At 36.8% G+C, this 62,773-nt stretch overlaps 1 protein-coding gene across 1 annotated transcript; it reads left to right on the top strand.

The window, feature by feature from the left end:
- Positions 1-31,799: 31,799 nt before the first annotated feature.
- Positions 31,800-50,608, top strand: LOC110775013 (hydroxyproline O-galactosyltransferase GALT2). Its single transcript, XM_021979618.2, has 7 exons — positions 31,800-33,509; positions 35,072-35,304; positions 43,432-43,722; positions 45,791-45,919; positions 46,055-46,228; positions 49,348-49,455; positions 49,549-50,608. Exons 1-7 carry the CDS (start codon positions 32,606-32,608, stop codon positions 49,753-49,755), a joined length of 2,046 nt encoding a protein of 681 aa, XP_021835310.1. The 5' UTR covers positions 31,800-32,605; the 3' UTR covers positions 49,756-50,608.
- The last annotated feature ends 12,165 nt before the right edge of the window (positions 50,609-62,773 follow it).

A 62,773-nucleotide genomic window follows, 5' to 3' on the forward strand; every position in this document is an offset into this window, starting at 1 on the left:
GAATCCTAAAGCAATCGGGATTCGAAATATGATTAAATCCTAAAACTATTAGATAATGATTATTTAATAGAGTCCTAGCAGGATTCTAATTAAACTAATTAATATCCTAATAGGATTATAATTCCTTTTCCATACCTCTATAAATAAGTTCCTAGGGTCATAATTTATAGACACAATTGAAGTATTCAAAGGGTAAGTTTTTGAAAGAAAAATCAGCCATACACTTGCAAACATAATAGCCGAAATTCCTAGTAACCTTAAGGGCGATTCTAGTTGGTCTAACTTGAGGCGGATCCGGACGTACTGTGGACTATCTACGGAGGGACGACATTTGGAGTCCTAAAGACTTGTTCTTGTTCGGTTCGGGCGCAGCTAGGGAGGGCACGCTACAAAGTGTATGCTCCTAAATTATGCTAAATGATTATGTGTAAATAATATGTTTCCTGGCATTAAGGTTTTTCGCATGATTTATGTTTTTGTCATATGTATCATAACCTAACACTTTGACCATAGCCAAGACCGTGTTCTTATCTAACCTAATCGAGTTTGAGTTAGGAGAGCTAGATGTAATTCTAGGAATGGATTGGTTGGCCATGTTCAAGGCCAAAATAGATTGTGAGAAGCAGAAGGTTCACTTGAGGTCTAGCCTAGGCAAAGTAGTGTCATATCGTCGTTTTGGTAAGCCTAAGAACATAGGAATCATCACGGCAATGGAACTCGTGAAACTAGTCGGTAAAGGGAACCCAGCCTTCTTATGTAATGTGAGGAACCTAGAGCATGTGATCAAGGATCAGCCTGAAGATGTTGCAGTAGTTAATGAATTCCTTGATGTATTTCCAGAAGAGATCCCGGGGATGCCTCCCAATCGACCTATTGACTTTACCATAGATTTAGTGCCTTGGAACCGCCCCTATTTCAAAAGCACCTTATCGAATGTTTCCAGCAGAAATGAATGAGTTAAAAGGCCAACTAGAGGATCTATTGGAGAAAGGTTACATTAGGCCAAGTGCATCGCCTTGGGGAGCACCAGTATTGTTTGTGAAGAAAAAGGATGGAAGTATGAGGCTCTGTATAGACTATAGGGAGCTCAATAAGGTCACGATCAAGAACAAGTATCCATTACCTAGGATAGAAGACCTATTTGACCAACTGAAAGGAGCTGGAATCTTTTCAAAGATCGATTTGCGTTCGGGTTATCATCAATTGAGAATCGCTGATCACGACATACCAAAGACCGCATTCAGGACTAGATACGAACATTAGGAGTTCACTGTTATGCCTTTTGGTTTAACCAATGCCCTTGCAATATTTATGGACTTAATGAACCGTGTATTCCATGCCTATTTGGACAAGTTTGTAGTGGTTTTCATAGATGACATCCTAGTGTATTCAAAGAGTGAAGAGGATCACGCGGAACACTTGAGATCTGTGTTGAGTACCTTGAGAGATAACCAGTTGTATGCCAAGTTCTCAAAGTGTGAGTTTTGGTTGGAAAGAGTTGCACTTTTGGGACATTTTGTATCTTAAGAAGGAGTGGCAGTTGACCCTGCTAAGATCAAAGTTGTTAGTGAATGGCCTACACCCAAGAGTGTGACTGACATTCGTAGTTTTCTGGGATTAGCTGGCAACTATAGACGCTTTGTGCAAGACTTTTCTAGGATAGCCAAGCCCATGACTACCTTGATAAAGAAGGAAGAAAAGTTTGAATGGAGTGACCAGTGTGAGGAAGCATTCCAAGCCTTAAAGACGCGATTGACAACCGCGCCAGTGTTAACCTTACCAGATGAGAGTGGTGCATATGATGTGTATAGTGATTCCTCTAAGAATGGTTTAGGGTGTGTATTGATGCAGAACGGGAAGGTTATTGCGTATGCGTCAAGGCAGTTGAAGCCATATGAATCCAATTACCCTACCCATGATTTAGAGCTAGCTGCTATAGTGTTTGCATTGAAGATATGGAGACACTACCTGTATGGCGTGAAGTGTAGGATATTTACGGATCACAAAAGTTTAAAGTACATCTTCACACAAAAGGATCTGAATATGCGCCAACGAAGGTGGTTGGAGTTGTTTAAGGACTATGATTTGGACATCCAGTACCATGAGGGAAAAGCCAATGTAGTTGCGGATGCCTTGAGTAGGAAATCAAGTCATAGTGCTAATGCGTTAGTGGTTGCTAACGAGCTGTGTAAGGACATGCAGCGTTTGAACCTTGAAATAGTGAGTGGTGAAAGCCTTGAGGGAATGATGAATGCCTTAACCATCCAGCCGTCAATATTTGATGAGATTAGGGAGATTCAAGCTGGTGATGTGAAGTTGGAGCGAATCAAGGAAAAGATTCCGCAAGGTAAAGAGTTAGAATTCCGAATCCATGATGATGGAAGTTTGAGGTACAAAGGCAGGTGGTGCGTGCCTCAAAAGTGTGGGGAATTGAAAGAGAGATTGATGAAAGAAAGGCATAATACGCCATATTCTGTGCACCCAGGTGGTGACAAGTTGTATAAGGACTTGAAAAAGATCTATTGGTGGCCAAGGATGAAGAACGAAGTGGCTGAATTTGTGGCTAGATGTCTGACTTGTCAGAAGGTTAAAATAGAGCACAGGAGACCTCAAGGAAAGGTCCAACCTTTAGAGATTCCAAGCTGGAAATGGGACTGTATTTCTATGGACTTCGTCACTTGTTTACCTAAGTCAAAGACTGGGAATGATACAATTTGGGTTGTGGTAGATAGGTTGACTAAGTAAGCAGTGTTTATACCAATGAAGGAAACCTAGAAAATGGAACAACTTGCTAAAGCTTACATTAAGAATGTTGTGAGGTTACATGGAGTTCCTAAGGATATCCTGTCGGATAGGGATTCAAGGTTTCTTTCAAATTTCTGGAAAAGTGTGCAGAAGAGCTTTGGTACGACATTGAAAATGAGTACAGCCTTCCACCCAGCCACGGATGGACAAACTGAAAGGACTATCCAAACCCTGGAGGACATGCTTCGGGCATGCGTTATTGATTTCCAAGGAAGTTGGGAAGATAGCCTAGATTTGATTGAGTTTTCCTACAACAATAGCTATCATGCTAGCATTGAAATGGCACCATTTGAGGCTTTGTATGGACGAAAGTGTAGAAGTCCACTTTGCTGGAACGATATTAGTGAAACCGTAGTGTTGGGACCTCAAATGATAGAGGACACCATGAACCAAATCCGAACCATCCAATCGAAGATTCAAGCGGCGCAAGATCGCCAAAAGAGTTATGAAGACTTGAAACGTAGGGATGAAGAGTTCAATATAGGTGATAAAGTGTTACTCAAAGTGTCACCAATGAAAGGTGTCATGAGATTTGGAAAGAAAGGGAAGTTAAGCCCTAAGTACATAGGCCCATATGAAATCTTAGAAAGAATCGGAAAGGTATCTTATAGACTAGCCTTGCCTATGGACTTGCATAGAGTGCATAATGTGTTCCACGTATCTCAATTAAGGAAATATATCCCGGACAAATCGCATGTGTTGCAACCGCAGACCATAGAATTAGACCAAAGTCTAACCTTTGAGGAAAGACCTGTCAAAATCCTTGATAGTAAAGTGCGTAGTACGCGTACTAAAGATGTAAAAATTGTCAAAGTGTTGTGGTCTAATCAAGAATCTGAGGAAGCTACTTGGGAAGCGGAGGACGAAATGAGAAAGAAATATCCCGAGCTTTTTCCCGAGGTTAGTTGAGTTACGGGGTCGTAACTCGTGTCTTTTAAGGGGGGTAGAGTGCGGTAGAATTTCGCACTTTTTACCTTGTTTTCCCCTATTTTATGCTCAATTTAGTGCTTTCTATTGAATTTGCACTTATTATTGTCCTCTTTAATCATGTAAAGAGTACAGCAACTTAAATTTTTTGCAAATGAACGCATTTAAAGTCTCATAAAGTCTCAAGTTTTGAGTTGAATTTTGATTTCCGAACATAAGTTTCGGGACGAAACTTCTTTTAAGGAGGGTAGACTATAATACCTCGTATTTTTATAATATTTATAAGTATATTTTATTATATTTATAAAGCATTTTACGATTAATTAGCATTTAAATAATATTTAAATGTATTTTATTTAAATGTATTTTAATTAATTAGAATATTTATTATTTTAATTAATTACGAAACGAATTTTCTTGAGTCGGGAAATTAAATGGGTTGCAAATGATTTTTAAAGGCTTCGGGTTTTAAATAAAAAGTCCAATTCGTTTTATTAAACGATCCCAATCAAAAGAGTTTAATTCAAGTCCTAAGCTAGCCCAATCATTTAATTCCCTAACCCAATTCTAATTTCCTAAGCCTAGCCCATTGAAAATACGGAGCCTATAAATAGGACTCCCCATCATTAATTGAGCCCCTAAAATCTCATAAACCCTCTCTTTTGCTTTGCTTGCCCATCACTCTTCCTCTCTCCTCTTTTTCTCAGCTCGTCCGCATGCCCGCACAGCCCCGTGCTCGTGCCTTCGTGCTGCTGTTGCGTCGTGCTTCTCGGCCTCACGCCCCAGCGCGCGCTGCACTCCCTCCCTCGCTCTCTCTCGTGCGCCAGCTCCCAGCACCCCCTCTCGCTCTCACGTCTCTCTCTCGCGCACAGCGCCCAGCACCTCGCACCCTCGCCCACCTGTCCCGCGCGCCCAGCGCGCTGCTGCTGCTGCCTCGCCCCTTCGTCGCTGCGCGCACCCGCACACAAGTTGTGCGTGTGTGTGCGTGTGTGGTGTTGTTCGTGTTTTGTTCGTTCTTGTTCACTCTTTTCGCCCAATCACATTAATTCGTGGTTGTTCCGTGGTATAGGCCGGATTGGTATAATTCTCTTCTTCCTTGCCTATTCTATTTCAATTCCGTATTTTAAATTATAATATTAGTATTGTTTTGAGTAATTAAAATGCTGGGAACCGGTTATGAATACCATGGTTTGAGGATTTGCGTGTTGTGATTCATTAGGCTTGTTTTACTTATCAAAGGACGAATTTTCAGATTTGTTTATTGAATAAAGAATTGACTTTTATGATAATAAATTAGTTTTATTGGGATTTTCAAGTTAGGGTTTTAACCTAGACCTAATGAGTCAATTGATTAGCATAATTAGGTGATGATTTTAATTATGATAATTAATTATATTTTCAGATTTGAATCAAGGCTTAAAGTGTTGATTTTTATTGGTTTTAAAGGCGGAAAAAGTATGTTTTCGTACAAGGGATTGATTTTGCAAATTGAGACGATTATATTATTGAAAAACGATTGAATTCTAAAGTTTAAATGAGGTTTTAGATTTTATAAAGTTGCTGGAAATTTAATGAACATGGAAATAATTTAAGTTTCATTATTTTGATGATAGGAGGTGATTTCTAGTTGAGTGCTCGTTATTGCAAAGTGGCCCCTACGCTTAGGTATTCAAGGTACGTACAAGTCTAGGGCGACCATACCTCTTGTCAATGACATTACATGATTGTTGATGATGTGAATTATATTGTGTGGATTCATATATGCTTTGGTGAACGATCATGTGGATTAATATTATTGGAATTATTGAATTGTTGGTTGAACAAGCATGTTGAGTTTATTGAGAGTATGGATTTCCTTGTCAATCATGTTGTTCAACATTTATGCATGTATGGTTTGTTTCACTTGCAAGGGATGGATTATGTATTTGTATGCTATTGTACGGGATGTCTAGCATACTAATTACTCGTACCTCGTTGTACTATTTATGTTACCACATGTGAAGGGTTAGCTCGTGTAAGCCACCGCACATGTAGGGTTCAGTTGGGAATATTATGTATGAAATGAATTAGGATTTGTCGTGCAAGGGCACAACCCTCATGTTAATGTGCATGATTTGGAGTCTCACTTTGGTGAGGAGGAACATGGTAGTAATTTCACAAGAGTCTTGCTTGGTTGATCACAAGTCTTAACGCATTTAAAATAAAATTGTTTTGGTTGTTGTTTTATTAATTGTATGAATGTACATTGTTGAGTCTTGAGTTCACCTTTAATAAAATATAAATAAACGTAAAGTGCAACCAGAACAAGCTTCAAAACTCTTGGAACGTATATACCTTGAGTATGAACAATGGGGGGGGTCTTGCCGGAAAGCTCGTACTCCTACTAATGATACAAGACGTTGTTTCATTTATAATATGCGCAGGAATTCCGTCGGTATGGCCCGACACTCGGTATGGCCCGAAATCATTATTTATTATTTGGTGTATGGTTGGCTCCCATCACCTTATTCCTTTATGGAACTTTCTTTTGGCTCGTTCGAAGCTTATTCTAATTGAATTGTGAGTCAAGAGTCGAGTCTTGTGTTCATGATTGATTGTTTATTATTGTATGGCTTTTGCATGTTGATTAGTACTTAGTGAGTGATGCATGTTTTAGTTTCTTTCACTCTATTCTTGTAAGTACTCAGCTTTTGCTGACTACGTGCTTTGTGTGTTTTGGTCATGGCCTTTGCTTTAATGACCCTATGATGATCTATCATTTGCACTTGCATTGATGGGGAGTAGAATAAAATAGCAGGTTGGTAGATCGGAATCATGTGGCTTGGGTTGATCGAGAGAGTTGCATGTTTTCGTATTTTGAACTATTTAATTATACTTTAATTATGTTTTCGTATTTAAACTATTTATACTTTGGTTTTTGGGCCATTATGGTTCCAAATTGTAGGAGGCCTCAATATTACATTAATTATGTTTTTTAAAAGTTAGTTGACATTAATTTCCGCTGCGTAATTCTGGTAATAGCCTTAACCGTTATCACGGTGGCGGTAATGCTTTAGTAATTCCTTTATTTTAAGTTGGAAAATGATTTTATAAAAGCAAGGAATTATTAGAGTGTTACAGTTGGTGGGTTGTGCACTATTGTCAACCCTAAAAGCTGCTCTTAGTAACCCATTCATATCATCTCGACCTACTACCTTTTCTTGGTCACTAGGGATCTCTACGGTATTACTCTCTTCACCTTTACAATGGAAAATCCATTGTCTATAGTTCTTATAAAAACCGTTAAATAAATTGTGTCCTCCTACCTCTTCTAAGGGATACGATTTATTCAACTTGCATTTATTACATGGGCATCGAATCTTTCCCTCTAAAAGAGTCTCTTTAGCCACCTCTAAAAATTCCATGCAACCATTATAGTAACCGGCTTCCCCTTTTCGTAAGTTAATCCAACTAGTATCCATGTCTACAAAAAAAACAAAAAAAAAATGACCCTTATCGAATACAAATAACCTTTCAACTGCCCGGATTATATTGTTGGAAGTTAGTAAGCTCGCAATAAAAGGAAAGAATTCACAGGTTTTTTAATTTTGAAACGACACAATAAACCAGGGAAACATTTTTGAACTTTGGGTTTGATTGATAACCATAAAACTCAATAGCTTAGTCAAATTTACAAAATAACATGTCCATAATTTATTTTCAATAAGGGAAAAAAACTACGCTTAGTAGCAGAGAAATCATTGTAATGCATATTGAACTATCCTTGTGTTATTACAGAGTAACAGTTAATCTCACAAACAGGTATCGACTACAATTTACAGTTTTAAGTAAAGAACATAAATTAACTGCCATTGAAAATCTTCCCAACTGAGTGCAATACATAATGTTCATGCAGTGTTACTAATTTCTTCTTCTGCAACAACTGAAAAATAAAAGAAACTGCTCTGAACCTAGAAACGACACTGCAGTACAAGAAATTGGCTAGAATTGTGGGGTGAATGCTGATTTATTCAGGAAGTTGCATGCTAAAATACTCTTACATGAATATTTAGTTAAAAATCATACTTCGTATATTGGTAAGGGAAATCATCAACATAGATAATTGAATCAGCTAATATTGTCTTGAAATCAAAAACAAAAATTTGAAGCAGATGCAACTGTTTCACTACCAAACTCGTAAACTATCTCAACTTAAAATTTTATTTACACAGTACTTTAGTAGAGCTCTATAGAGAGTTTATCCCCAAGAACACGGGTTAACATAAGATAAACAGAAGCAGCTATTATCTCAAGAGTTCCTTTTGTTTTTTTCTTACAGTTCCCCACGAGTTGCCACTTGTTTTCACTAATACTGAACTGGGATCTGTACAGTGTATACTCAGTCCCAGTTGAGGCAGTTTCACTCTAATCATAGCTAATGGAAACTGGGTACTGCATATCAACCAATGAAATAATGAATGATGCAAAATTTGGCTATACAAGCTATTAAGATTTGAACTCAGCTTCTCCCACGTGAACATCAGAAATTAGAGCCCGAACTGCAGTTACATTATGTTCTTATAAGTGTGAGTTAATTACATATAATTTAATTTTTTAACCATAATTAGTTTCTTAAATATCATTTTATCAATTTTGATCCGCCCCTGCTCCCCCACTATTATGGTCTGATCAATCTCTCCTTTTTCCATCTATTACAATTACATAACTGATGTTTGCAATTCAGAATGAAAACCCAAATTGCCAAAAAAAAATCCATAAAAGAGCAACAATTAATAATGTTTGCAATATAATTCTCACGTTTTACATAATTTACATGATTCTACATGATTTCACATAACATCAAACTGAAAATATCAAACTGAGAATTGCAAGGATTGGATTCGATGGAGAAAAGAGAACATGTGCAATGAATACCTCGGAAATTTAGAACCAAATTGAGCCGTATACCCTTCGAAGTTTCAGCACAAGAAGCAAAATTCAGTCGGCTTTTTCCCACTGTGACTCGTTAGGATGATGAAAGGAAGAAGAAGAAACGAAATTCAGATAAATAAATAAAAGAATAAGAAGAAAATAATTAATTTGCAGAGAAATAGAAAAACGTAGACAAACCTGCAGATCGAATATCAATGGCGAAGACGTACAGAGTGAGAGATTCGGATTTGCGCGCTGGCCTGGAGAAGTTCTTGGGAGTTTTAGATAATTAATTAGGGTTTTTGGAGATAATGGAATAACAGGCGGTTAGTGGTTTTGGGCTTTTAGCGCTCATAATTATTGTTTTTTAATGGGCGCTTAATTTTAATTTTCACAAAATTTTAATTTTCACAAAATATGAAGCGCGCAAATCTGTCATTAAACTTAGAGTACCATGTGCAAGGCACATGTATTGGCGACGCCAAAAGGTGTCTTCAGAAGCTTAGACATCATAAAACGTCCAAAAAACGGCGTCGTGGAGATCTTCGACGCGTTTTGGCGTCGACAAAATGGTGTCGTCAGCTTCTTCGACGTGTTTTGGCGTCGACAAAACACGAAAAAAAAATTCCCGGCCCAACGCACCCCTCTCAGCGTCGAAGCCATGGCGTCTACAAAGACTTACGTTTGTAGCGTGTTTTCCCTAGATTCAACGTACCACAAACACGAACAAGATCTCCAAATGTCGTTCCTCTACTTGGTTCACCGACACGTTAAGATCCGTCTTGAGATCGATGGCTTAGAAGTCACTCAAGATATTTTGCTTTTAGGGAAGAACAGTTTGAACGGAGGCTCAAAAGAGATTAGGGTTTTCTCTTTTGATTTAGGTTAAACTGAATACGTAATTAGAATAATGATGGAAAAACATAATGGGATGGGTGGTGTTATAACGGTTATAACACCAACCGGCCAAAGCACAAAGGCCAAGGCCGGCCACCATGCACGCATAAGCCCACGAGCAGCGCGCAGCAACACAACCGTGGGCCTTGGGCCTCGCTGTTGTTCCCTGTTGTGTTGTTGTCCCGCGCGCGCCCAGCCGCAGGCCATGAGCCTTGCTCCGCGCTGGCGAGCTGCTGCGCTCGATGGGCCTTGCGCGCTTGGCTCGTCGGGCCGACAACTTTGCCTTGCTCGTGAAGGAAATAATGCCCTTGGTCCAAGTATGCATTCAATGTTAAGTCTAATAAATGCGGTTCAGTATTAATTAACAAGTTAATAATTCAGTGAGATCAAGTGAGCTGAATGCCTAGCTAGAGGCCGCTTCAGTTCAAGTGGAATTAATGATATTAATCCACAGCTTACTCTTGACTGAACCCGTAGGGTCACACAAATAGTACGTAAACGGATCAAGTATTTAATGGCATTAAATACTCCATCTATGGATATTCGGAATCGACGGATCTTGGTTTCAGTGGGAGCTGAGATCGTCACAGGCAAGAAATGAATACTCCAGAAACGATGATATTGCCGGAAACGGAAATATGGATCGTATCGGAAATATAAATATTATCCAAGTCGTAGATGTTGCCGGAAACGGAAACATGGTACGTATCGGAATATATTATCGGAAATGGAAATATTGCCGGAATCGGAAATATTGCAGGAAACGGAAATATTGTCAGAATCGGAAATATTATCGGAATCGGAAAATAATTCCGGAAACGGAAATATTAAATATTTGTTCGAAATGGAAATTAACTCCGGAATCGGAAATATTAAATGTTGTTCGTATCGGAAATGAATTCCGGAATCGGGAATTTAATCGGAAGCGTATCGTACGAATTAGCATCGGACGAGGCCCGCTAGACGAAGGCCCAGCACGAAGCCAGGCCATCGCCCAGCGAGCCGCACGCAGCAACGCACGCCTCGACCAGGCCCAGCCAAGGGCGCGCGCGCGCACGCAGCACTGCACATGGGCTGTGCGCTTGTCGTGGGCCGCAAGGCCTGCGCAGGTGCACGGCTTGTACGATGCGTGTGCGGGAAATCCTAATTCTACTAGGATTCATGCGAAGATTAAAATCCTAATCTTATTAGATTTGCTTTGTTATTTAGAGTCCTAATAAAATTCTAATTAACAAATCCACATCCTAGTAGGATTACAATTCCTTTTCCATACCTCTATAAATAAGGGCCTAGGGTCATTATTTATACACAAGTTTTCAAGTATTCAAAGCTAGGATTTTTAAGCAGAAAAATCAGCCATAACTCTTGCCCATTTAGCCGAAAATAAGTAGTACCTTAAGGGCGATTCTAGTTGGTCAATCTTAAGGCGGATCCGGACGTGCTGTGGACTATCTACGGAGGGACGACACTTGGAGTCCTAAAGACTTGTTCTTGTTCGGTTCGGGCGCAGCTAGGGAGGGCACGCAACAAAGTGTATGCATCTAAACTATGCTAAATGATTATGTGTAAATAATATGTTTTCCTGGCTTTATGGTTTTTCCGTATGATTTATGAATTGTCATATGTATCATAACCTAACAGTGGTATCACGAGACTCTTATTATTTTCATAATCTAAATTGCATGAACATGGTTAAATATTACAAATTTGCAAGAATTAAAAGGGGTGATTAATTTTCGTAATTGTTAATTAATTGCGAATTGCGTTTATTTAATTATACGTACGCAGTTTTTCGGCAGTTTCTTCGTTACTCATCCAAATCGAGTGATTTTTGTGTCAATTCCGCATGTAAAAGGCATTCTAAAATTTTGACAAAAAGAATATTTTTCGGCCGAACCCAGAATTCTTAAATTCGAAGCCTAACTATGACTTTTCGGAGGTTTTAGTTTTTCGAATGCAAAATTTCGTAAATTTAAGATGTTAAATTAAATATTTGCGATTCTTGTTGATAAATCTTGAATTTTTGATTGACCTACTGTATATGTTTAACAAGTTTGAATGCCTAGCCTTGTTAATTATGCAATCTAATTTGTAATTATGATTAATTTGTTGAAAATTGGAATAATTTAGAATTAATTTGATTTTCATAATTAGTTATAATTTAATTAGATACCTATGATTATAAACCACCATAAAAATTGTAAATTTATGTTAAATTTTAAATTTTTATGACCTAGACTTGAATCCATGTTAATCGGAAATCAATTGAATAATAAATTTTTGATTTTTCGCCCTAAAATTATGAAATTAATATTATTTATTAATTTGTCATTAATTTTGAATATAAAATTTAAATTTTATGCGATTCGCTCATATAACTTGCACGCACAAAGCAATGGACGCTACGTGTTACCCTTAAGGGGTGTTGTATAGTGCGGGCATGTGACGACGAGCAAGGGAGCTCGTCGCCCATGCGGTACGAAAGCAATGAGCAAGGCCATGGTGCACGAGCACAAGGCAGCAGCCCTGCCTTGTGTCGTGGGCTGTGTGCAATGGGTGAATGGGCGAGGGCGAGAGCAAGGCACGAGCAGTCGCGTTTGGGCAGCAAGCGAGCTGCGCCACAGCGTGCGGAGCCTCGCGCAAGCGTGCGGAGCCTCGCGCGCAGCGAGCGTAAGCTCACGTGCCACGAGTGCTGCGCCAAGCATCGATCGCTCGCACGCAGCGAGCGCTGTTGTGCGTGCGACGAGCGTTGCGCCCAGCGATGGCGTGCGAGTGCTTGTTGTGCGTTCGACGAGCGCTGCGCCCAGCGATGGCGTGCGAGTGCTTGTTATGCGTGCGACGAGCGCTGCGCCCAGCGATGGCATGCGAGTGCGTGTTGCGACGTGCGACGAATGCTGCGCCCAGCGATGGGCTGCGGCAGCATGCTCGTGCGTCGAGCGCTGGCGCGCGCAGCGAGCACCACCTCGCGTGATGCCTTGCGATGTTGAGCAGCAGCAATGCGACACAGCGCATGGGCTGCGCGCACATGGCCAGCGATGGGTGTGTGCGTATGGCCCATGGGCGTGCGATGCGTGAGGTTGTTGCGTTGCGATTAGATCGTTTTGAAATTTTAATTTGAAATTTTCAGTTTACGTAATTTTAATTAATTTTAAAATTGATAATTTAAATTATTTTCTTGGATTTAAATTTTGAATATTGTAATTATAATAAATTTTATTTATTCTAATTATTTTACTAAAATTAAAATCATGAATTAATTTAAATACGACTGAAATTAAATTAAACTTTTGGATTCAATTATAAATTTATATGAGCTTTAAATTTTAATTAAATTTGTATGTTTCCGGTTAGACTAGAAATACATTTTTATGTTTAAAATTAGTAAAGCATATGAATTTATTGGTTTAAGTGGGAGCCCCTTTTAGTCATAAACTCTTGATTAGGTCTACAAATCCTTAAGGTTAAAGCAACTTGATTAGAATTAATAAGGACTGAATAATTTGTAGATTATTGGTGCCCTTGATTAATTGTTGCAAATGTTTATGTGATGCATAATGTGTTTTACTAACCAGCTATGTGGACCATTCATGATAATGAATGGGTGAATGGTATATATTGTATATGTACTGTTTTGTAGGTTATGAAGTGACTAGTATGGCCCAAATAGGATAGAAAATATGGTCTGCGTACCATTAATTTGAATGTAATTGGTCTAAAGTACCAAAGTTGTTTTTCAATTCAAATATGGTCTGCGTACCATCAAATAGTTGTAATTAGTTTTAATTATAGCTTATTCTATTTGAAGAAAATGGTGCCTCCCACGGAGATTTTCAAGACGGACTTTGAAGTTAAAGCTTCAAGATGAAGTCGGGCCATACTAGATCACATTTATCTTATGCATGTTTTAAGTTATTTATTGCTTTTAAATATGTCTTAAAATGCATGAGATGAAAAGCTTGATTATGTTGCATGATTAAGGATTTTAGTTCACTTAAAATCTAACCAACATAGTAAGAGCCTTAAGTTCCAAACTTAAAAATTGAGTTAAAAGGTGCCATGCCAAAATATACACTTGCTTGGATATCCTTTACATCAATCTAGTAATAGTTTTCGCTCAGCGAGGTGTTACTTATTGGTCCTAAAGGGGCAAGGTACACAAATAATTGTGAGTACATGTTAGTTTTGGTGAAACTCAACGATATAAGTAAGGAGTCCTTTTATGTCGTGGCAAAATCGATAGGTTTACCTAATAAGTTCTTAGACGTACCTATCAACCAAGAATAGTTTCTAGACTATTAGCAAAAGGCTTTTGCTTACCTAAGATGTTTTAGGATTAAGTCGACAAACTGTGCTTAGTTCTTCAATGATTTTAGGATCTTGGAATCATTTTATTCACACCTGCCGGAACACATAACTTGAATAAAATGCTTAATGAACATTGAATTATGAATGTATGCTAGAATTTAAGTTTATTAAGAGAAACTGTGAATGGTTATTTATTTGTTTATTCTTTTCAATTGTAGTTTTAAATATGGCAAGCAACAATCAAAACATCATCATGGGTTCTGAGCTTATGGTCAAGCTGAACCTGGCAAATTTTCTTGAATGGGAAGCTAAGCTAGTTGAAATAGTCAAACTCAATGGACTTGAGTATGTACTATCACATCCCATGCCAAGCTACTATGCCAGAGACATTACCCCTGAGAGATTTTACGCCTGGGATGCGGATCTCAAAAAGGTTATGAGTCTCATGCTGAACAATATCCCTGATGATTGGGCTAGAAGGTTTGTAGCCTATGAACCTTTTACGCTCATCAAGAATCTGAGGGATATCTGTCGTGGAAGCACGGAGGACAGGGACCTGAACGTCCATGAGTTGATTGAATCAATGTCTGGTCTAAAGGTTAGTTCTGTTAGGTTATGATACATATGATATTACATAAATCATGCGGAAACAACCATTAACCCAGGAATACATATTATTTACACATAATCATATAGCATAATTTAGATGCATACTCTTTGTTGCGTGCCTTCCCTAGCTGCGCCCGAACCGAACAAGAACAAGTCTTTAGGACTCCAAGTGTCGTCCCTCCGTAGATAGTCCACAGCACGTCCGGATCCGCCTTAAGATTGACCAACTAGAATCGCCCTTAAGGTACTAGAATTTTCGGCACTTTTGAGCAAGATGTGTGACTGAATTTTTCTCTCAAAAACTCACTTTGAATACTTGAAAACTCGTTATAAATTGTGAACCCAGGCCACATATTTATAGGGGTATGGAAAGAGAATTGGAATCCTATTAGGATACGAATTAATTAAATTAGAATTATAATAAAACTCTTATTTAATTAATTTATCAAATAGAATTAGGAATTTAATCATTAACCGAACTCTGCACGTTTTAGGTTTCGTATGCGAACACAAACACTTACGCGAGCATGACCCGCAAGCGTGCAGGCCATGCCCGCGCACAGCCCACACGGCCGCACGGCCCACGCGAGCTACAAGCCCACGCGAGCTGCAGCAATGCTCGCAGCCCACTGCTCGTAGCTGCGCGCGCTGTGCGCGCTGCCACGGCCTGCTGGGCCTGGCCTTGCGCTGGGCCTGGCGTGGCCTTGGCTGTTCGTGTGGCGCGCTTGGCTTGCTGGGTGATGGCCTGGCTTCGTGCTGGGCCTTCGTTCGGCAGGCCTCGTCCGATGCTAATTCGTACGATACGCTTCCGATTAAATTCCCGGTTCCGGAATTCATTTCCGATACGAACAATATTTAATATTTCCGATTCCGGAATCTATTTCCGTTTTGAACAAATATTTAATATTTCCGTTTCCGGAATTATTTTCCGATTCCGATAATATTTCCGATTCTGACAATATTTCCGTTTCCGGCAATATTTCCGATTCTGGCAATATTTCCATTTCCGATAATATTTTCCGATACGTACCATGTTTCCGTTTCCGGCAACATCTACGACTTGGATAATATTTATATTTCCGATACGATCCATATTTCCGTTTCCGGCAATATCATCGTTTCCGGAGTATTCATTTCTTGCCTGTGACGATCTCAGCTCCCACTGAAACCAAGATCCGTCGATTCCGAATATCCATAGATGGAGTATCTAATGCCATTAAATACTTGATCCGTTTACGTACTATTTGTGTGACCCTACGGGTTCAATCAAGAGTAAGCTGTGGATTAATATCATTAATTCCACTTGAACTGAAGCGGCCTCTAGCTAGGCATTCAGCTCACTTGATCTCACTGAATTATTAACTTGTTAATTAATACTGAACCGCATTTATTAGACTTAACATAGAATGCATACTTGGACCAAGGGCATTATTTCCTTCAAGTTCTCCCAACAGGTGTTATAGGATGGAAGTCCAAGAGAATGTCCAAAGAGAATGTCCAAAGCTAAAGGAAGATCAGAAGAACGGAACAGTCGTTCCATCTTCAGGTATTTTCGTTATAGACTGTATACTTGCTAATTCAACTTCTTGGGTATTAGATACAGGTTGTGGCTCACACTTATGTTCCAATCCACAGGGACTAAGAAGAAGTAGAAAGTTAAGCAAGGGAGAAGTCGACCTACGAGTGGGAAATGGAGCACGGATTGCTGCATTAGCTGTAGGAACTTATTATTTGTCGTTGCCCTCCGGGCTAGTTTTGGAACTGGACGAGTGTTTCCATGTTCCAAGTCTTACTAAAAACATCATTTCAGTTTCTTGCTTAGATGCTAAGGGATTTTCCTTTTTAATAAAAGACAATAGTTGTTCGTTTTATTTTAAAGAGATGTTTTATGGATCTGCTAGATTAGTCAATAGACTTTATTTATTAGATCACGACAAACAAGTATATAACATAAATACCAAAAAGGCCAAAAAGGATGATTCAGATCTCACCTATCTGTGGCATTATCGATTAGGCCATATAAACTTGAAACGCTTAGAAAGACTTCAAAAGGAAGGAATTCTAGAACCATTTGACTTAGAGGATTATGGTAAATGCGAATCATGTTTACTTGGCAAAATGACAAAGCAGCCTTTCTCTAAAGTTGGAGAAAGAGCAAATGAACTATTGGGTTTAATCCATACAGATGTATGTGGAACAATGAGTACAAATGCTAGAGGTGGTTTCAGCTACTTTATCACTTTCACTGATGACTTCAGTAGATATGGTTATGTCTACCTAATGAAGCATAAGTCTGAATCCTTTGACAAATTCAAGGAATTTCAGAGTGAAGTAGAGAATCAATTAGGCAAGAAGATTAAGGCACTGCGGTCTGATAGAGGCGGTGAATATCTGAGCTATGAATTTGATGACCATCTGAAAGAATGTGGAATTCTATCAGAATTGACTCCTCCTGGAACACCACAATGGAACGGTGTGTCGGAACGGAGGAACAGAACCTTGCTAGACATGGTCAGGTCAATGATGGGTCAGGCCGAACTTCCATTAGAATTTTGGGGACATGCACTAAATACAGCTGCACTCACTATAAATAGAGCTCCGTCTAAAGCTGTCGAAAAGACTCCATATGAATTATGGTTTGGAAAGCCTCCAAATGTGTCTTTTCTGAAGATTTGGGGATGTGAAGTATACGTCAAACGATTAATTTCAGACAAACTTCATCCAAAATCTGACAAATGTATCTTTGTGGGCTATCCAAAGGAAACAAAGGGGTATTACTTCTACAATACATCTGAGAACAAGGTGTTTGTTGCTCGAGATGGTGTCTTTTTGGAGAAAGATCACATTTCCAAAATGACAAGTGGGAGGAAAGTAGACCTCGAAGAAATTCGAGTCGAACAACAAACTCTAGAGAATGCTCAAGATGACATTCAAGATGAAACTCAGAGATCTTTAGAAGAATCTGGTGAGAATCATGGTCAATCTAGAAATGTTACCCCGCGTAGATCGCAAAGATATAGATCTCAACCGGAAAGGTACTTAGGTATTTTGACGAACGAGAGCTATGACGTTCTATTACTTGAAAGTGATGAACCTGCGACTTACAAACAAGCTATGACGAGCCCTAGCTCCAAGCAATGGCAAGAAGCCATGCAATCTGAATTAGACTCCATGTCTGAAAACCAAGTATGGGATTTGGTCGATTTGCCAGATGGCTACCAAGCCATTGGAAGCAAATGGGTTTTCAAACTGAAAAAGGACAAGGATGGGAAACTTGAAGTTTTCAAAGCTAGATTGGTTGCAAAAGGTTACAGGCAAGTCCACGGTGTGGATTACGATGAAACCTTTTCACCAGTTGCAATGCTAAAGTCTATTCGGATAATGTTAGCAATCGCTGCATATTACGATTACGAAATATGGCAGATGGATGTCAAAACTGCTTTCTTAAACGGCGTTTTAACAGAAACTGTGTTTATGACACAGCCTGAAGGTTTTGAGGATCCAAAGAATGCTAAAAAGGTATGCAAGCTAAAGAAGTCAATCTACGGATTGAAGCAGGCATCCAGGAGCTGGAATATACGTTTTGATGAAGCAGTAAGTGACTTTGGTTTCATCAAGGACGCAGACGAATCTTGTGTATACAAGAAGGTCAGTGGGAGCAAAATTGCTTTCCTAGTATTATATGTCGACGACATATTACTTATCGAAAATGACATTTCTATGTTGAACTCTGTCAAGATTTGGCTTGGGAAATGTTTTTCGATGAAAGATCTAGGAGAAGCACAGTACATATTGGGCATCAAGATTTACAGAGATAGATCTAAAAGGATGATCGGACTTAGTCAAAGCACTTATATCAATAAGGTGCTTGATAGGTTCAAGATGGCGGACTCCAAGCGAGGCTACCTACCCATGTCTCATGGAATGACTCTAAGCAAGACTCAGTGCCCAAAAACACTTGATGAGCGTAGACGAATGAATGGGATTCCATATGCATCATTGATTGGTTCAATAATGTATGCTATGATATGTACACGCCCGGATGTTGCGTTCGCACTCAGTGCTACGAGCAGATACCAGTCAGACCCAGGAGAGGCGCATTGGACTGCTGCCAAGAATATTCTGAAGTACCTGAAAAGGCACAAAGATGACTTCCTGGTCTATGGTGGAGATGATGAATTAATTGTTAAAGGCTATACGGACGCAAGTTTCCAAACCGACAAAGATGATTTCAGATCACAATCTGGGTTTGTCTTCTGCCTCAACGGAGGTGCAGTAAGCTGGAAAAGTGCTAAGCAAAGCACCATTGCGGATTCTACAACTGAAGCGGAGTACATTGTTGCACATGAAGCATCAAAGGAAGCTATATGGCTAAGGAAGTTCATAGGTGAACTTGGTGTAGTCCCCTCCATTAAAGGACCAATAGCCCTGTATTGTGATAATAACGGAGCTATTGCACAGGCAAAGGAGCCTAGACACCACCAGAGAGTCAAGCATGTACTTCGTAGATTTCACCTTCTACGAGAGTTCGTTGAAAGAAAAGAAGTCGAGATAAACAAGATTGGAACTGATGACAACATATCAGATCCATTAACTAAACCTCTGCCGCAGGCGAAGCATAACTCGCACACTGCAGCTATGGGAATCAAGCATATTGGAGAATGGATTTGATGTCCCTGTTTAATGTTTTAAAGTTTTAGAGTTTAAATCTTTGTAAAACATTATTGGTTAATCATTCACAACAAATGAAAAGAATTCATTTTTCCATTTAATTTGTGGTTTATTAAATGATGAGTCCCTTCAATTTGACGATATATTCAAGATAGACTGTCAGGACCAGTCCTGTGACTAAGAAATGTCTATCAAGTGAACTTGAATGTCAAAGGTTGAAAATGGTCCCTAGTCGGAGTTTTCTATAAAATTGGACGCATAGAAAACGTTAGACGACTAGAATGCAAGATGACTAGTAGTTCTGTTTCTTGAACTATGTGGACATGGCAATGTCATAATCATTTGCATAGATAGTTACTTTGGCAAGACTAGTATCGGACAAGACCTATGAAACTTTACTGTAAGAGATGAAAATCTGTCATAAGTAAATTTCATTAAAATTATTAGACACTAAATCCTCAATACCTGAGTGATTTGAGATTACTTGTTTGAGAACTGGTTACTTTGACGTTGACCAACCGTCGCACCGTAAAAGGAGGCTATAAAGGCAATGCTCAGGTAATCACCTATCAAACGAAGTCTAATCTCAAGATCGCAAGATTGGGATTGTCCTCCCATAAATCGGGATGAGATGCTTAAAAGTTGTACAAGGCCACTCGGAGAGCTAGAAACTCTAAAATGCATGGCCGTGCTCGGATGAATCATAGGCTATGATTATCTGTTTATTTGATCAGTTGAACTCTGAAACCGAGGAACACCTCTGGACATAATAAGGATGACAACTCTTACCTTATGTTCAAGAGCAAGCATCGAGCGACATAGGAATTAGGAAATGCACACTTGTCCCTAAGGACAAGTGGGAGACTGAAGGAAATAATGCCCTTGGTCCAAGTATGCATTCAATGTTAAGTCTAATAAATGCGGTTCAGTATTAATTAACAAGTTAATAATTCAGTGAGATCAAGTGAGCTGAATGCCTAGCTAGAGGCCGCTTCAGTTCAAGTGGAATTAATGATATTAATCAACAGCTTACTCTTGACTGAACCCGTAGGGTCACACAAATAGTACGTAAACGGATCAAGTATTTAATGGCATTAAATACTCCATCAATGGATATTCGGAATCGACGGATCTTGGTTTCATTGGGAGCTGAGATCGTCACAGGCAAGAAATGAATACTCCGGAAACGATGATATTGCCGGAAACGGAAATATGGATCGTATCGAAAATATAAATATTATCCAAGTCGTAGATGTTGCCGGAAACGGAAACATGGTACGTATCGGAAAATATTATCGGAAATGGAAATATTGTCGGAATCGGAAATATTGCCGGAAACGGAAATATTGTCAGAATCGGAAATATTATCGGAATCGGAAAATAATTCCGGAAACGGAAATATTAAATATTTGTTCGAAACGGAAATTAACTCCGGAATCGGAAATATTAAATGTTGTTCGTATCGGAAATGAATTCCGGAATCGGGAATTTAATCGGAAGCGTATCGTACGAATTAGCATCGGACGAGGCCCGCTAGACGAAGGCCCAGCACGAAGCCAGGCCATCGCCCAGCGAGCCGCACGCAGCAACGCATGCCTCGACCAGGCCCAGCGCAAGGCCAGGCCCAGCCAAGGGCGCGCGCGCGCACGCAGCACCGCACATGGGTTGTGCGCTTGTCGTGGGCCGCAAGGCCTGCGCAGGTGCACGGCTTGTACGATGCGTGTGCGGGAAATCCTAATTCTACTAGGATTCATGCGAAGATTAAAATCCTAATCTTATTAGATTTGCTTTGTTATTTAGAGTCCTAATAAAATTCTAATTAACAAATCCACATCCTAGTAGGATTACAATTCCTTTTCCATACCTCTATAAATAAGGGCCTAGGGTCATTATTTATACACAAGTTTTCAAGTATTCAAAGCTAGGATTTTTAAGCAGAAAAATCAGCCATAACTCTTGCCCATTTAGCCGAAAATAAGTAGTACCTTAAGGGCGATTCTAGTTGGTCAATCTTAAGGCGGATCCGGACGTGCTGTGGACTATCTACGGAGGGACGACACTTGGAGTCCTAAAGACTTGTTCTTGTTCGGTTCGGGCGCAGCTAGGGAGGGCACGCAACAAAGTGTATGCATCTAAACTATGCTAAATGATTATGTGTAAATAATATGTTTTCCTGGCTTTATGGTTTTTCCACATGATTTATGAATTGTCATATGTATCATAACCTAACAGCTCGTATCCGCGACCAAAGCCTTACGGCCATTGTTTATCGTATAGTACTTGACGAATCACCGTCGTACGATACGATTATTCGTTTCGCCTAGCTTACAAATATACGCGATACGATATACGATTCCGATCCAACGTCATATCGTATATTTATGTTTTTCCGAACTAATTCCCGAAAAGCTATTAAATGAATTTCTGATTCATTTAGTCCGATGATTTGTTACTTGCCAATGGCGTGACCTTGTAGGTTCAGTCAAGAGTAAGCTGTAAGCCTAATATAGATTAGAACTCACTGATCGGAAGCATTGCTCCAGCCAGCTGTTCCGATCACTTGATCTCACTAAATTAATTGTTTGTAATTAATCTGAACCTTGGTATTAGACTAATGCACCTTGGGTGAAGGACATATTTCCTTCACGATTTTCTCTACATAACATAATTTTGATTTATTATATATATTCACACTTACAACAACAACAACTTGAACTGAATAGAATGAAGTAAATTGAACTGAGATGACCTGAACTAAACTAAACTAAACTAAAATAAGGCATGAAACTAAAAATAAACCAAAAACCATACTCAAAGTTTTTTTTTCTTCAAGGATTCTACTACAAGGAGTTCCCATCGCCTTCGACGAGTGGACTAATCTACCGCGGGAGTTTGCATGGGTACCTCGGTGGGCAGCTTCCCTCCCAGTTGAGATTTTTTCCATACCCAAGGCTCGAACCCGAGACCTTGGTTAAGGAGCAATAAACCCTTAACCACTCATGCCAGCCTCAATTGGTAACCAAAAAGAACAGGGCTTTAGAAAAACGCAAAATTTAACCCTTTTTACTTATCGGACTATACAAGTACGATATTGTAATACACCGTATTTTTAAACCTCATTTATTATTCTGTAATTATGATTATTATCGTAATTACGTCCTTAATTTTTTTTTCGATATTATTTTATTTATCGTATTATGTCTACCCTTTTATTGTGACATAATACCAATTAATTGAGCCCAATTTGTTTCTGTACAAGCCCATTTTATTACTCCAAAATCTGATTTTCACCCAAATGTTTGAATTTACAGTTTTGTCCTTATTCTACCAAACTAAAGAAAGCCAATTTCTTCTTCTCCTGTCTTCCTTGCGTGTGACTTCAAGGCCATGGAAGCCATGATTTTTGCCAAATGTCCAAATATTGATTCATTTTAATGACTCACAAACATATACTTCTGATATTTTGCCACGATTTTCTTTGCCTCCTTTTACTTTTGACTTGAATCCCTTCTTCAATTAGCTGTAAAAAAATGAGCTCATTCATGACGGTTTATCCCTCCATCAAGATCTATAAATAGCCTTTTAATGTTCAGTAATTTGCAAGTCCAAAACCCCGTCTTAAATAATTAGTTATTGTTAATTCAAATTGGATATTTTACCATTGATTTCTTCCTCATTTTCGTGAGCTTTGGACCTCCATATCCATATAATTCGAGCTCTATGCTTCACCAAAATACCCACAAAGAACATCAATTTAACCCAGAAAGTTATATACCCAAAAACCCAAATCATCTTACCATTTACAACCCATTTTCTCTCTCCTCTATTTCACCACCGCGGGACCGCCAGCGCTGCCACCACCTGATGCCGGAAAGCCTTTTTCCTCCGCCACCCAGCCACCTCCCTTGTTGCACCGTCCGCTGCCGGTGACGGAGCTCCGTTTCCTCTGTTTTATTGTTGAGTGCTACTGCTTCTGCGTGATGCTTCTTATAAATCTTCTGATTGTTTCTCAAATTGTCAGTTAAAGCTAAGGCTTGGTGGAAATTAAGATTATGAAGGATACATTTTGGAGTATAAGATGTACGATACTCTAAGGTTATGGTTATGGATTATCGAACGAGGTAATTATTATGTCTAGCATTTTATTCTACATGCCCGTATACGTTATATAATGTTTATGTCCAGGATTTAAGTTTATATGCCCGTATATGAAATGTGTGACTATTATGTGATTATATGTTTATTATGTGTTTTATGTGATAATGATGATATATGTTTATGATCATGATGTTAAAGACGTTGTTCGGAAATAATGATGATATTTATAAAGTTATTTTAAAGAAAGACGATGTTGCTTTTGTCGGCGTGGAAAAGTGAACTGAACTAGTAAATGGGCGAGTTACAGGTGGAGGCAAGTTAAAGTTAAAGTTTGGGAAACAGTTCCTTCCTAAAAAGATGTAAGAAAAGTCCTGCCAAAGCTTGTACTTGCCAATGAGCTGTAAAGGAAATGATTCCTTGCCGACACAGTTTTCAAGATAACGAGATTAAATTAGTTATTTCCGAACAATAAATGCTAATGATTGATATGTGCCAAATTATTTTCAAAATAAAACCGTTTTAACGGGCTGGAGTAATATTACTGAGTTTTCCACTCATTTTTTGGAATTTTTTGTGTTTTTCCTGTTTTCTATTTTTATCATGATGTACAGGTTCGATTAAGGAGCTAGAGTTGCTCAAGTCAAATTTATTACTGGAGTCAGTAATTCATTATGGAGATATCGAGATAAGAAATATTTATTATGGAAATCCTGTTATTGAGTTTTTTATTATGAGAATATTGAATTATATTTATTTTGGGAATATTGTATTATTTAAAGGAATGTTTTATTTGAGGATTATTTTATTTGTGGGCCCATAACCCACAGGTCCCAGAAATAATATGTTTAATTCCGCTGTTAATGATCATTTAAGTGCGGTTTATTACCAATAATTAAGGAGCTGAAAATTATGGTATCAGAGCGGAGCCCAGCCGGAAGTGCGCTGCACTGCCTGGGTGTGATCTTTGGGATATGAGAAAGTTTTGAGGTTTTAACCGCTATTTGAGTTGATAGATGTTAAGTTATGAGAATAAGAATTTTAAGAGAAGTGAATTACCTTTTGGGGTTGTTAAATTAATATGTCATATTATGAATATCTGAGTTTAGACTGACCTTAAGTTTTGAGTTATCCAGTTTCGGGACGAAACTTTTTCTAAGAGGGTAAGGATGTAATACCCCGTATTTTTAAACATCATTTATTATTCTGTAATTATGATTATTATCGTAATTACGTCCTTAATTTTTTTTTCGATATTATTTTATTTATCGTATTATGTCTACCTTTTTATTGTGACATAATTCCAATTAATTGAGCCCAATTTGTTTCTGTACAAGCCTATTTTATTACTCCAAAATCTGATTTTCACCCAAATATTTGAATTTACAGTTTTGTCCTTATTCTACCAAACTAAAGAAAGCCAATTTCTTCTTCTCCTGTCTTCCTTGCGTGTGACTTCAAGGCCATGGAAGCCATGATTTTTGCCAAATGTCCAAAGATTGATTCATTTTGATGACTCACAAACATATAATTCTGATATTTTGCCACGATTTTCTTTGCCTCCTTTTACTTTTGACTTGAATCCCTTCTTCAATTAGCTGTAAAAAATGAGCTCATTCATGACGGTTTATCCCTCCATCAAGATCTATAAATAGCCTTTTAATGTTCAGTAATTTGCAAGTCCAAAACCCCATCTTCAATAATTAGTTATTGTTAATTCAAACTGGATATTTTACCATTGATTTCTTCCTCATTTTCGTGAGCTTTGGACCTCCATAGCCATATAATTCGAGCTCTATGCTTCACCAAAATACCCACAAAGAACATCAATTTAACCCAGAAAGTTATAAACCCAAAATCCCAAATCATCTTACGGTTTACAACCCATTTTCTCTCTCCTCTATTTCACCACCGCGGGACCGCCAGCGCTGCCACCACTTGATGCCGGCGAGCCTTTTTCCTCCGTCACCCTGCTACCTCCCTTGCTGCAGTGTCCGCTGCCGGTGACGGAGCTCCGTTTCCTCTGTTTTATTGTTGAGTGCTACTTCTTCTGCGTGATGCTTCTTATAAATCTTCTGATTGTTTCTCAAATTGTCAGTTAAAGCTAAGGCTTGGTGGAAATTAAGATTATGAAGGATACATTTTGGAGTATAAGATGTACGACACTCTAAGGTTATGGTTATGGATTATCGAACGAGGTAATTATTATGTCTAGCATTTTATTCTACATGCCCGTATACGTTATGTAATGTTTATGTCCAGCATTTAAGTTTATATGCCCGTATATGAAATATGTGACTATTATGTGATTATATGTTTATTATGTGTTTTATGTCATAAATGATGATATATGTTTATGATCATGATGTAAAAGACGTTGTTCGGAAATAATGATGATATTTATAAAGTTATTTTAAAGAAAGACGATTTTGCTTTTGTCGGCATGGAAAAGTGAACTGAACTAGTAAATGGGCGAGTTACAGGTGGAGGCAAGTTAAAGTTAAAGTTTGGGAAACAGTTCCCCCCTGAAAAGATGTAAGAAAAGTCCCGCCAAATCCTGTACTTGCCAATGAGCTGTAAAGGAAATGATTCCTTGCCGACACAGTTTTCAAGATAACGAGATTAAGTTAGTTATTTCCGAACAATAAATGCTAATGATTGATATGTGCCAAATGATTTTCAAAATAAAACCGTTTTGACGGGCTGGAGTAATATTACTGAGTTTTCCACTCATTTTTTGGAATTTTCTGTGTTTTTCCTGTTTTCTATTTTTATCATGATGTACAGGTTCGATTAAGGAGCTAGAGTTGTTCAAGTCAAATTTATTACTGGAGTCAGTAATTCATTATGGAGATATCGAGATGAGAAATATTTATTATTGAAATCCTGTTATTGAGTTTTTGATTATGAGAATATTGAATTATATTTATTTTGGGAATATTGTATTATTTAAAGGAATGTTTTATTTGACGATTATTTTATTTGTGGGCCCATAACCCACAGGTCCCAGAATTATTATGTTTAATTCCGCTGCTAATGATCATTTAAGTGCGGTTTATTACCAATAATTAAGGAGCCGAAAAGTCGGGGCGTTACAGTATGGTATCAGAGCGGAGCCTAGCCGGAAGTGCGCTGCACTGCCTGGGTGTGATCTTTGGGATAATGAGAAAGTTTTGAGGTTTTAACCGCTATTTGGGTTGATAGATGTTAAGTTATGAGAATAAGAATTTTAAGAGAAGTGAATTACCTTTTGGGGTTGTTAAATTAATATGTCATATTATGAATATCTGAGTTTAGACTGACCTTAAGTTTTGAGTTATCCAGTTTCGAGGACGAAACTTTTTCTAAGAGGGTAAGGATGTAATACCCCGTATTTTTAAACCTCATTTATTATTCTGTAATTATGATTATTATCGTAATTACGTCCTTAATTTTTTTTCGATATTATTTTATTTATCGTATTATGTCTACCTTTTTATTGTGACATAATACCAATTAATTGAGCCCAATTTGTTTCTGTACAAGCCCATTTTATTACTCCAAAATCTGATTTTCACCCAAATGTTTGAATTTACAGTTTTGTCCTTATTCTACCAAACTAAAGAAAGCCAATTTCTTCTTCTCCTGTCTTCCTTGCGTGTGACTTCAAGGCCATGGAAGCCATGATTTTTGCCAAATGTCCAAATATTGATTCATTTTGATGACTCACAAACATATAATTCTGATATTTTGCCACGATTTTCTTTGCCTCCTTTTACTTTTGACTTGAATCCCTTCTTCAATTAGCTGTAAAAAATGAGCTCATTCATGACGGTTTATCCCTCCATCAAGATCTATAAATAGCCTTTTAATGTTCAGTAATTTGCAAGTCCGAAACCCTACCTTCAATAATTAGTTATTGTTAATTCAAATTGGATATTTTACCATTGATTTCTTCCTCATTTTCGTGAGCTTTGGACCTCCATAGCCATATAATTCGAGCTCTATGCTTAACCAAAATACCCACAAAGAACATCAATTTAACCCAGAAAGTTATAAACCCAAAATCCCAAATCATCTTACGGTTTACAACCCATTTTCTCTCTCCTCTATTTCACCACCGCGGGACCGCCAGCGCTGCCACCACTTGATGCCGGCGAGCCTTTTTCCTCCGCCACCCTGCTACCTCCCTTGCTGCAGTGTCCGCTGCTGGTGACGGAGCTCCGTTTCCTCTGTTTTATTGTTGAGTGCTACTTCTTCTGCGTGATGCTTCTTATAAATTTTCTGATTGTTTCTCAAATTGTCAGTTAAAGCTAAGGCTTGGTGGAAATTAAGATTATGAAGGATACATTTTGGAGTATAAGATGTACGACACTCTAAGGTTATGGTTATGGATTATCGAACGAGGTAATTATTATGTCTAGCATTTTATTCTACATGCCCGTATACGTTATGTAATGTTTATGTCCAACATTTAAGTTTATATGCCCGTATATGAAATGTGTGACTATTATGTGATTATATGTTTATTATGTGTTTTATGTCATAAATGATGATATATGTTTATGATCATGATGTAAAAGACGTTGTTCGGAAATAATGATGATATTTATAAAGTTATTTTAAAGAAAGACGATGTTGCTTTTGTCGGCATGGAAAAGTGAACTGAACTAGTAAATGGGCGAGTTACAGGTGGAGGCAAGTTAAAGTTAAAGTTTGGGAAACAGTTCCCCCCTGAAAAGATGTAAGAAAAGTCCCGCCAAAGCCTGTACTTGCCAATGAGCTGTAAAGGAAATGATTCCTTGCCGACACAGTTTTCAAGATAACGAGATTAAGTTAGTTATTTCTGAATAATAAATGCTAATGATTGATATGTGCCAAATGATTTTCAAAATAAAACCGTTTTAACGGGCTGGAGTAATATTACTGAGTTTTCCACTCATTTTTTGGAATTTTCTGTGTTTTTCCTGTTTTCTATTTTTATCATGATGTACAGGTTCGATTAAGGAGCTAGAGTTGCTCAAGTCAAATTTATTACTGGAGTCAGTAATTCATTATGGAGATATCGAGATGAGAAATATTTATTATGGAAATCCTGCTATTGAGTTTTTGATTATGAGAATATTGAATTATATTTATTTTGGGAATATTGTATTATTTAAAGGAATGTTTTATTTGAGGATTATTTTATTTGTGGGCCCATAACCCACAGGTCCCAGAAATAATATGTTTAATTCCGCTGCTAATGATCATTTAAGTGCGGTTTATTACCAATAATTAAGGAGCAGAAAAGTCGGGGCGTTACAGTATGGTATCAGAGCGGGGCCCAGCCGGAAGTGCGCTGCACTGCCTGGGTGTGATCTTTGGGATATGAGAAAGTTTTGAGGTTTTAACCGCTTATTTGGGTTGATAGATGTTAAGTTATGAGAATAAGAATTTTAAAAGTAGTGAATTACCTTTTGGGGTTGTTAAACTAATATGTCATATTATGAATATCTGAGTTTAGACTGACCTTAAGTTTTGAGTTATCCAGTTTCGAGGACGAAACTTTTTCTAAGAGGGTAAGGATGTAATACCCCGTATTTTTAAACATCATTTATTATTCTGTAATTATGATTATTATCGTAATTACGTCCTTAATTTTTTTTTCGATATTATTTTATTTATCGTATTATGTCTACCTTTTTATTGTGACATAATTCCAATTAATTGAGCCCAATTTGTTTCTGTACAAGCCTATTTTATTACTCCAAAATCTGATTTTCACCCAAATGTTTGAATTTACAGTTTTGTCCTTATTCTACCAAACTAAAGAAAGCCAATTTCTTCTTCTCATGTCTTCCTTGCGTGTGACTTCAAGGCCATGGAAGCCATGATTTTTGCCAAATGTCCAAAGATTGATTCATTTTGATGACTCACAAACATATACTTCTGATATTTTGCCACGATTTTCTTTGCCTCCTTTTACTTTTGACTTGAATCCCTTCTTCAATTAGCTGTAAAAAAATGTGCTCATTCATGACGGTTTATCGCTCCATCAAGATCTATAAATAGCCTTTCAATGTTCAGTAATTTGCAAGACCAAAACCCCATCTTCAATAATTAGTTATTGTTAATTCAAATTGGATATTTTACCATTGATTTCTTCCTCATTTTCGTGAGCTTTGGACCTCCATATCCATATAATTCGAGCTCTATGCTTCACCAAAATACCCACAAAGAACATCAATTTAACCCAGAAAGTTATATACCCAAAAACCCAAATCATCTTACCATTTACAACCCATTTTCTCTCTCCTCTATTTCACCACCGCGGGACCGCCAGCGCTGCCACCACCTGATGCCGGCGAGCCTTTTTCCTCCGCCACCCAGCCACCTCCCTTGCTGCACCGTCCACTGCCAGTGACGGAGCTCAGTTTCCTATGTTTTATTGTTGAGTGCTACTTCTTCTGCGTGATGCTTCTTATAAATCTTCTGATTGTTTCTCAAATTGTCAGTTAAAGGTAAGGCTTGGTGGAAATTAAGATTATGAAGGATACATTTTGGAGTATAAGACGTACGACACTCTAAGGTTATGGTTATGGATTATCGAACGAAGTAATTATTATGTCTAGCATTTTATTCTACATGCCCGTATACGTTATGTAATGTTTATGTCCAGCATTTAAGTTTATATGCCCGTATATGAAATGTGTGACTATTATGTGATTATGTGATTATATGTTTATTATGTGTTTTATGTGATAAATGATGATGTATGTTTATGATCATGATGTTAAAGACGTTGTTCGGAAATAATGATGATATTTATAAAGTTATTTTAAAGAAAGACGATGTTGCTTTTGTCGGCATGGAAAAGTGAACTGAACTAGTAAATGGGCGAGTTACAGGTGGAGGCAAGTTAAAGTTAAAGTTTGGGAAACAGTTCCCCCCTGAAAAGATGTAAGAAAAGTCCCGCCAAAGCCTGTACTTGCCAATGAGCTGTAAAGGAAATGATTCCTTGCCGACACAGTTTTCAAGATAACGAGATTAAGTTAGTTATTTCCGAACAATAAATGCTAATGATTGATATGTGCCAAATGATTTTCAAAATAAAACCGTTTTGACGGGTTGGAGTAATATTACTGAGTTTTCCACTCATTTTTTTGGAATTTTCTGTGTTTTTCCTGTTTTCTATTTTTATCATGATGTACAGGTTCGATTAAGGAGCTAGAGTTGCTCAAGTCAAATATATTACTGGAGTCAGTAATTCATTATGGAGATATCGAGATGAGAAATATTTATTATGGAAATCCTGTTATTGAGTTTTTTATTATGAGAATATATATTGAATTATATTTATTTTGGGAATATTGTATTATTTAAAGGAATGTTTTATTTGAGGTTTGTTTTATTTGTGGGCCCATAACCCACAGGTCCCATAATTAATATGTTTAATTCCGCTGGTAATGATCATTTAAGTGCGGTTTATTACCAATAATTAAGGAGCCAAAAAGTCGGGGCGTTACAGATATACTTGCCTATTTTAATTATTTCGACTCTTTATATCATTTTCCTTTTCCCCCACCGCCTTGAATATCATTGATGGTTTTTTTTCTACTATGAGGAGTTTCCACCGCATTCGACAAGTGGACTAATCTCCCGCGGGAGTTTGCATGGGTACCTCGATTTCCCTTCCATTTGAGATTTTTTCCATACCGAAGGATCGAACGCGAAATCTTGTTTAAGGAGCAAGAACCCTTAACCACTCATGCCAATCTCAATTGGTCTTAATATAATTGATTGTAATATATACTTCTCTCAATTTCCCACCAAACATAGTATCGGCAAATAAAACAACTAAACACTTGTTATTCGCCCTTGTTTAGTTGTTTTATTTACTGAAAGTACACCTCCACTAAGGAAGAGATATTGAAAGATGTTATCTTCAAGTTGCTCCCATTTCAATGACTTCAAATTTACTTCTGCTACTCTTCTTCTCTTTTAGCGTTGATAGGAAAGTGAAAGGTTTTGAAATTAATCTTCATATTGATAAAAGAAACGAAAAAGGAGAAAATAAGAAATATTATAACAAAAATAGCTCAATAAGGAGATTGCATTGTACATGCAAAGACCTATGATAAAAAGGCTATATGTGGTCGTCAATTAATTTTATACAAATTTGTCTCCCTCACTAAGTTTTATACGAATTTGTCACAAAGGTGCTAGGTTTTACACCAACTTAGTTACACACAAAGATCGATGATAAAAATAAATCTATATGTCACACTTTTTAAGTTTTATATTGTCGTCGCTAATTGTGTACCAAATTATCACAAAGGCTCATTCGGTATTACAACCAGTTTTTATTTTTTGTTTCATTTGGTTTTTAAAGTCATATAGTTTAATACTCATGTTGATCATGAACTGCTACACGTATAATAATCATGTTGATTTACATAACTCACCAAAAAGAAAAAAAAGATAACTGACCCAAAACTTAAAATTACTTTTGCGATTTTCACATTTTGATTTTATAATTTATACCAAATGACAGTCCTAAGAAATTTTTTTAATAAAATTGGAAAATGGAATTTCCTCCTAACACAAAAGTTGATGAAAATTGATGGAACATCAGGACCGTAATTATAGGCCACGAGCAACCCAAATTACACATAACAAAAGGCAAATTTCTCCTTGTTTTTCCAATTCTTCCCAGATCACTCCCATATTTTCCTTTTCTAATTTCCTACAGCGCCAATTCGAAAAATTTCCTAAGTCCCAAAAATCATTTTATTCACCATCTATAAAGGGGGTTGTTTTCTGTACCTTATTCTGGTAGCTTTCTCCCCAGTTCCCAGGTGACGGATTAACTAATCACTTTTGATATAATGCATTGTTTGATTGCAATTTAAGCATTGTTTAACCCGTCATTATTTGTTCATAGTATGGTCTGCCCGTTCGTTGATTCACACGGGTTTCTTTTGATAGCAACCAATTTTGATAGTTTTGGTTGATTAATTGATTGTTGCTCACATGTCACATATTTCGTTTTTCACATTCTTCTAACTGCTGGGTTATTAATGCAATTGAAAATTTTGTTACGGTTCACGGTGTTTCGCGTTTCTAGCTTTGTTGTATGCAAGGATTATTGGGGTTTTCCCCTTTAAAATGGACAGCATTTGCTTCAGTTAGAAATGGGTATGTTTGATTTTAGGTGTAAATGAAAGTTGCTGGTGGGTTGTTTATACTACTGGTGATTTGTTTCCATTTGCGATCATTTTGGGTTCGAGCTTTGTTTATGCAAGAATTGCTGGTTTATTTGCACAAATTGGGCAGCATTTGGTTCATTGAGAAATGGGTATATCTGATTTTTAACTGTAAATGAAGAATTGCTGTATTCTGCTTGTTTGTGTGTGAAAGAAGCATGAAGAGGCAGAAAGTGGACCCTTCTGGTCCTAGGAGATTTAGGTTGTCATACTTTCTGTTGGTTTTAGCTATACTATACTTGGGTTTTATTGCATTCAAATTCCCTCAACTTTTAGAGATTGCTTCTGGGTTGAATGGAGATGATAGCTATGTTGTTGGTAAAGTAGGTTTAGACAATCAAGACGTGATAAAAGGGTCAGTTATTTCGATTCATAAAGATACTTTCCATAGGAAATTGGAAAATAATCATAATCAAGATGCACAGTTAATGTTTGATGGGAAACTATTGGAAGGTGATAAGCTTGGGTCTCAAGACTCTCAACCAATTAGGCCTCTTATACATCAGTATGGCCGAATCATGAATGATTCTATGTGGGAGCGGAATAGGACCAGTGAGTTGTCAGAATTGGAGAAAATGGCAGATGAAGCTTGGACTTTGGGCTTGAAGGCATGGGAAGAATTGGAAAATTATGACATTGCTGATATTAGTGAGAAATCTGCTCTTGAAGGAAAGCCGGAATCATGTCCTTCATGGATAGCTCTAAGTTGGGAGGATTTGGTGAGTCGAGACAATATTACATTTCTTCCTTGCGGGCTTGCTGCAGGCTCTTCAATTACAGTAGTTGGCACACCGCATTCTGCTCATCGAGAGTTTGTACCTCAGCTGGCAAGATTCAGGAACGGTAATCCCCTTGTCATGGTTTCACAGTTCAGTGTAGAATTGCAGGGGTTGAAATCGGTGGAAGGGGAAGCTCCACCAAAAATTTTGCATCTTAATCCTAGAGTGCGAGGGGATTGGAGTCGCCGGGCAGTCATTGAGCATAACACCTGCTACAGGATGCAATGGGGGAAATCTCACAGATGTGATGGTTCACCATCAGCAAAGGATGAGAATTTGCTACGTAAGGCAGCTACTGTTTGTCTTTTCTCTTCAAATTTAGTTACTTGTTTGTATATACCTGTAAAAATTCAATTTCTTTTGACCCAACACAAACTTTATTATTTTATATGTTAAGATTACACACTAATTAAGGAGTTGTTAGGGTAACGCCTATAAAATGGATTTAAAAAACAGTTTGTTAAGTGGATTGATAATGCTAAATGGAGAGTATTAACTATGCCATATCTTACCGCAGTGTGTTAGTTAAAGAGGAAGGTGTACATTGTTGTTAAAGGCCTTGCTTTTTTTACCTTTACAAATTGCAGGGAGTAAATTTTAGAATAAATAATTTCAACAAGTTTAATAAGTTGAGATAAGGTCTAGTTAGTTCATTTCAGTTCCCAACTTAAAGTAACTTTAGATAAGCTCTGAAGCTCTCAAATAAGGGGTGCTCTGGTGAAAAGAATAAAGCCTTAGCACTTTATAAATATTTTCTGCTGTTTAAGTGACTACTTATCTCAGATAAGGTGTCAAAATTTATGCAGAACAAAGTTAATCCAATATAGTCTAATAACAAGACTCTTCATCAGAATTGTTGGGTAAGGGTGTTTGGAACTAAATCACCAGGTTATTGATAGAACAATGAGTTAAAATAGTGGTGGAGTAGACTAGATAGAGCTATCACGGTGATTCATTGGGTTCCGCAGATCGTGGGTTTGATCCTCTGATTGCAGGCCCAAGTAGGGATTGCAATGTATACTTTGGGTTTGATTGATAATTGAGGATTTAGTTTATCTTGAATTTGGAAGCTGCAATTGTTGGAATACGTCAATACGATAAATGTCGAAGTGGAGCTAACTGTTGATGCAGTAGTCTGTATGGCTTAAATTTTATCTACTTCGACAATTATCTACTTCTTTTGTTGTCTATATTGAACGTTTGATATGAGTCATATGACAGTTGAAAAGTAGTATGCATAAGCATGCACATAATTTAGCCAGATGAAATTTAGTCAGTAATTATGACATCGGGACCTAAAGTTGTTAGAGGATTGTCCAGCAGAATGCATTATCGACTAAAGTCTTTACTTCTTTAGTAACCGAAGCCTGTTTGAGATTATCCCTCTTCCCCAACACCTACTCTTCTTTACCTTCTTGCTTGATTTTTAATCTGCTGAGTACTCATCCTTCCACCCACAAACGATAATTAGATGAGAATTACTTCATTACAATTTTGAAGCAATCATTCATCCTCAATGGACAGATACGTACTCCTTTCTCACTTTCATTCTTCCACCTTGACTAGTTAGTGACTAAACCAAATAGTCAATCCATGAAGGCATCAGCTATTCACAATTTTTTTTATAGTGTTCGAGTTGGCCACCCTCGTCGTCTTAGAAACTGATATTTCTTATTCTAAATATCAATCCCTTTTATTTTTTCATCAGCTGAACAATCTGAAGGTGTAATTTCAATGTAAAGCGAAAGGATAATTGTTATGCAGCAACCGATGTTGTGTCATCTATCTTGCTTGCTCTAATCTTACGAGTTCGGGATTATTAACGTTCTATTGTGTTTTCCGCAGTTGATGGATACAAGAGATGTGAAAAGTGGATGTCGAGTGATGTTGTTGACCCCAAGGAGTCCAAAACGACCTCATGGTTCAAACGATTTATAGGTCGCAAGCATAAACCAGAACTGCTTTGGCCATTTCCGTTTGCCGAGGGTAAAATGTTTATCCTCACTATCCGTGCTGGCATTGAAGGATATCATATCAATGTCGGGGGTCGACATATTTCTTCATTTCCATATCGAACGGTATGTCATTTGCAATGAGTTTTTTTTTTTTTTTTTGTAATTTCCTTTTGTAGTTAAAAGTTATATCTACGAAGATATTCTTGGCTTCTGTCATTTCCTACGGTCCTACCTTATAGGTCAGTTGTTAGTTTGTGAATATATTTAAATGGTTTCCTTAAAATGTTGGCTATGGAACGAGGCGAAATGTTTAGGATCCTCAAATGATCCTAGCTATACTCAAATGGTGGCAACTACATCAAATTCATGAGCCTCAGTTATGGTTTCGTATTACCATATCTACTTTATCAAGTTGATTCTGGATTGTGGATATTGGAGTTTTCTTGAAAAATGTACACATAGGTTTAAGTTACTCCCTCTGTTTTTTTATGTATCCAATTACTGTAGAGGTGGATGGGTGTAAGAAAAAGGTGAAAAAAGTTAGAAAGAGATACTAAAATAATGGGTAATAAAAGGAGAGATGATGGAGAAGTGTAATTATTGTGGGGAAAGGGGTAAGATGGTAAAATATGTATACTAAAGTACAATAAAGTAGAAGTGGGTAGAAAAAAAACACCCCTTCATGGAAAGTGGGTACAAAAAAAAAGAAGTATAAGGCCCTCTACCACAAAGTTCTTTCTCCCTATAGGCCTACATGCTCCTCCCCTTTTGCTCGCAGAATTCAGTTCTTGGGTTATCCTTTCTCTTTTTTTTTAATCTCCATCTGGAAAATTTTCTCGACATTTAAGACATATTTCATTAATTGGATAATTAACTATCACTTTGTAATTACCTTTCAATGGGTTTGCCGTTTTTGGGTTTGTGTTCCACAATTATGTATTGCCAACAATAAAGTCTTAGACAAACACATACTAAGGCTTTGTCGAAAAATCCTGTAGTTTCCAATTAAAACAAATTCCACTGTTACACGGACTCGGATACCCGTATCAGACACGGGTATGTGTCCAAGTGTCCGACACGGCTATTTGGTGAAAAAGTTGCATGTTCGTCCAAAATGAAGTGTCGAAAGTGTCCATACTCATGTCCGAGTGTCAAGTATTTGAGGTAAAATGAAAAGTCATGTTAGAGCTCTATGTTTTTTTTCATAAAGTGTACTTCATGCTATGGCTTTTATCTTTACACCTATTCTCGCAGTGTTCTCCCCTCTTAAGTAATTATGAATGGTATCTGGCTATGAAGTTGACTATGAAGTTGACTTGGGAAGTTAGTAATGTGTGAATTTAAGAGAGTGGTTGGTTTGGTGTGAGATGTTTTCATGGAAAATGATACTCTTTCCAATCATTTTCCGTTGTTTGTTTTAAACAGGGTTGGAAAACAGTTTTCAATGATAGAAAATAACTCTCAGTGGCGGAAAACAATTTACACTTGAAAGGAAGGGAAACCACTGTTCCTCTCCTTCTTCTTACTTTCATCAATCCTCATCTATGTACTCCCATTTTCCTTTTCTCCATTACTTTTCGTATAAGGAACCAAACAAAGGAAAGTTAGTTTGGAATTGGGTTTTCCTTGGAAAATGTTTTGCATGGAAAATCATTTTTCACTGAAAATGTTTATCCGACATACCAAACAGAGTATTAGTAATTAAATGCAACTTAATTAAATCGAAGAAGATGGAGTTAGAATTTTGGGTTGATAATGTAAAGTCGTATCACCTAATCAAAGATAAACCTAAGCTCCACTAATTAAGTAGTCGGGGAAGTCAGAATCGAATCCAAAGAGAAACAACTTTCTTATCACTGACAATTGATAAAGCTAGACTAAGTAACCAATTAAATTTGGGTATTTGCGATTAAACTAAGGCAAGAAATAAACAAGAGATAGTCAATGGTAAAAAGCCTAGGGCAACGGTTCACCACAAATGCAGATTGGACAACGGACAATAACAATAAATCAATAACGATAACGAAAAACATGGTCTCTCGAGTCTAATTATTCCCTTAGGGCACAAAACTAGCAGGATTTCACAATTTACTAGAGAATAATCCTATCTAATAGTCTTAGGTCTAAAACATCAAATTTATATCTCTCGGCACATAATTCAATATTAACAACTTAATCAATAAAGTCTGGCTAAACGAAATCGACAAGCAAATAAAGCAGACCATACAAATATAATTAACGACTAACAAATTAAACCAATCCAATTCCAATCAAACATTTATGGATCCCCTAAGCCCTATTAATAAACTATTCACGCATAATTTCCATAAAAGCAATAATCATAACAATTGAAACCATGATAAATTAAATAGAGGAAGTTGAAGGAATAAAATTATACCGAAAAGATGAACAAAATGAACTTGAAAGATTAAGGCTTGAATTGAATTAACGTTAAACAAATAACAAGTGTTAAACAAACTAAAAGAGTGCTGAAAAATACTAAGTAAAATAAAATATTGGAAAAAATATAGTTTTAAACCTAATTACATCGATTATTTATAGGCCTCCCATAAAAGAAATAAAAAATAAAGCTAAACTAAAATTCCGGAATAAAAATCGTCGGGCCCGATGGGGCTGGGCGATATCCACCCGGTCGGGCGGGTTACAACAATTCAAAAACCAGGAAAACACCCTCACCCGACGAGACCAAGCGAGGTCGGCCGATCGGGCCCGAACGAAGCACAAGATCAACAACAATAAATCACCCGATCGGGCGATGTTGTCTGATTCCATCGAGCGCGAGCTCCATCTAGTAGGATTCTTTGGCTTCTATCCTCTGAGGCCTGAATCTAACTTTTTTGGGCCTAATCTAGCATTTGTGTCTATTTGGCGTCGATTGAAGTCTCTCGAACATGATCGGGATCCGTGCAGTAATCCAGGAAGGTAGGAAACGGGTCTGAAAAGACCGATTTCCATAAAAAAGTGTTCTGCAACTAAAATACACTACACAACACGTATTAGTAATAAAATTACTCCAAAGAGTTCTTATAAGACCAATAGGGACATGGGACGGGAGTAAAACTCTAAATAAAACGGACATATCATGGGTTATTGTCAGCTCGTATACGTACAAAAGCAAACAATCAAATAAATATCCTATGAGTAATTGTCGCAAAAAACACTTTCCATCCATGTAAAGTGTTGACATAACTTTTGTACAGAGTAGTAGCAAACTAGCAACTATAGTTTGCACGTATTTGTAACACCATCTATTATATTATACATATTATACTAAAAAAACACCAAGAGTGACACGTGTCACTTTCTAGTGCAAAACTTTCCTGCCAAAAATATTTTTCCTAAAAATCTCTATTTTTGTGTTCTACTAAAACAGACATCGGGAGTGATACATGTCACTTCCTAGTGCAAAATTTTCCCGCCAAAAACATTTTTCCTAATTTTTTTTATTCACTGTTTATGTATGGAAAAAATATCAGATTTTTCATGAAATGCCCCTGAGGTTGACTTTATTCACCAAATACCCTCATAGTTTCAGGTATTCACCATATACCCATGAAGTTTATAAACGTGCACAATGTACCCTTAATGACCATTTTCCGTCAACTCAGTTAACTTTTCCGTTATGGATTTTTCATGAAATGTCCCCGAGATTAACTTTATTCACCAAATACCCTCGTAATTTCAGGTATTCACTTTATACCCCTGAGGTTTCATTTTCTTGCATGAAATACCCTTATGACCCTTAATGGCTTACGGCGTTAAATCGACGTTAGTGCGCTATTAACCCCCAAAAGTTGAACAGCAGAACCTTTCGGATTTCTTCCATTTTCTCTATTTCTGAAGAATCGCCATTAATGTAAAGCTCGAGCTCCAACGACCAAGCAAACATGTCGAAGATGAAGCATCTTTTACGGAAGCTCCACATCGGTAACAACCGTCACAATCGCCATCACGCGGCGGCTCGCCGGATACCTAACAATCGAACGCAGGAGACAGAAACTTCGACTACGCCGCCTTCTTCTTCGTCAACATCATCTTCGTCGCCTTCAGTTTCGTCGTCTATTGATCAGACTTTGAGAGAATCGACGGCGACGGAAAATGTCAGCGGAAATGGATTGAAAAGTTTGCTTTGCTTCATTCCAACTACGAATAGCACCTGATTATCGAAGAAGCTGCTATTTATGAAATTTAGTCAAACCTCAGGGCCATATGTTGAAAGCGTCAGAAGCCAGAGAGGTTTATGGTGAAATAAATTTTGTGAAATACAGGGGTATATGGTGAAATAAAGTTTCTAATGGTCACTTAACGCTAGGAGTAAGTTATGCAAGAAAATGAAACCTCAAGGGTATATGGTGAATATCTGACACTACGAGGGTATTTGGTGAATAAAGTCAAACCTCGGGCCCTCGGGAGCATTTCATGAAAAGTTCGAAAAAATATTTGTTCATAGATTATGGAAATAATATATGCCACATAATAATAATTTTCTATAAATCATTTTTGGTAATATTTTAGTCAAATCGTTATATTAATAATGGAATATATTTACTCAATAGCAATATATCATATAAGTATGTCGAATAGTTTGGTTAAATTAGCGTATCAAGCATATAAACTATGTAATACGTAGTAGGACGAAAATCACGTACTATGCATGATGATTAAACGATTATGTTTAAGATTTATTAGTTATGCTATAACTTTAGGGAGAGAAATATTTCAGTCAAATATATTACATAGTATTAAAAAAACTGGTCAAATACTTTTAGAATATCCGTTCATGCATGGTACCTAATCTAGTTACTCAATTAACATAACTTGTTTGCTTTTTTTGGTATGTAAACGAACCAACATTGACCCAAAACTCCATATCACTCTTTCATCGGTTTAATTAAGTTGCGTTTAATTCCTTACAAACTTTCCTTTCAAGTCAATTTAATCTCTTCACAAACAAACGAACAACTTTCGGAGCCTGTCTTCCCTATAGCCAAAATACGCCCCTCGTTACCTCCTTAACCTTTGTGACCTCCAAGCGACCTCCCTCTACCCAGCCATCCAAACGACCCTGATTACGATCAAGTTTCGAAATATACCTTATCTAAAATAGACACCAAGAAGTGACACACCTCAAAATTTTCCCGCCAAAAACTTTTTTCCTAAAAAATCTCTATTTTATATATTTCCTATCCTTTTTTATTTATTGTTCATGTATGGAAAACAAAATTTGTTTATAGATTGTGGAAATAATATATGCCACATAAAATAATTTGCTAAAAATGATTTTTGGTACTCCGCAATATTTTAATTAAATCGATATATTAATACAGGAAACATATTCACTCAATATTTTGGACAAATCAGCGTAGAAATATATCGAATATTTTGGTCAAATTAGTGTATCAAGCATATAAAATATGTCATACGTAGTAAGACGGAAATTGCATACTCCGTAAGATGATTAAATGAGCATGGTCAAGATTACTCCATCCGCCCCAAATTAGTTTTGACACTCACATAGTTTTAAGAGATAAGTTGTTTGGTTATCAAATATTATTTTACTAGAAAAGTAGATGTGAAAGAAGATAGAAGGGTGTTATTTTATTGAAAAATAGATGCGATAGAAGATAGTGGAGTATTTTTTTTAATTGAGTGTGAGAGAGTGTGGAACCCTAACTTTTTGGTAGTAGAAAGAGATATTAAAATAATTGTGGGGTCTTTCCCAACAAGAAGTCTAAAAACTAATCTAGGACGGATGAAACTGAAAAGTGTAAAAACTAATCTGGACCGAGTGAATATTAGTTTTGCAGTAACTTTAGGGAGAGAAATATTTCAATCAAATAATTTATAAAAAAATTAGTCAAATAATTCTGAAATGTTCGTTCATGTACAGGACTTAATCTAGTCTCTCACTCTCTCGTAATTTTCGAGTATTCCCATCACTTGTCTTGATCTCAACATCATCTACACCCTCCATCTTTGTCACCTCTCAATTAAGTAAGGTTACACCAAACTATCACTTTGTTTATAAAAAGTAAACCACTCCTTCCTACAACAAATATGTATTTGTAAGCATTCCCAATCTAAAATCCAACCTCATTTGGATCTTTATTCTCCTCCACCATGAAAGCAATATCCTCATCAAAATTAATAGCAGCATCACCTCTAGCCCTGTTATTCCTCAACACCATCAAGTCTTCCTGGTACTTAGGACATTTTGATTAGATATATCTTACCTAGTCACAGTACCAACACTTGATATTTGGTTTTCTATTGCTCGTCTTCTTCTTGACTTTCCAAATTTATTGCCACTATTCTCTGCTACCAAACCTTCTCCATGGATTGATGTTGACCCCCTTCCTTCATTAACCTCTCAGCCTTAATTAACACCACCACAGTATCGTCATAAACTCCACCACAGTATCGTCATAACTGTTGTTGTCTTCCCAGCAAGTAAACTAGTTATCACAAAGTTTTACTTTTTAGGGAGAGAATGAGAGATGTCAACAACAAAATTTATTTGTCATCCTCATCGATCTTCACATCTAAATTCACCAATTAGGTGGTAGTGCGCGTCTTTCCTTCATTTCGAGTGAATAAAAATCATTCGTCAGGAACAACTGGTTAGCCAATGACTTAGATGCGTACATCTTAATCAATTTGTTCCATAACTCTTTTGGATTATCATCCGATAAGATATTGTACTTGATCTTCTGTATAAGAGTTGCATGTCCTCCCACTTGTTCTTGTCCACCGAATCAGGTTAATGATCTTCCAAAGTCTTGTGCAGACCTTGATGCATAAGAATATCATTCATTGTACTTTGCCACAACTAGAATTTCGTCTTCTCATTAAAAACTCCCACCTTTTATTTGTTCCAGAAATCCTCCATAGCTAAACCCAACTCCGATTTTTTTATAACAGATGGGGGAATCAAGGAGGAAACAAAAGGAAACAAAAGCCCACGAACAGGGCCAAGTGAGGAGTACGAGAGTAGCCCACTTGGTTATAATTTGGAAGTTTTTTGCTTCATCTTTCAAAAAGTTGTTCGTTGGTTCATGAAGAGATCAAGTTGATTTTAAGGGACGATTTTTTAGGAATTAACCGCAACTTAATTAAACGGAAAAGAGATCGAGTTGGATTTTTGGGTCAATGTCAGTTCTTATACGTACCAAAACAAGCAAACAAGTTATCTTGACGTTGGGAGTACGTAGAAAGAAGTTGCTACTACCAAACTTGGGTCAACACTTTACATGGATGGAAAATATTTTTTGCGGCAATTACTCAAAGGATATTTACTTGTTTGTTATTATTCTTGTTTCCTAGTTTAATGAGAATTGTAATTAGGAAACTACATAGTTTTTGGTATGTAAGAATCTCTAGAATTATATTCTTTGGGAGCAATCGAGCAAGTAATGTAATCTAGTAGACGAGAGTTTCTAGTTTAGAACTTTAGCATATAAAAAGGCATTTAGGCTTAGGTAGAAAATAAGAGGGAAAATACAGTTGGTGGAAGGAATCACCAAAGAGAATATTATTGAAGAAAGGAAATATAAATTTCCTCACAAACACTTGTGTCCTCTTATTGTTGTTATTGTGCTATTTGTTCTACATTGTATTTGCAGAGTGTGTTCCCGATTCTTCGTTGCACACGTGTTTGGTTATAACAAACTGGTATCCGAGCTAGGTTCAGTTGGGTTGGTTGATGTGATAGACGTCGTCTGTACTTGCGCTTGTATGGTTGACAAGGCCCATCGGTTGGTGTTTCCTTAGAGCTTTTGAGTGCATTGGTTAATCAATTAATGTAAGGGGGAGTGTATGGACTCACAATTGAGGGGGGAGATTGTTAGGTGCAAGTGTGAGTATTGTCTATCCCACATCGAAAGATAAACAAAGAGCTTCCAGATTATAACCCAAGTGGGCTATTCTTGCTATTGCCAATTGGTTTTAGGATGAAACTTCACTTGGATCTCTGTTTGTGGCCTTTTGTTTCCTCCTTGATTCCCCCATCTATTATAACATGGAGCCTAAGGGTTGCTTGACTTGCTTCATAGGATTAACAAGCTCCCCTATTATGTGGAGCCTCGAGGTTGTTCAGTTTCTTAGAGTTTGTTTTCACGTCAGTATTTGTAAATCATAGATCTTGGATTGGCTTTGATTTTAATGTGTTTTTTTAATCTTGGTGGCATTTCTGTTTGTGACTATGATTGTGGACTTCCGTCATTAATCCAGGGGTTTACTCTTGAAGATGCGACTGGGTTAGCAGTGCAAGGTGATGTAGATGTTCATTCCATTTATGTGACATCACTACCTTCTACCCATCCCAGTTTCGCTCCCCAACGAGTATTGGAGATGTCAGCAAAATGGAAAGCTTCCTCGTTGCCGACGAAACCTATTCGACTTTTCATTGGTGTACTCTCAGCAACCAATCATTTTGCGGAACGCATGGCAGTGAGAAAAACGTGGATGCAATCTCCAGAGATCAAGTCTTCAAATGTAGCTGTCCGCTTCTTTGTTGCACTGGTAACTATGTTTACCTGCTTTAGTTGATTGGTGTTCGTTCTTCCCTGCTGCTTACATCTTCCCCATTTTTTAAGTTCATCTGATTGGTGTTCATCTTTCTTCTCTGCTGCTTAGACTTTCCTTTTTAAAATAATAAATTAATCTTGTTTATATTTGGTTTAAAGTATGGCTTGTCTTCTTTCCAAGTATTGATCGTAAACAAAATCTGCATCTTGTTTCACATGAACGCCCTGCAAGTTAAATAAAGTTTATTGCATTAGTTGTACTGAGCTATTACTTCTTGGCAAGCTCATCCGATTTCTGGTTTTCTTTCATGCTGCAAGTGGCCTGTCAAGAATTAACCCGACCAGAGACCTGTCCTGGACCCAACCCGAGCTAAACGATTAAACCTGAATACAGATCAGAAGTCAATAAAGGCACATCAAAACCATAAAATTAGTTTGAAGACTGTTAATAAGCTTGAAAATCCAAAATCCGTTACAGAACGGCCGTTACGTAACGCAACGGCCGAGTTTTAATTCCATGGGTAGAATGTCATTGTCACATTTTGCGGGTGCTTATTCTTGCATGGCATTACCCTTGCTAAGAATTTGTGACCATTCTTTAGTCTGCTTCTTTGAATTTGTATTAGATTTCCCCAATTGTGGAAAATTTCCATACAATACCCTCTTTCCGGAATGTGATTTGTTCCATATTCTTCTTCCTTCCCCTGAGGCACTTTTTTCTCTTGCGTTTGACCTATGTAATCTCCTTTAAGATGAGAAGACAATCTTACTTTTTTTTATCACATCACAAACGATCTTCATGTACAGACATTTCAACTGGCTGCTATCCTATCAGTATCAAATGTTGCTGATCACAAGTTACCAACTTTGTAATCACTAGGTTTCCAAAGAAAGGACGAATAATCTTTTTCCTGTTTTTTATATTCCGTTTGATCCCCTAAACTAATGATGAGGCTATTAAGGAAAATTCGTCAATTACTACCTCCGTTTGATCCCCTAAACTAATGATGAAGATATTAAGGAAAAATTGTCAATTACTACCTAGGTTGTTAGAGATTTTGTCAATTAATACCTAGGTTGTTAAAAGTTGTCAATTACTACCTACCTTTCTAACAATTGATGTTATCTTAGTCCATATTTTGACCAATTAGTCATTTAGTCCCTAATGACATCGTAATTAACCATTAATTATAATTTAGTCATTTTAATTAATTAATAAAAATTAAAATCCCAAAAAAAAATCCCAAAATTACTCGAAATCGCCCATAAATTTTTTAAAAATTCCGAAATTAGCAAAACAGGTATTTAATTTTGGGATTTTTTTTCTGAATTTTTTTTTCGGGATTGATCATTTTGGATTTCTTATTACCCAAAATCTTAAATGAAAAATTAAAAAATCCAAATTAACAAATCCCGAACTTATTTTTGATTTTTTGAATTTTAAAAAATTTTGGGTAATTTCAGGTAATTTTTGGGATTTAACTTTGAGAATTTATTTTTTTGGATATTAATTTTTGTTAATTAATTAAAATGATTAAATTAAAGATTTATTATGATGTCATTAGTAGACTAATTGGCCTATGGACTAAGGTAGCAATTGAAATCAATTGTTATAAATGTAGATATTAATTAACAACTTTTAAAACTCCCTAACAACCTAGGTAGTAATTGACAAATTCTCCGAATATTAATGGGCTTGAAAAATTTTCTTGATAAAATGCTTAGTGAGTAACAGTGACTTAGCTTTTTTTTTTATATGTATTCCAAAGTGCTTGTACACAGTTGAAGGCTTTGGATTTCCTCTAGAAATTCTGTTCTATTGCTAGATTGTCAATTTGGTCCCAGATTGTTTTTTGTTTTTTTGCCAGATACTTGGTCCCAGATTAATGTTTCCGTTTCCTGTTTTATCCTTCCCCTGGTTTCCAGTTTTGTCTTTTATTTCTCCTGATTTAGTGTAATTTCAATGCTTTTCTCATTCAATTCACTGGATATCTTTATTGTTTATCTATGTATCGCCCCCCTTACTAGCTTGTTTTTTTTTTTTTATTATAATTCCTTTGCAGAATCAACGAAAGAAAGTCAATGCAGTTTTGAAGAAAGAAGCTGCTTACTTTGGTGATATTGTGATTTTGCCTTTCCTTGATCGTTATGAACTTGTGGTTCTCAAAACAATTGCTATATGTGAGTATGGGGTGAGTTGTCATTCTTTTGGAGTTCCTTTATGGTTCTATATATTGAAGGAGTTTTGATATCGCAATTGCTTGTCGACCCTTAATTGTATTTTGCATTTGCTTCAGTCTTACTAAGGCTATCTAACCTTACTGCAGGTTCAGAATGTTACCGCCGCATACATAATGAAGTGTGATGATGACACATTTGTGAGATTAGATGTTGTACTAAAACAAATTGAGGCAATTTTGCCTGAGAAGTCTCTTTACATGGGGAATTTAAATCTCTTACACCGGCCTCTTAGACATGGCAAGTGGGCAGTCTCCTTTGAGGTACAAATATTTGGTTACAATAACTTTGATCTTGCAGTATTAAATGTCAAGATAGTACCTCTGCAATGCCTTTTATCATTCTCTTGTGAGAAATATGATGCAATTTTTAGTGTAAGCAAATTCTCCTCTGGATTATATAAACTTTAGAATCCAACTTCTTTTGCATTGACCCCTCAGATCAATGACACTGGTTGGGAAAGTTATTAAGAACGGATCAGTTCTTCTTCTTATCGTACAAACCTTATTACTTACTTATTGAAATAAGACCATACCAGATTAGATCTCCTTATGTCCGCTTGCTTAACCCCATGTATTATTACTCCTTCCCAATATTATTGCACCATGTATGTTTTGCACATGAATTTAGGTAAAGAGAGATAAAGGCAAAATTACAAACTTGCCCATGTGATTGCAAGCTTAAAATAAATAAACAAGTGTTAAGATGTCAGGATGTATTGGGTATTTGTTGTGTGAAAACAATTATTTTATTCCTAAAATGGAAATGGTGCAATATTTGTGAAACTTCCTTAAAAGGTAAATGGTGCAATAATATTGGAACAAAGGAAATATTAAATTTTGGAAGTTAGAATTATTGTACATATACGGTTAAAGTTCAATAAAAAAGATCAGTAAATCAGAAACTTGAACCTTGTATGTAGGTTTCATTATTGGCTAAGGGGACTACTATGCAGGAAAACTTTAAATGTGTAGAAAGCTTATATAACAAGTGATTTGTGATTGGCACATTGGGGTGGGTGGGGGGGGGGGGGGGGGGGGGGGGGAATGAGTTTTGTAAGGTCAAACAGACTTCACTAAAACATGAATGTTTTACAGTCAATTGATCTAAAGTAAACAATTTGATCAAACAATAAACTAAACTAGAAATGTTAGTTAAGGTAATAAGCATCTCACTTACTCTTTCTTGTTTTATCGCAAAACTTCAAAGTTTAAGCTCTATAAATCGCAATCACACGATTCACACGTCACACGTGCAAAAAATAAAATCCTGAAGCACTTTGTATATGAAATTTTTGTTATGTTCTTGGGTGTACGGTGCACCCGGGGACTGTTGAGTAAATTAACAAAAGTCACCTGCGCTTCTCCTCTACATGCGCATTTGAAAAAATTTCCCATTTGTCAAATGAGCATTATTGCTCGTATATTTAGAAATATTTATTTGTTTTTCATATAATATATCTATGGATTAGCATTGGTTTTACTCAAGTGAAATAAGCCAAGTGATAGATGTTAAAAAGTTGATACCAAATCAAGAGGGTACTGCCGACACTTCACTGTTCTTCTTAATCAATTAAAACCATCTCTTGGTTTAGCTTTAATTATATTTAGGCACTTGGCTGTGGATCAGTAGGTATTCTGGTTTCAATAGTTGTGGGACTTGGTTAGATCCCTCTATTTGGAGCATGGGGATAATTTAGGTTGTCCTCGAACAATGGTCCTTCAACAAACCGAAAGGGAGGGGGAGGGGGCTCTAAATGAATGTAACCTTTTGAGGACTTAGTCATAGCATTGTTCTGTTCTTGGTTGTTAATCATCAGCCCCCATCATGGACCTATGCTCTCAAAGTGTTATGATCCTGAACATCTCATGACCTGACACAATATAATGGCTCCATTGCATAGGCAATTGCGTATATTGAAAACTTGACCACTGGTAGAAACCGTAGAATGGAGCATTTCCAATTCTCTTTCCCCTACTATGATTTAATTTTGGTTTATTATTGGCATAGTGGATTTAACCAAACTAACTGAGAAATTAATTACTTGCTTGAATTCATCACGTTCTCAAATGGATCAGAAACAGTACCTTCTGATTTTTTTGCATTATTTTCTTTGTCTTGGTTCTCTTAAGTATTCAAAAGAGAGGAGATGATTCTTAATAAAGAGCCCAATACAGAAAAGGCTCAAGGAGCAGGCAGTAGGGGACTAGGGGGTCCTATAGGGTATAGCCTAGGTGCAAAGAGCGGGCTTCAGGGGCTTGCTTCCTCAATTTATTGTTGGAAGTTGGAACCAAAAAGTATTAGGACTCAGGTCAAACTATTGCAGCCACTATTCTTGTCACGTTTTCTAAGCGCCTGCTTGGATTTCAGTGCCTAGGTGTGCACGTGTTTCAAAAACCGGTCCAATCAAACTGCTTCACATGATTCACAGCAAGATGAGCTTCACGTTGCTTGCAATCCGACCTCCCCTCGGTATCTTGTTAAATTGTTGGACTTAGAGAAGTGTAAGATCAAGTTATTGTGCTTGTGCATGTTAGATAATATCATCGATTCCCAATTCTGCTTCTACAACTTGCCATGCAAGGAGGTGCATAATGCTAGAAAGAATTACATAAATGTACACATTTTGATGAATGGGGGTCCTGAAAGCTCCTAAAAGCCTAATTTCTGTTGATCTATATCCAGCTAGAGTTGGTCCCTTAATGACAACAAGGTGCTACTTGGCCCACTTTAGTTAGTGCCACATTGGCTATTGGGTAATAATATAAGATTTTTGTCCATTGCGTTTTTAAGTTCCTAATTTTCTTTGACCAACTGTTTTTGTTTGTGTAATTATGTGTTTCAGCACCTCACAAGTTGTCTATGCCTGATATGAGTATTCGCTATAAATAGGGAGAATCATAAATATGAAGATCAGTTGCATGTTTATCGTAAACATGGGGAAATTTATATCATGAACATTGCATACATCAATCTTGGTTCTCACTGATATTTTTATGTTTCTATTGGGGGAGGGGGGTTGCTAGTATGGAAAGTAGAGGGTAGATCAATGGGATCTTAGAAGAAGCCGATGGAGACCAAAGATGACTTAGATGGAAGGAGTGTAGAATGATTTTGAAAATTTGGGTTTGCACATATAACATTGGAAAGAAAGGTGAGGAGGGAGAGGATCATGGTTGCCGATCACATGGGAAAAATTGTGATTCATGTAGCCTATCCCGTCATTGGGATTAAGGCTTCAATTCTTGTTGTTGTTGGGGATTGCTAGTAGTGTCTGCATTTTTAGGTTTTACTGTTGCTTTTGTTGTGTTTAGCTGATTGGTTAGGAAATAATATGTTGGCCATTTTCCATGTTTAAAGAGGTTTTTACCTTGTGTAACAGGAGTGGCCAGAAGCAATATATCCTCCTTATGCTAATGGCCCAGCTTATATAATCTCGAATGATATTGCTAGATTCATTGGTGATCAGCATACAAGCCAAGGCTTAAGGGTCAGTGGCAGTAATTCTTGTACTGTTTTACCTACCATAATATCACAGTCATTGCCAAAATAACCTAGCTAATTTCTCGAATGTTTGTTGCAGTTGTTCAAGATGGAAGATGTGAGCATGGGTATGTGGGTTCAGCATTTCAACAGCTCTCAACAAGTCCAATACTCCCACAACTGGAAGTTTTGCCAGTATGGATGCATGCAAGGTTATTACACTGCACATTATCAATCCCCAAGACAGATGTTGTGCTTGTGGGCTAATTTAGCAAGGGGCCGTCCTCTCTGCTGCAACTTCAGATGAAATTGGTAAGATTCACGATGCGACTAATTTATGCAAATCCTATCCACCGAGTATTTTTCTTAAAAAAAATGCCAAATTTTGGTCTGCTGGTAATGGTATCCGGGCATGAAGAATTGAAGATGACTACTGAATATGAGCATGATATTCTGATATGAGCCGGAAAATTAATTGAAAATCAGTGATCACTGCATCTTTGATTCTGATACGTCCGTCATTCATGGTATCTTCTCTTATGAGTTGTAGTTGTATTGTGTTCCGTACAAGCAAGGAAAATTTATTAGAAGTTACTGATGGCCTCATCTGTTATTATGACATTGTACTAAAGGCTTATTGTTTTGTAACAGTTGGAATGGTATATTATGTATATACTTGATAGTCAGTAAGATATACAACTTTAACCAATTATTTGAAAGATGACTTAGCTGTCTGTGTAGAGGGTAAATAGGCATGGCAGGAGCAAGAATTGGAAAGATGACGTGTTAGTAGTTTTAAAGGGAGTTCACCATTCAGAAAATGGAAAGAGTTTCGAGTTGGTAGAAGAACACACACACTTGTTCTGTTCTGTTCTGTTCAGTTCTGATTTGTTTTGGTTTACGGGAGTCACTTTTCATTCTGCTTGGGAGGTGGATCATAGGTTGTGTGCCAGCGGCCGCTTGCTTCCCATTGGCGTTCCTACTAGCAGCACCTGGTGGTTCTTCTGCATCTGGTGTTGCGTTTTGTTCACTTGACAATTCTTCAAGGGACGTGAATGCATTTGAGCCATTAAATTGCTTGTAAAAAATCTTACTATCTATATTCATGTTGTACTCCATTTATGAAGACAATTCATAAAATTAAAGAGCAATTTCCGTAACTTAGTCCTTGATGAAATTGCGACATTTATGGTTAGTATGGAGTTAAATTTCAACTTGATTATCCATTTGTAGCCTCAACTAATTGGGGGCCGATCTCATTTGTTTTATTTCCATCAATTTTTTTGGCATATTACTATAACACCGAGGGTGAGAGTGTGAGACTGACACTGAAACTGATTGATTATCACTAGTCGACCTGGTGTATACAACACAAACTTATGCCCCCTTCCAGTAATAGCTACCATTGCATTGACAGTAAAAAAAAGTACCAAGTATATATAACACTGAAGATGTACTACCGACAGTATAGTAGTTCGTCAGTCCATTTCTGGCCCAGCCTCCTAGAGGAATACCTGCTTTAATAATCCCTTCATCCTTCATTATCACCATTAACTTTTCTGGCCCAACCCCATGTTTATTCCATTTACATTGTCTATAAGGGGGCGTTTGGTTCGCACTGGGTAAACGGAATTGAATGCAGAAAGGGAATCAAGGAGAAAGGAATGGAATGACCCTGATTCCCCCTACCTGTTTGGGTATGTCCCAAAAACGGAACGGAATACACCCTGATTCCCTTTGTGGCTGTTTGGTTCAAAGCAGGGAATCAACTGTATTTTTTTTTCTAAACATGTGTTTATGAATAACATGTTTAAAATATATATATAATATAATTAAACTTTCTTCCTTATTTTTTTATATTTTAAATAAATAAATAAAAAGAAAAAATAAGCAATATTTTTAGATATTTTTCCTTAATTATGCCATACCCATTAACATTCATGTACAAAAATATATTAGGGAATACATAGTTGAGCTCAAGACCATTGTTAAATAAAGCTAGATAAAAGGAGCTTTTTGTCTAAGAATACATCAAATAAGACCTCCTGCGTTTACCTTAACATCCACAAAAGAGAGCACTAGTAATAGTCCTTCACAAACACATCCAAAATGTATGTCTAGTAAACCATACGGAGTACATCAACTACCAACACCAAATATCATCCAAAAATAATAAAACATCACTACATAAAGTTCATACCAAAAGAAATAGGTTTTGATAACAACCTATTTGAAAGTCATACATGAAGTATCAACACAAACTTAAGCATTGCCACCACCACTTCCACCAAGAACACTCTTGACATAAGTAGCTTTCAAAGCATCAGGACACTTTGAAAAAATCATTAGCTTATTTGGTTGTGCCGTTAGAATGTTGGCTACTTCAAAAACTTGAGTACGAGTGATAACTTCCAAATTCAAAGAGATGTGTTTAGTTATAAGAGGTTTGTAGATGAGATAGTTTTTTGTGGCGCATTAGATGTCTCACCAGTCACCATTTCAAAAAGCTGATGGAGTGTTTGGTTATGAGCGGTTTGGAAAATAGTTTTAGGATGAAAAAACTGATTTTAAAAATAATACTTCGTATAAAAAACACACACAATATAAGAGCTTTTTGCAATAGGGGTTTCAAGAAATTGGTATAGATGATAATTTTGTTCTAATGTTGACTAAAATTACAACCCTTATTAAAACTACATCACTTTATGTCAATTTACTTAATGGTCATGTTACATACTCCGTCGGTATTCAAATAGGAGTCACACGTGGTCGAGAACGGGTATTAAGGAAGAAAAATTAAATGAAATAAAATAATAAAGCAAGTGGGGTTGGGTAGATATTTTAATAAGTAAACCAAGTGGGGGCCATGTCATTTGGGGGGGGGGGGGAGGGGTGGGGTGGGTTTCCAAAATTACTTTTACCGTACACGCATATTAGGTAGTCGCTACTTTGACAGCTAAATGTTACCCGCTAACATTCACCTCTACCCGCTACTCTAACCACTACCCGCTACTCAACCGCTAACCGCTACCCGCTACTCAACCGCTAACCGCTACCCGCTACCGTTACCTGATATGTGTGTACGGTAAAAGTAACGGTTGAAATTCTAAAACAAAATAAAAGGTAGAATATTGTTTATAACTTTATAATAAATTTTTCAAAAGCTATCCGCTACCTTAAACACTACTAAATTTTAACGTTTGACAAAAGCTACTCAACCGCTATCTAAACGGCTAACCGTTACCTAAACGGCCACCTTGCCAAACACGTACAAATTTTACAAGTAGCGTCTTGACTAGGTCAAGATGCTACCCGCTATCTCAAACGCTACCGCCGAACACGTCCAAAGTTTATATCATTAAAAAGCAGATACCTTTTAAACATTTTGAGTTAAATTTTATTCTAATATACAATATTTATTATACGCCCTTGTAAATAAAATACTTAGCATTCAGCAAATGATCGAGGAGCTGAGGTGATGGGGAGGTTTCACTGAATTGAACCCTTTTGCAGAGTACAGTGAATTGGAATGGAAACAAACAAAATGATATCGCTTCTTCATCCTAGGAGATAAATAGATAATGAACTTTGTTTGGGTGGGTTAAATATTTGGTAAAATGTGGGTTTTCTTTTTAGTTATAGGTGGTTTTATTTATTTATTTAATTAAAATTATTAATATATAATTAGGGTGATTATGAAGTTAGTACTCGTAGTTGGCTAATTGGTTAAAAAATAGATTAAATGACAAGTAGGTACTCCCTCCGTCTCTTTATGTTTTTTACGTTATCCTTTTTGGGTATTTCAAAATGTTCTTTACATTTCCTTTTATATTACCACATGAATAACTTAGTATTCTATCAAAATTTGTGTCCAATTATTATTTTAACCAATTAAATTCATTGAGTTATTTAATCTTTCACACTTTTCCATTAGGACATTAAAATTTTCTCATTTCCCAATATCAGAATTTTGATAAAAGTGAAAACCTTATAAATAAACGTAATTTATCTTGTTTAAATAAAAAAAATTGAAGAATCACGATGCAAATTAATTATTCGTTAAAACGCGTGAAAAATATCTAACGTAAAAAACAAAAAGAGACGGAGGGAGTAGTAATTTACATCCATTGTTAAAGATAAACTTCGTAGTAATAATGGATAACTTTTAAGGTGTACTATATCCGTATCTTTTTAAAAGATATACTCTCCTTATTCGGTTGTATTTTATTAAGGAGTAAGAGATACACTTTCTAATTTTTGCACGTCAAGGTCCCCATTTCTAATTATATTAATCTTTCTCTCCCTTTTATGTCCCTTACTTAAGCACATCTTATTTAATTCCTCCACTATTAATATCTTACAAAAAATACTAATTCAAACACGACTTTCATCTTATTTTAATAAATTCAACGCACCGTCCTAAAATTATGTGCCGGTCAAAGTGTATTTCTTGTAATATAGAGAGAGAAGATAGTAATTCACAAACCCACAAACAAACTATTGAGTAGTAATTTACAAATTTTTCTAAACGTAACTATTATTTTGTTCATTATTAAATTCTAATTTCATGCAGATACAGGTTAATAAATACGAAGTAAATATTTGTTTGACAATAAAATTGCATTACTCCATCCGTCTCAAAATTATTGTCTTGTTTTCTATTTTGAACGTTCCAAATTTATAGTCACGTTTCCTTATTTGGACATTAATTTTCTCACTTTCCCATACACTATATTCCACTTTCCCAATATGCCATATACTTTCCCCATATGCTATATTACACTTTTTACACATGTACTACTAGAGTACAAGAGCCTTTTGTACATCACCTATAATATATTGACAACACATCAATCCCACTAAAAAAGGGGAGGGAAAACAGAAATGAAAAACTCATTTTGAGCGGGAAACAATTTCACATATGGCGCCAATTAGTCAGAATTGGGCGGGATACAATTTGCCATATTGCGCCAAGTTTTCCAACCCGCCCGAAATTATTGTAGGTCCTTCATCTCCCTTCTTCTCTTTCCCTTTTCTGCCATTGTTGTTCATAAAAGAAATCTGCCATTGTTGTTCTAAAAAAAAAAATCTGCCATTGTTGGTCCATATTCATTCCTGCTAAGAATAAAAATTGAAATTTAATTAATTTCATAGCTGGACATTCGTGCTAGATATAACCTATTATCAACTGCAATTCGAGTTTCCCTTAATATCTTTCGAATTGGGTTATGAGATAGACAGACTTTTTATTACATAAACCTCCCTTTGATGCATATAAGGTGTTTGATAAAATGCTCAATTGAAATAAATAAATTTAATCTACCTTCTCTTAATTAGTTTCAGTTGCAAAAGCTAGCTATATTGATGGTTAGAAGAAGGTATAGAAGAAAACTAGCTATGTGGATGTTTTGTGCTTGAATGGAAGCAAAAGTTGGACCCTTTACCGAAGGTTGATGAAGACGACAATGGCTTTTCAGAAGTGACAATGGCCGTATATTGCAATATGCAATCTGATTATGTATTGTTTATTATGATTCCGTAAATACTAAAAAGAAACCATAAAAAGTATAGAAACATAAAATAACAATTGCACAAAGGAAAAAAAAAGTCACATATATATAAAGGATCGAACGCAGGTCTAGGCAGTGTAAAGATGACCATATAAACTTCGTTGTAACCAGTTTGGCAAGGGTATCAGCACATCCATTTGTGCTAGAAAATATATAATATATTGAGATTTTGAGAATAAGGTTTTAAAAGCAGCGAATTTTTAGATTTCACAATAATTAAAATGATCCCACATATTAAAATACATAGTAATAAAATTTAATTTTCATTAAAAAAACATACGGAGTAATTCCTAGTAAAAATATAATAAAAAAGCGTTTTCTGCCAATAACCCTTTATTGAATTAGGACCGAATATTGATTGATAATTCAAGCACTTGGAAAATTATGGAGTAATTAAGCATATGTTCAAGATAATTAGACTTTTCAAGCCTTCACGACTTGCGCTAAATGCTTCATCATAGTACTATTATAATTTACATGCAATATTTAATCCATTCATTACAAACGTTTATAGATATTTGCTAAAACAATACCGTCGTAATAGAAGGTTACATTTACCTTTTTAATAGACGACTACTCTTTAAGAATCTAGGATGAGAATCCATACACACCTAGAAGTTAATTTATGTTTTAGTAAACACATCTAATACGACAATAAAAATAAAAGGTTACCCGGCCTGACTATGGATTTCCCTAGAGCAAAAATCATCTTTTTAAAGTTTAACTAGGATTTTGAATCCTGGCCAAAGAGGAAATTACTTGGTATAATTTTTTTACCATGAATTTACAGGATCATTACACCTTTAAGGTAAAAAGAAAAAAAAATGTCAAACTCTAATTCAATAGACAAATTGGTTCTTTTGAAAATACAGATGTGCTGATACCCCTTGTCGTAATGGTTACTGAATGCTGATCATATTGAGTAATATCCCCACGCACCCATGTTCGACTCCTTTCAAGGTCAGACAAAATGTTTTTAACATAACATTACTATACGGGATCATTTTGAATATAAAGAAGTCATTTTGTTTTTATAGGGTTCAAACTTCAATCCGTTAAAATGGATACAGAGTCTTACAAATCAAAAGGGATTCTATTAAAATGATACCGTCCCAGAAATTCAATCAGACGTCATATACCAACTCCTTTGAGTGCAAATGAATTGATACCTATAAAACGCAATTCACATAAAGAAGCTCAAACGTCCCTCAATACACAACTCCCACAGAGAAGTTCAAACGTCTCTTAAAACACAACCCCCATAGAAAATTTCAAACTTCAATTTGGGGCTTCACAGCTTCGTTAGCATTCGAAAAAAATTGTATCACAACCATATAGCACCGACGATAGCTTGTAATACCTCTTATTTTTATAATATTTATAAATATATTTTATTATATTTATAAAGCATTTGTGATTTATTAGCATTTAAATGATATTTAAATGTATTTAATGTATTTTAATTAATTAGAATATTTATTATTTTAATTAATTACGAAACGAACTTAATTCTTGAGTCGGGAAATTAAATGAGTTGCAAATGATTTTTAAAAGATTCGGGTTTTAAATAAAAGTCCAGTTCGTTTTATTAATCAAGCCCAATCCAAACAGTTTAATTTAAATCCTAAGCTAGCCCAATTCATTTAATTCCTAAGCCCAACTCAAATATCCTAAGCCTAGCCCATCAAGGGATTAGGGAGCCTATAAATAGGACTCCCCATCATTAAATAAACCCCTAAAATTTCATAAAGCCCCTTTTGATTTCTTGCACCTCACTCCTCTCCCTCTCTTCTCTCGTCCGCACGCACGCATCCGTGCTTGTGCCTCGTGCGCTCGGCCTCACGCCCCGCACGCTGCCCTTGTGCCCTCGTGTGTTTTCGCGCCCAGCGCCCAGCACTCCCTCACTCCCTCTCTCGCCCTCGCGCGCCAGCGCCCACACGCGCTCGCTCGCTCTCCCTCGCGCCAACGCGCGCTGTCCCTCTCGTCCCTCGCCCGCAGCCTTGTTGCGCTGCTGCTGTGCCTTGTTGTTGATCGCGTGCTCGCGCACGCCTTTGCTCTCGCCCCTGCTCCCGCGCGCACGCCTTGCATGCCGTGTACCCTGTCCCGCGCGCAAGCACTGCTGCCTTTGTTCCTTCGCCCGCGCGCGCGCACACACGAAGTGTGTGTGTGTGTGTGTTGTTCGTGTTCGTAATTCAATTCCTTTTTCGCCCAATCACCCTAATTCGTGATTGTTCCGTGCTATAGGCCGGATTGGTATAATTCTCTTCTTCCTTACCTATTCTATTTAAATTCCGTATTTTAAATTATTATATTAATATTGTTTTGAGAAATTAAAATGCTGGGAACCGGTTATGAATACCGTGGTTTGAGGATTTGTGTGTTGTGATTCATTAGGTTTGTTTTAATTATTAAAGGATGAATTTTCAGATTTGTTTATTTATAAAGCATGGATTTTTATGATATTAAACTAGTGTTATTGGGATTTTCAAGTTAGGGTTTTAACCTAGACCTAATGAGTCAATTGATTAGCATAATTAGGTGATGATTTTAATTATGATAATCAATTATATTTTCAGATTTGAATAAAGGTTTAAAGTGTTGATTTTTATTGATTTTAAAGGTGGAAAAAGTATGTTTTGTACTAGGGATTGATTTTGCAAATTGAGACGACTTTATTATTGAAAAACGATTGAATTCTAAAGTCTAAAGGAAGTTTTAAATTTTATAAAGTTGCTGGAAATTTAATGAACATGAAAATAATTTAAGTTTCATTATTTTGATGATAAGAGGTGATTTCTAGTTGAGTGCTCGTTATTGCAAAGTGGCCCCTACGCTTAGGTATTCAAGGTACGTACAAGTCTAGGGCGACCACACCTTTTTGTCAATGACATTACATGATTGTTGATGATGTGAATTACATTATGTGAAATCATGTTTATTTTGGTGAACGAGCATGTGTTTTGTGATGTTGGATTTATTGAATTAATTGTTGAACAAGCATGTTGAAATTATTATGAGTATGGATTTCATTGTCAATCATGTTGTTCAATATTTATGCATGTATGGTTCAATTCACATGCAAGGGATGGATTAATTATTTGTATGCTATTGTACGGGATGTCTAGCATACTTTGAGCCATTTATTTGTACCTCGTTGTACTATTTATTTTACCACATGTGAATGGTTAGCTCACGTAAGTCACCGCACATGTAGGGTTCAATTGGGAATATTATGTATGAAATGAATTAGGATTTGTCGTGCAAGGGCACAACCCTCATGTTAATATGCATGATGTGGAGTCTCACTTTGGTGAGGAGGAACATGGTAGTAATATCACAAGTGTCTTGGTTGGTCACAAGTCTTAAAGCATTAAAATAAGATTGTTTTGGTTGTCGTTTATTAATTGTATGTATGCATGTTGTCGAGTCTTGAGTTCGCCTTTATTAAAATATTAATAAACGTAAAGTGCAACTGGAACAAGCTTCAAAACTCTTGGAACGTATATAACTTGAGTTTGAACAATGGGGGGAGTCTTGCCGGAAAGCTCGTACTCCTACTAATGATACAAGACGTTGTTTCATTTATATTATGCGCAGGAATTCCGTCGGTATGGCCCGACACTCGGTATGGCCCGATTTTATTATCATTATATTTGGTGTTTGGTTGACTCCCATCACCTTTTCCCTTTGTGGATTATTCTTTTGGCCCGTTCGAAGCTTATTCTAATTAAATTGTGAGTCAAGAGTCGAGTCAAGAGTCGAGTCTTGTATCTCATGATTGTTTGAATTGTTATTATATGGCTTTTGCATGTTGGTTAGTATTTAGTGAGTGATGCATGCTTAGTTTCATTACTCTATGCTTGTAAGTACTCAGCTTTTGCTGACTACGTGCTTTGTGTGTTTCCGGTCATGGCCTTTGCCTTAATGACCCTATGATGATCCATCATTTTCACTTGCATTGTTGGGGAGTATATTAATATAGCAGGTTGGTAGATCAAGTACGATCGAAATCATGTGGTTTGGGATGATTGAGAGAGTTGCATGTTTTCGTCTTTTGAAACTATTTTCTTTAATTTTTTAATTATGTTTGAAATGTTTGGATTATTTATACTTTGGGTTTTGGGCCATTATGGTTCCAAATTGTAGGAGGCCTCGATATTTTATTAATTATGGTTTTTAAAAGTTAGTTGACATTTAATTCCGCTGCGTAATTCTGGTAATAGTCTTAACCGTCATCACGCTGGCGGTAATGCTTTAGTAATTCCTTTATTTTAAGTTGGAAAATGGTTTTATAAAAGCAAGGAATTATTAGGGTGTTACAAAGTGGTATTTGCAGAGCTCTAGTTTGAGAGCTGCTTTGCATTAATTAATAGTGCAAAGTGGTAAATCCTTAAACTACGATTGCGGAACTTTAGAATTTTCGAAAATTACTTTTCCTAAAGTCAAAACGTATTATTTTGAGTACTCGATATTTTAAAGGTCAAATACCAATTATTTTGGGTTGTTTGAAATAAGTTGAAAAGTTTGGATTATTATTTAATTTAATTAATCTTTCCGAATCTATTTTTCTTATTTATTCGAAAATTTCGAATTAAATTCGAATTTATTTCTTAATTTCGGAAATTAATTTATTTAATTATCCGAATTATTTTAATTATTTATTATTCTATTTATTTTATTCGAATATTTTTTTTTTCTTTCGAATTTATATTTTAAATTTTTCGGATTTCTTTTATTTATTTTTTCCGAAAATTATTCATTTATTTATTTAATTAATCGATAATTTTTATTAATTTTCGATTTTAATTTAAATAATTTCAACTAAGTTAGGAGTTATTTCTTAATTAATTTCGAAAATTAATATTATTTTCAAGTGAGAAATGGGTAGACTAAGAAGGGCATATTAGTCTAAGAATGCATATTATGTGACAATGTGATTATTAAGTGCCATGTATATGTTTTAACCATGTTTTATCTTGCTTTATGTGATTAATTGCATCATATTTCATGTTGAGCATATATTTGTGCATTGAAATTGTATGGCTCCACGAACTATTTATTGTATCCTTTTGGGGTTGGAATTTCTATGGAAACGCGTTAGTAAGACTTTTGAGTTGTGAATTTTCAGGAATTAAGAATGCTACCTTCTAAGTTCACCAGTTTAGGATACTTAGAGAAGATGGATAATGAGACTCCTCGCACGTATGTTCAAAAGATCGTGTTTGCTTGTGACTATTTGGCTTCGACCAAGCACATGCCCCACCTTAGGCACAAAGATATGATGGCTAGTATGATTATACATTGTTTACCCCATAAGAACCCCTACATAGACCTCAAGAATAGGTTCAGTGACATGCACTATAGTGATGGTACCCCTAATAGGTACAAATATGGGACTAGTGATGGTAGGTGGAAGTATGATTCTGAGGTTCTTGCTACTATCCTAGAGGTTGCGGAAATTAGCTATGAGGATGGAAAGTATTCTGCGGGTCTAGGTATGGGCTATGGAGGAATAGAAAGTGATGGTGAGGATGATATGATCCATGATGAGCAAGCTAGTGACGTTGAGGAGGATAGTGATGATGATGTGGTAGAGATTGAGAATCCTAACCCTATAGTTCCTGAACCAACTATTGAGATATCCAGTGGATCTGAAGATGAGCTTGAAGAGAATAATGTGGTTGATAGTGAGCCACAGCAAAATGATGAGGCTATGGATGAAGACTCGGATCCGGAAGAAGACTTGGATGATCCTAATGATCAAGACTTTACTCCAGAGCAATACAAGGAAAGAAATGATCGTCGTGATGACGTTAGTCTCTAGAGAAATGTAATCCTTAGTTTTATTTCTTTTGTTTCTTTCTTTTCGTTGAAGTAATAAAGTGGCAAAGCTACTATTTATGGTTTTAGTCTATTATAGTTGGAGAATAAATGTTATGGCATTAGTGGATGTAAGACTTATTCATTGGAGTTTTAATAAAAGAATAGAATTTCCTTTTCGTTATCCTTTAAGTTTAATTCTCAATTCTAAGTCGTGTGGGTATCGCAAAGGGATTATTTGTTATTTCTTCAATGAAATTTTTATGTGCAAGGTGGTTTAGTAGCAACCATCTAGATTTACTTGCATCGAATAGTGGGGTGAGAAGGCCCGAAAGTGGCGCCAACTCTTCCCCTAGGTGGCGACTAAGTGTGTGTTCTTGTTGTGAGTAGGTTCGTTGTAGAACCAGTACCTTAGTAATGTCGTGTCCAACAAATATTAAAGCTAGCCTTTTTATTTATACAGGAGAAGGGATATGGCTAGCCAAGAGATTTCTGAAGTGGTTAGACAACTAGCTGAGGTAGTTCGTGACCTAGCTCAAACCAGAGCAAACCCAATGCATGACCCGACAGGGGAAATGTTTAAGAAAATAGCTCAAAGCAAGCCTCCACTCTATAGCGGAGAGATTGAACCAAGTGTGTTGGAGAACTGGTTGAGAGAGTTTGATAAACTCATTGTAGCCGTGAATTGCCCCGAAAACCTTAGGGTAAATAGTGCTGTGTACTACCTGAGAGGTGAAGCTGATCTGTGGTGGCAACGATGCGAAAATACCCTTAGAGCCACACCTAACTTTGGATGGGAAGCATTCAAAACTGCACTAAGGAACAAGTTTTACCCACCCTACCTGAAGAAGCAAAAGGCGCAAGAGTTCATTGAACTCAAAATGGGAGGTCTGTCTGTGACGGAATACTATTCTAAGTTTATAGAGCTGTCTAGGTTTGCACCTGAAGTGGTGGCAACGGAAGAGCTCGGGGCTCAAAGATTTGAGAATGGTTTGACCATGGACTTACAACTGTTGTTGTCTGGAGAGACCTTTACCTCATTAGACACCCTGTACGGAAAAGCTGCTCACCTATATGGGCTACAGAAAAGGAAGAATGGTAGTGCTGAAAAGAGAAAGGATGGTGGAAGCTCGAATCAAGGAAATAACCATCAGAATCAGGGGAATTTTAAGAATCACAAAGGAAATGGGAATTTCCAGTTTAGGGCTAACAATGGTGGTAATCGCAACAACCAAGGTGGTGGAAATCAGTCTGGAAGGAATGGAGTACGGACCTACGAATGTGGGCGCTGTAACATGAATCACCCTGGAAAGGATTGTGATGGGAACTTGGTGACTTGTAGATTCTGTCAGAAGTTAGGCCATAGGGAGTATGAATGCTATTCAAAGAATGGAAAGCCTAACCAAGGTAACCACCAAGGCAATAACCGGAATAATCAGAACCGGAACGGGGGAAATGGAGGTGGAAATCAAAGGAACTACCAAAGTGGTAACAATGGCAATAGCAATGGCAATCACCAGAACCATGGAAAGCCTGGAGGGAACCAACATCAGAATGGGAATCGAAACAACAATGGGAACACCAATGGAGGTGGCTATAACAAAGGAGTTGCCCAAGGAAAGTTGAATGTGATATCTAGGCAAGAAGCGGAGACTTCCTCTGACGTCATAGCGGGTACTTTTTCTATTAATTCCGTTTCAGTTAAAGTTCTATTTGATTCTGGTGCGACTTATTCTTTTATATCAGTAGATGCTTTGGGGAAATTAGGGTTGAAAGAGCCTGAATCGATTGAAGTACCTATAGTCATACCTACTGGTAGTATAGTGAAGTGTACCAAAATCCATAGAGATGTGCCTATGACCATAGCCAAGACCGTATTCTTATCTAACCTAATCGAATTCGAGTTAGGAGAGCTAGATATAATTCTAGGAATGG

This window comes from Spinacia oleracea, chromosome 5, assembly GCF_020520425.1.
Source record: "Spinacia oleracea cultivar Varoflay chromosome 5, BTI_SOV_V1, whole genome shotgun sequence".
NCBI lineage: Eukaryota > Viridiplantae > Streptophyta > Magnoliopsida > Caryophyllales > Amaranthaceae > Spinacia > Spinacia oleracea.

Bases quoted from the DNA above. Each gene is read 5' to 3' on its own strand.
- LOC110775013 (XM_021979618.2), top strand. From the start codon at position 32,606: ATGAAGAGGCAGAAAGTGGACCCTTCTGGTCCTAGGAGATTTAGGTTG. The intron at 43,723-45,790 runs GTAACTATGTTT...ATTCCTTTGCAG, and splicing joins TCCGCTTCTTTGTTGCACTG to AATCAACGAAAGAAAGTCAA. The intron at 49,456-49,548 runs GTCAGTGGCAGT...TGTTTGTTGCAG, and splicing joins ATACAAGCCAAGGCTTAAGG to TTGTTCAAGATGGAAGATGT.